The 72089-nt window shown below is 33.3% G+C and overlaps 5 protein-coding genes across 12 annotated transcripts in view; 1 reads left to right on the forward strand and 4 right to left on the reverse strand.

Annotated features, from left to right (window-relative positions):
• Window positions 1-3641: 3641 nt before the first annotated feature.
• LOC25491385 (coatomer subunit beta'-2) lies at window positions 3642-17573 on the reverse strand. Its single transcript, XM_013599286.3, has 24 exons — window positions 17396-17573; window positions 17135-17155; window positions 16343-16404; window positions 15678-15732; window positions 14261-14297; window positions 13808-14133; window positions 13580-13711; window positions 13321-13469; window positions 12812-12880; window positions 12370-12520; window positions 12212-12277; window positions 11092-11280; window positions 10530-10670; window positions 10147-10221; window positions 9841-10017; window positions 9611-9702; window positions 9415-9531; window positions 7767-7881; window positions 7551-7622; window positions 6427-6623; window positions 6228-6321; window positions 6049-6155; window positions 5807-5939; window positions 3642-4216 (listed from the first exon to the last, which is right to left on the reverse strand). The coding sequence occupies exons 1-24, from the start codon at window positions 17396-17398 to the stop codon at window positions 4001-4003; spliced, it is 2796 nt and encodes a 931-aa protein (XP_013454740.1). The 5' UTR covers window positions 17399-17573; the 3' UTR covers window positions 3642-4000.
• A 7145-nt stretch (window positions 17574-24718) lies between these two features.
• LOC25491386 (protein TIC 20, chloroplastic) lies at window positions 24719-27817 on the reverse strand. The gene is made up of 3 exons (XM_013599287.2): window positions 27678-27817; window positions 27420-27556; window positions 24719-25536 (listed from the first exon to the last, which is right to left on the reverse strand). The coding sequence occupies exons 2-3, from the start codon at window positions 27544-27546 to the stop codon at window positions 24893-24895; spliced, it is 771 nt and encodes a 256-aa protein (XP_013454741.1). The 5' UTR covers window positions 27547-27556; window positions 27678-27817; the 3' UTR covers window positions 24719-24892.
• A 15921-nt stretch (window positions 27818-43738) lies between these two features.
• Window positions 43739-49655, forward strand: LOC25491387 (probable sulfate transporter 3.4). Its single transcript, XM_013599288.3, has 13 exons — window positions 43739-44192; window positions 44648-44696; window positions 44787-44994; window positions 45410-45581; window positions 46481-46546; window positions 46655-46768; window positions 47005-47121; window positions 47580-47706; window positions 47795-48081; window positions 48271-48461; window positions 48610-48695; window positions 48788-48864; window positions 49172-49655. Exons 1-13 carry the CDS (start codon window positions 43866-43868, stop codon window positions 49313-49315), a joined length of 1965 nt encoding a protein of 654 aa, XP_013454742.1. The 5' UTR covers window positions 43739-43865; the 3' UTR covers window positions 49316-49655.
• A 1319-nt stretch (window positions 49656-50974) lies between these two features.
• Window positions 50975-55163, reverse strand: LOC25491388 (protein SYS1 homolog). Its single transcript, XM_013599289.3, has 4 exons — window positions 54995-55163; window positions 54175-54912; window positions 53296-53522; window positions 50975-51465 (listed from the first exon to the last, which is right to left on the reverse strand). The coding sequence occupies exons 2-4, from the start codon at window positions 54396-54398 to the stop codon at window positions 51458-51460; spliced, it is 459 nt and encodes a 152-aa protein (XP_013454743.1). The 5' UTR covers window positions 54399-54912; window positions 54995-55163; the 3' UTR covers window positions 50975-51457.
• A 6883-nt stretch (window positions 55164-62046) lies between these two features.
• LOC120575839 (tRNA(adenine(34)) deaminase, chloroplastic) overlaps window positions 62047-72089 on the reverse strand; it is a 22849-nt gene continuing 12806 nt past the window's right edge. For 2 of the 8 annotated variants that reach the window (XM_039832940.1, XM_039832939.1), the window contains exons 2-8: window positions 71195-71460; window positions 71015-71107; window positions 67056-70615; window positions 66889-66976; window positions 63916-64043; window positions 62844-63075; window positions 62047-62528 (exon numbers count right to left, since the gene is read on the reverse strand). In XM_039832940.1, coding sequence (XP_039688874.1) covers window positions 62490-62528; window positions 62844-63075; window positions 63916-64043; window positions 66889-66976; window positions 67056-70462 — 3894 coding nt within the window. In that variant the 5' untranslated portion in view covers window positions 70463-70615; window positions 71015-71107; window positions 71195-71460 and the 3' untranslated portion in view covers window positions 62047-62489. Of the gene's footprint in view, window positions 62529-62817; window positions 63076-63915; window positions 64044-66888; window positions 66977-67055; window positions 70616-71014; window positions 71108-71194; window positions 71461-71582 lie in introns of those variants that run through there. The other 6 variants (XM_039832942.1, XM_039832943.1, XM_039832945.1 and 3 more) reach the window with 5 other exon arrangements.

Genomic DNA, 72089 nt, shown 5'->3' on the forward strand with positions numbered 1-72089 from the left:
TATGGAACGGATGTCGTTTCCTTCGTTATGGAGGAAGTGGATTAGAGAATGCGTTAGTACGGCCACTGCTTCTGTGCTAGTGAATGGAAGCCATACTGAGGAGTTTAAGTTGTTTCGAGGTCTTCGTCAAGGGGATCCTCTTTCCCCTTTCTTGTTCCTGTTAACGGCTGAGGGACTTAATATTTTGATGAAAGCAATGGTTGATTCTCATTTGTTTCAAGGGTATAGGATGGGGGCGGCTAGCTCGGTGGTTCTGTCTCATTTACAATTTGCGGATGATACCCTACTACTTGGTGTCAAAAGTTGGGCGAATGTTCGCACTCTTCGGGCCACTCTTCTTATTTTTGAAGCTATGTCTGGGTTGAAAGTGAATTTTAATAAGAGTATGTTGGTGGGGATTAACATCTCGGACTCTTGGCTTTGTGAGGCAGCTTCGGTGTTGAGTTGCAAAGTGGGTAAGGTTCCTTTCTTGTACTTGGGCTTGCCTATTGGGGGTAATTTGCATCGGCTTAGTTTTTGGGACCCTATTGGCTTACGGGTTGGAATTGCCGATTTCTTTCCTTTGGAGGTCGTTTGGTACTTTTAAAATCTGTCTTGACTTCTCTGCCTGTCTATGCCCTTTCTTTCTTCAAAACTCCATCAGGTATGCTTTCTTCCCTTGACTCTTTATTTATTAATTTTTTTTTTTTTTGGGGGGGGGGTGAAGTGAGGATCATAGGAAAATTAGTTGGATAGGATGGAAAACTGTTTGTTCCAAAAAGGAGCATGGAGGTTTGGGGGTGAGACAGCTGCAGGAGTTTAATAATGCTTTGTTAGGGAAATGGTGTTGGCGGATGTTGGTGGATAGAGGTGGTTTGTGGTATAGGGTTTTAGTTGTCAGGTATGGCGAATTAGGTGGCAGGTTGGGGGCCGGAGTGTTTCGTGTTGGTGGAGGGAGGTGAGTCGTTTTAGGGGTAGTGATGGTGATGGAGAGGGCGGCTGGTTTGTTGATCATGTGGCTAGGAGGGTTGGAGATGGAGCTGATACATTGTTTTGGTTTGGTAGGTGGTTAGGGGATGTTCCTTTTTGTGTCCGTTTTAGTAGACTGTTTGAGTTAACAGAGAATAAGTTCATGTCTGTGGCAGACTTGTTCTCTATTGATTCGGAGCAGCTAGGGGTTACGTGGAGGTGGAGACGTTGTTTGTGGCAGTGGGAGGAGATGTTAGCGGAGTGTAGGGCTTTACTTCTTGATGTTCTCTTGCTTCCGAATGTTTCAGATAGATGGGTTTGGCTTCCTGCTCCGTCAGATGGATACATTGTTAGTGGTGCTTATCATGTGCTAACCTCTTAGGACCACTCTGGCGCGACTACTGTTGCGGAGTTGGTGTGACACAAACAGGTTCCCTTGAAGATTTCAGTTTTTGCTTGGAGACTCCTCCGAGATCGTTTACCGACAAAGACTAATTTGATTGCTCGACGGGTGTTATCGAATGACATGTCTTTATGTGTAGCTGGTTGCGGTCATCCAGAAACGGCCCAACATCTCTTTTTGTTGTGTAACACTTTTGGTTCGCTTTGGCATATGGTGCGTGATTGGATTGGTTGCTCGGGGGTGGATGCTGATAATTTATCTGACCATTTTCTTCAGTTTACTTAGTTGACAGGTGGTGCTAAGTCTAGACGTTCTTTTATGCAACTTATTTGGCTTCTTTGTGCCTGGGTTGTGTGGAATGAACAAAATAATCGTCTGTTTAATAATGTAATAACTCTCATTCCCCGCTTGTTAGACAAGGTCAAATTGTTGTCCTTAGCTTGGTTGAAAGCTAAAAAAACTACTTTTGTGTTTGATACTCAACAGTGGTGGTCTTGCCCTCTTGTGTGTTTGGGTATAGGCTGATGTAGCTCTGTTGGGTTGGTTGTTTTGTTGTAACTCTTGGTTCCTGTTGTAGTCTCTACGGCACACCTTGTACTTTAGGAACTGCATTGTTATATAATTTCATTTTGGCTTTTTTTTTTTAAAAAAAAAAAACGAGTCTCATCAATAATATTTTAATGGTGTAACTTAATAAAATTTACTAAAATTTTGACAGAGAAAACATGATTTGACTGGGAGCGGATTCGGGTTTGAAAACACAAATTAATACAAGTTTGTTTTTCTTCTGCAAAACAAACCTTTTAAATATGAAAAACAATTACAAATGAGCAAATATAGCTTGCATGCTCATATAACAAAAAAGAAAAAGAATAAGAAATGACCAAATATAACAATGACATCATCATCAAAAAATAACTATAGCGACATAAATCACGAAGGTTAAAATAAGAAAAAGAATAAGAAATTTAGACAATATCAGGGTATGTTGCGTGATATAGAGAAATCACATAAAAAAATGCTCACGTGTCATTTTAAGTGAATAAAAATGGATCGTTAGATTTACATAAATAAATGGTTAAAATTTGACATCAAATTAAACTTTGACATTGATATATAAATGGAAAAAGATATATATAGCGAATTGATTTATCCTGAAACCGTTCCGACGTATGCTTTACATAGCACATGTTTTTGTTGACTTCATTTTTTTCCACTACCTCTCTTGAATTCCGCTAATCCATGTTTACTCATTGGTTGTTGTTTATTCGCTAAGCTCCCGTGAAAGCATTTGTCGCTGGAAATAGCAATGCTCTATATCAATTGATCCCAATCTATAATCGTTAGATTTTATTGTCTAATAATTTTTATTTTATTATGCTAATAATAATAAATTATATTTTATATACTAAGGGACGGAGGAAAATACGTATCCAATTTTCAACCCCGACAAGGTTGGATGCGGGACAAGTTTTTTAGTAAGGAGTCGAAAGCGGTGAGAATATACCCATCCTCGATCCACCCGATTGTCATAGCTTCATATATGGCTTCAGCCTCAAGTTATAACTGAAGCGATCATGCAACACTGCTGTTATGTTGTCACGCCTATTACATGCAGCTACGCCTACTACAAGGTCCACAGTTGTACCGGTGGTTCACAAAATGACACCCTTCTTTGATACTTTACAAAAAAAAAAAAAAACCCTTCTTTTATGTAGTTCAAAATTTTAAATATTTTCATTTAAAAAAACTGTTGATAAAAGCTTGTGTATATTGCGCACGATTAAAATAGCCTAAGCAATATGTGCAAGTTACATAAAATGTAGTTGATCAAAATTATCTGCTTTCTAAAACAAGAATCTCCCATCGAAGACTAACTAACAAAAGAACAACCCACCAACTGATTTCACATCCAAAATTTTGAAAACGGTACTACGCAGACATTGTTTCTATCCTGATGTCAGGTAGCTTGAATCGACTGCCATGAGACTGATGGCAATGCAAGAACTGTCAATAGAGCACTCCAGTGAGGACGAAGAATGATGTAAGCAAAACCAAATTTGAAACGAAAATCCAAATTTAGAAGACATTCATTACTATGGCAAATAATGTAGTAAGGAAAAATAACATAGAAAGTTTGTTTGCAGGTATCATATCAGAAAACTAGGTATTTAGGACAAGAGAAGAGATTCCTGGCATAGATCGGAACCTCTAAAAACTCAAGAGATAAAAGAAAATTAAGATTTAACATAAAACTCATTTTGATATATTCTCAAAGCCACGAAGAGAGTTTGCAGGAAATATTTGGCATAATTATATCCGCATGATTGTTCAAAACACTAATGTTACAAAAACCCAAAACCAATAGCCGCACAAAATTATGAAAAAAGAATAGCTCAAAAAAGTTGGGAGATTTAGTACCACTGACAATGGACCTAATTTTACAATATCATATCTAATTCCCGAATATACAGCCTAGTTGTGGTAAAATATTATGATACACGATAAAACTATAATTGGTAGGACTCCGGGGGTAATAGTTGCATTAAAATAACTAGCAGTCAAAATGGGAGTTAGCAAAGGCACATCAGAAACAATCAATCACCAGAGACAAAATTTGGATTTTCACGCTGTGCCAACCAAATGCTTTTACACTGATCCTTCTTTATTAGTACTCAACTCTTCATCAGCCTCGTTACCATTAATGAGAACTGTACCGTCAGAAGAATCAGCATCAACTACAACTGCATCATCTTGGCTTCCTTCCTCTCCATTTTGTTCTTCCTGCTCCTCAGTGTAATCCTCTTCTCCATTTTGTTCTTCGTGCCCCTCTGTATAATCCTCTTCTCCATTATGTTCGGTCAACTGCAACAAGAAGACATGAAAACAACATAAAGTAACAGTCTAGTACAAACATTCATGATCAATAGGAGTTGTAGATTGTTCCTTCCATCGCAGAAAACATTAGTTTATGGGAAATGCTGGAAACAGCATTGTGAGTATTGGAAACAGTAGAACATATAAAGAGCTTTAGGTTCAGATTCATATAAAGAGATTTTGCTCTTGCATATTTAGATATGTACGAAGATAGTTAGTTGTACTAGTATTTGTTTTCCTTGTAATAATAATAATAATAATAATAATATAATAATAATAATAATAATAATAATAATAATAATAATAATAATAATAAATTTAATAATAATAAAATGTAACAAATTATAATGAATAAAAGATCACAGCTGTGGACTGAAGTGCTAATTAGGGGTCTACACAGGTCAAATTGTGTTGGATTTGACCAAAACTTGTTAACTTGCCCAATCACATTTCCTCGTTCTGGTTTGGGGTCAAAAACCTGCACCTTCCTGTCAAACCCAACCTGGCTATGATGACTCGTCAAACTGTCATCATAGCTCACCCCTAATGACACCCGGTTTAGGGTCAAAAACTTGTTGCAACCCGAATGGTCATGCTCATCAAACTGTTCGTTTTTTTTGGTTCAGTTCGGTTTTTTGGTTTTTTTGCCCACCCCTAATGATGAGCATAACCATTCGGGTTGCGACATCAGGTCATGAACTATAAAATATTTTTCAAATTCCAACAAAAATGAAAAGAAAATAACATTCTATCCCACAAAAATAATTCAATAACTTTCCATCACTTAAAATTCAAACACTTGAACTAATTGGAACACTTTTAGATTAACACTTAAAAGTCTTAAGCTAAAAAATAAAAACGAAATTTATAATTTACTGTCAGGTTTGGAAGTTCATGAATTTGAAATCATGAACCCATTACCCGAACCAAACTACTTTGGCTTTGCCTGAGTTGGTTTGAGTTCAACCCAAACTACAAGAAAAACCAAGCTCTTTGGATTGGGTTGTTGAGATGATGATATTGATTTGTCCTCATGAAAACTCCTAGTGCTAATTACCAAAGCATTTAGAATTTCCTATTTTATTTTCCTTCTCAAGTTTGGATAGACGGGGTTCAATTCGACTCCTGTTTTTAGCTTCTAATCGACACAACTAACAACATTGAAAATGGCTGTTATTTTGTTTTAACGAAAATTGTCTAAAGAAGTCATCACAAGTCTGTCAATTCAAATGATCCATTAGCAGACATCTTGATAAAGTCTTTAAGGGGAGCATTTGGCTTACATTCTCCACCTTGAGGGGAGTGTTGGAAAGAGCATAGTGACTATGGGAAATATAGTAGCATTTAAAGCTTTAGGTTCGAATTCATGTACAGTGATTTAATTCATTCATGTACTTGTGAAGTTGCACTGGCATTTATTTTAATTCATAATGAAAATAATCATTTTGTATAGAAATATCAAATCTGTGAAGTGCTGGTCTCTCAAGCATTCGTCCTATCTCCATGTTTTTCTTCAAAGATTTTTAAGTCAAACATTTAGATAACTTTTATATTGTGTAAACCATATATTTAGTATACCTCGTGATTAGAGTCCCCATTCTCAAGAGGCTGATCCCCTTCTTCAATCTGCATATTTCTGAAAGCATCAACAAGGGTGACATGTGATTTACCAGCATGGTTAATATACTCCTCTGCAGGATGGTAAACACCCCTATAATAAAAGAATGGAATTAGTAAGTCAAGAACATATTGGAAATGCATAGTACACAGACTATATAAGTTGCAAGATAAAGTAAGAAAGTAAGCATTTCCCAACACACCTTGTTTCTGCAGCTTTGGATTCAACAGCAAGTGCAACTTGCCAATCATCAAACAAATTAGGATACTCCTCAGGATCAGCCAAAGATTCAGCAGCTTTTGGATTAACCTGTGGATTTTACCACATAAATATAAGAATTTATTTACTAAACCCACACGCCATCTGTTAATAAGAAGTTACCTTGCTGAGATCTTTTCTCCATATTGCCACTATCTCTGAGACCTTGCTTGGAAGATATGATCGAGCCATCAAGGCAGCCTCTGGAATCCGATTGCTGCCAAAAGCATAAGTCAGCTACATGTAATGACAGTCTAATCAACCCCCCACCCACCGTTTAAGTAATGTCATCAATGAAAAGAGCGCGACAGTAGAATTTTACCTTTCTACTAACAATTGAAGGCAGTCTTCAAGTTTACCCAACATAAATAAGCAAAGGTAAGCAACATTGTTCTTCCCTTGCTCTTTAGCAAGAGTTGCCAGTTTTGATATTCCTTCCGCATCTCCTATAGAAGAATATAGAAGTAACAATCCACTCAAATCCATTGCATGTTTTAAACACTCCTCCGCCATTTCAAACTGCAAGAACAGAATACAGTGAGCTGCAAATAACAAACATCAAGTGCCTCAAAAATCATTACTTATTATGACAAGAATAAATAAACATTCAATGCCTTAAGCATGCACTAGAGTAGAGTCAGCATCTACAACTCACGATCTTCGGGAGTTTTGAAGGGGAGTGAAGTGTTTCCTAATGGATTGATTTGAAATGGGACTGAGTAAAATACTACTGTACATTTTAGAAGTTCTATAGAAGCAATGAAAGGAAGCCACTCAACATTATTTGAAAGTCACAACGATGACTAAAAATATGGTGTCTCCAGAACTATCTTTTTAATGACATGGTTGCAGCAAAAGAAGGGAACTGAGGGTACCGCGAACGAACATTTTTATAAATAAAATAAAAAGTGAAGAGTAATTTTTTTTCCGAACCACTCAAATTGGTATGAAAATGTGGTTGTACCTACTTCACCATTCCACGCTATCACTTAAAAGAGCTCCCAAACAATATGTTTTTGGTATTCTATCCAATCCTAGAAGGTGTGAGTATTTTGAAGGCAACAAAATACTTTAAGATATGAGAGTCCGGTGGGACTGGAACATTTCCACATGAGGGCAAAGGCTTTTGAATGGTAGTCTTCTAGGAAGCAAGACAATCCAAATGAATCTTGTGGACTAATGAGAAGGATGTGTATGAGCAATTCCAACCAGGAGTTTGGGATTGTCTACCAGATTAAGAAAATGTATAGCAAGAAGAAAAAAGCAGAGATAAAAGGAAAAGAGCAAAGAAGACCGCCCAGTCGTAGATATGGACATGAATATTTTGATATGAAACTCAAAATAGATTTAAATAGATTTGGACATGGGTATTTAGGAGCGTAGTTCAGTCAATTACTAACAGAAAACACCAAAAACATAGATTCGTTTGACAGGGGAGAAAAATACATTTCCAGTAGACATGGCTAATTCTCCCAACTGCTTCCATTTGGACTCGCTCTTCACTTCTACAGCAATATCCTGCAAAAAGAGAGGATAAACATTACTCCCAACATAAACTGACAAATCAAACTCATTAAAACAAGAAATGAAGAAAATAAAATACTGAAGTTATGATATTTCACAAGTCAAGTAATATTGCCTTCTTGGGACAGAAGAACTTACCTTTGCAACCTCTAACCTTCCAAGCTGTATGGCTAGATCAAATCTGTACTCAGGATCAGTAGCTACTTCAAGAGCATCCTCTATCATGCCTCGTGATTCGAGGAAATGAGCCACACTGCCATAAAAACAAATATTGCAGTTAGGATGGATACGACATTTGTGTTCCAAATTTTAAAACTGATGTACTAGTAATTAGTAACACTGTGTAAAAGAAAAAAATTATAAACATACAACATACAAAGAACATGCACTGCACTACATATCCCATAAAAGATTATACATTAAATCATAAAAGCATGCCAAGCAATGATAAATAATATAGAAGCAGACCAGATAGAGCAGACTAACATATCAAAGTGAGCAAGAAGCAAAGTGCCACTAGTATGCAAACAAATAGCCTTTGCCAAAAAAATACAAACCAATAGCTTAGGATCATATAAAGGAAAAAAGATTATCCGTTAACCACATAAGATCCACTTTCATGTCTCAGCAGGTAGACAATTTCTTAGAATATGGGTTGGACCTGACTCAACCCTACAACACCGGCTTGTAAGGTGAGGGTTCTCCAAGCTATATAAACACTGCATAGGCCATTCTCTAGGCAATGTGGGACTAAATCCACCCATTCGAACCCAGCACAATGAGGATGTTGGAGGCTACAATGAAGGCAACCTAAATGCCAGAATTAGGAGCGGAGAGCAATGAAGGCGGAATTTCCAACACACACCCATCTCGCTTGGGCCCCAATGAGCCTGAAGCATGGAGTACGAGGAAAGTTCAAGAACAGATTTAAGATAGGCTCTAATACTACCTTGGAATTTGGGCTGGGCTTAACTCAATCTTAAAAAAACGGCTTGTAATGAAGGTGTTGGAGGCTGCAATGAAGGCAACCTAAATGTCGCAATCAGGAGGCTAGGGGCGGACAGCAATATGATAGCGGAATTCCCAACACACACCATAACGCTTCGGTCCCAATGAGCCTGAAGCGGGGAGGACGAGGGAAGCTCAACAACAGATTTAGGATAGGCTCTAATACTATCTTGGAATTTGGGTTGGGCCTAAATCAACCTTAAAAAACCGGCTTGTGATGAAGGCGGAATTTCCAACACCCCCCCTCACACTTTGGCCCCAATGAGCCTGAAGCGTGGAGGACGAGGGAAGCTCAACAACAGATTGGGATAGGCTCAAATACTATCTTAGAATTTGGGTTGGACCTAACTCGACCATAAAAAACCGGCTTGCAAGGTGAGGGCTGCACAAGCTTTATACACTACATAGGCCATATCTCTAGGGAATGTCGGACTAAATCCACCAATTCACACCAACACAATGAAGGTGTTGCAGGCTGCAATGAAGGCAACTTAAATCCTGCAATTAGGTGGGTAGGGCGGATCGAAACGAAGGCGGAATTCCCAACACATTTTAATCGAAATAAGATTAGAACAACTCTAGCAGAAAGATAGAAAGGGAATGTAGTGCATGACAATTATCTTATATACACATTTTATTTCTCAGCAAGTATTTACATAATTTTATCAAGTATAACACATTCAAGGAAATGCATTTCTTAAAAATATTAAAACATAGTTACAAAATAATGAAAGGAAAAGTTATTATGCAACAAAGTAACCAAAAAAGTAACTACTACCTGTTATGATGCTCTTTTGGAATTGATGGCAGAATTTCATTAGCCCTTTCCAAATCACCACGCATCACAAGAGTCTTGTACTCAATCAAGCTTAAAAGCAGTGTGTAGCCCACAACACTGAAGAACAATCGAGAAAAAAAAAATCAAGATTACTGCAAGAGATATTATGAATAATGCAAGCAGTTGTCCCACTTACTTGAATTCTTTGTCAATCAAATAAACCCTACTTTGGCTGGCAAGATATCCCAACAAGTACATTGGACGGTCCAAGTGAAACATTGTTGTTACCTTGTAATTCAATAAATATAAACATTTTAATTATTTGATAAAAGAAGAAATTCATTATGACAGAGACGATATTTACAAAGGGTTCAATAAATAAACAAATATGGAGTTCCTTTGAAGATAAAAGGAATGAGTTAATACCTCACCACCAACACAGTAATTGAGCCTCCAAGAAGAATTGGTGTAGATAAAACAGTCCCCAACCCAGATTCCTGTCCTGACACGTTCGCTCATTTCATGCAGGAGCTCGAAGGCATCTTCAACACCTTGCTCATCCACAGATCTCCCACTATCTAAGTATGATGAAACAACATCACGCTGCAACAGTAAAAATAATGTTTACTGTGGTTCACTAAATATCCATTCAACCGAAAAGATAGGGAAAGCATAACGCCCTTAAGAAAAAGTGAAAAACTAAAAGAAAATCAAGTCAATCAGAATACTCACGTTGTACTTTAGAATGTAGAATGATGCATCACTAGCAATCGCCACTAGATCACCGCTATCAGCCCAGTAGAGGTTCTGACCCAACAAAAAATTACAAAATTTACAAGGAATGAGATCAGGGGAAAAGGAAAAAAAAAATTAGGAATCAGTTTGGTAGTAGAAAATGTTCTTTTTTATATTATTTTCAATTCTAATTACAAAAATGTCCCATTGTTTTCAAGTTTGAAGTTTTCTATTTAAAACAACGGAAACTACTTTAAGCATTTTCACTTTTTAATGTACAAAAGTTTAAAGATGGGATACAAAGTGACATTTTTGTAGTTAAACCAGAAAATAAAATAAAAAATAACAGGCCCTAGATGTCACTTCATGAAAGCACTTACTTTCACATTGACATCAATGCGCCTAATCAATCTGCATTCAGCCCAATCATAAAAGCAGATGAAATCATTTGAGCACATCGCCAATACAGTGCCACCAAATATTCGTTCTGCTGAAAAGGTCGGTCGGATACTCTTCTTTTCCTGAAATACGAAAAAAAAATCTCAACTTCAATTAAAACTTCCTAGAGAAGACTTGTTTCAGTAGGCATACAGCTATGCATTAGGAGAAATTTATTGAGAGCCAAGTCCGGCTTTGATTTTTTTTATGTACTTTCTATAATAAACAAAAAAAAAAAAGTTGTTGACAGCATTGACATTCCCCAGTTGCTTGTTAGACAATTCTATTTAGGAAAATCAATTGCCAACCTAATTAATTTTGTTTGGTCTTTTACCTAAATAGTAAATCAATAGAAAGACCCATTTTGCTCGCACTTCGAAGAAATATTAAGGATTAGTTAGAAAGACCCATTTTGCTCGCACTTCGAAGAAATATTAAGGATTAGTTGGCTGTTACCGTCATTTTCAATCATAAAATGGGAGTATTTCAAAATGAAGATCAAACCTGGAAAGTTTTGCTGAAAATTTTAATTTTTGAAGTAGTTTCCCTCACAGCATACTCTCCATCCGAAGACCAAACAATTTCCAGTGCTGAACCAAATGACCTATTTCTCCATGCCAAGGCAGTATATATAATATACTCACCATCCCCACAAACAACAACAAACCTTCCATTTGGATTGTGCCTTAAACTCTGAAAATAAAAAAGAAAATCACAAGTCAATATACATGAAGAAACAAATTAACAACGGTAAATGAAGCCAAAGAACTGATTAAACTCATTTCTTCTAGTATGAATTGAAGACTTCAAGATGATAGTTCCATAATATAATGCACACTTTCCTGTCATTAACTTTTGAATTCAAAACTCAAAAATTACATAATATACTTGTGTCGAGATTGTGTCACATTGAACCCTAACTAATCCGAGTTGGAGCTCGATGGACCCATATTGGGGAAGGGGGGGCTACTCTCTCAACACCTATTTTTTCCATCATCCGAGACCTTGATTAGGGAAAATCAAGCTCGTCACAACTTGGAGCAATAGATGTTTGTATTAGGAACCCAAGAATTGGATTCCAAAGAAACAACACTTTATTTAAGAAATATGATAGAATAGGAGAGAATCTCTCCTCAAGGGTTTCCCCTTACAATATAGAATACTCTATTCACAATTACAATGTCAATATTCAAAGATACCCCCAAACTTGTGTTCTATTTATACACGTATTTTTCTACCTAACTAACTTCCTAACTGATTCTTCCGATTCTAACTCCTTAACAGTTTGAACATTACATAATAAAACCTATCTTTATTTAAAAAATACTCATTTACACCCAGATTATGTACTACATAAGAATGATGAAGATCAATTGAATCCTATAAAACAATAACAGAACTTTTGCATACAGTATCAAAACATTAAAATACATGGCCAGGTTTATTAAAAATGAAAAATAAATAAATAAAAAACTGACATAAATATATCAAAATGCCAGAATTGCTAAATAATGTAAATATGCTTGTTCCCAAAAATTTGTTAAGAGAATTGTACAATGTGAGCATAAATGACAGCAAAGTAAATAAGTAATGCAAAATGATAAGAAAAAGGATCTTCTCTCACTTGTGGATAGAGATCACAGGTGCCCAACTCCTTAATAGCCAATGGTAACCTTTCTCCATCAGCAATCTGAAAAGCACAGTACTCGTCTGTGTCATTAATAAAAAATTAAGTTTTTGTTTCTTCCTCGCATATTATACAGCCAAATAATGAGTCCATACCTCCGCATCTGCTCCTACACTCCTTATATTGACAGTTTGAATCTCATTATGCTTAGCCCAGATGATCTTCCCGCTGTTGTCCATGCTAGCTACAGGTTCTTCTCGACCAAGTTTGACCATTATAGTTCCTTCATCATAGCCAATCACAACTCTACAAAAATAGATTTTTTGTAACGTAGGTCATACTCATCAAGGAGGATGAGAGAGACGATAATTTTTTAAGATAAGAAAAAGTAAAGGAGATTTTGCATCTGTGGAGCGATCAAAGCAAACAAGACAACATGAAATATAAGAGAAGTTTTCTATTCAGATAAAAACACTTCATTATAATTATAGAGGCAATACTTGACACTATAGTCCCAGTCAAAATGATTCAAGGGCCTACGTATGAGACTCAAATTACTTGCAGATATTTTCTTCAAGGGGAAAAAAAGAAACTCACCGACGTGAACCCTTCATGTACCCAATAGCCCAAACTCTTTCAAGACCATAGTTCAATGTGTTCTCAAGCCTGCAAGCAGATTAAACCACCATGAAGTTTTTTTTTTTTAAATTGACAAGAATATATACATAATCTCAATATAATTTTAGTAAAATCTTAAATAGTATAACATGGTAAAAGTAAACAAAACAAAATATAATAATATACTAGAAAAATTAGAAAACAAAATCTAGTCTCTGCTAGTCAGAATTTCAACGCTATGTCAATTCTCACGTGAATGTCAAATTTTGACATAATAGGTCATCATAAGATAGCTAAAGCAAGCAACAAGTAAAAACAAAAGACATGCAGGGATAAGGTCTCGTTCTAAGAACAAAAGTCAACCTAAAACATACTATTCAGGTTCCTATGAGAGAGTGAAGACAATGACATACAAAAGCATGAGGAATGCACCAAATAGAATAAGATAAAACTCACAACTCCACATTCTGTGAACGGCATCAACTTACCTATAAGTTGTTGAATGCCAAATGCGGACTGTACCATCCTCAGAGCCAGTAATGATAATAGGAAGTTCAGGATGAAAGCATACAGCAGATACATTGTGAGTGTGACCATCTAGAGTCTGGACACAACTTTTGGTCTGATAATCCCATACCTGTTTCCCAGGTTATATAAGACTATTAATTGTGGTCATGTATATATACATATACGAAACATATCAATTGGTAGATGATGAGTGAAGAAAACAAAGAACAGAAATCAAACCTTGGCCGTGTGATCATCAGAACCAGTAATTAGATAAGGTTTGTCACCACCTGTAAAATAATCAACGCAGTTCACTCCTTTTTGATGTGCATCCAATGTAAAATTTGGGTCAGGAGAACCAAGATTCCAAATCTGCCAGGGAATATAACAGTTTTATGCATAATATTATTGCATTGGTGTATGTAAACAAATAAACTGCTGAAAACATCTGACAAAAGGAATCTAAACCTTTATGGTCCGATCAAGAGATGCACTGGCAAAGGTATTTGTATCTTTAGGGTTGAATGTCACTTGCATGACATAATGAGAATGTCCCTCAAATATCTGGGTACAGATCCAGCCTTTTTCCCAATCCCAAAGCTTTATGAGCATATCATCCGACGACGATAGCACATAGGGAAGGGTGGGATGAACAGCCACACACCTAATGTAATCTGAGTGTGCCTCAAATACTTTAACTTTATCCATTGTGTTGTAATTATATACACGAATAAACATATCATCTGCTCCTGCAACAACCCACTGTTTGCGTGCAATAAACTTGGCTGACCTAACTGCAAAACAACACTATACTTGAGACCAATGAAATGAAATGTATAAAGAAAAAACGGCTTTGTGCAAATGAATCAAGAGGCAGATTTACAAACAATGAAATAAACAGACTGAAAGAAGCTCACGCACCAGGTAACTCAGTAACCTCAAAAGACTTAGCCATGGTCTGAAATTTGAAAAAAGAATAATTAAAGTTAATTGCACAACCAAAATTATAGAAAGTTATAAGTATGTGTGTGCGAAGAAAGGCCTGTGAAAAATTTAAATGTAGAACAGGCGAGTAGAGAATGTTCTTTAATACCAATCTATCTATAAATATGTATAAAATGCATCAGTATATGGAACCATATATTATCATGGAGAAACCATGAATCTATGATAGGAAAAGCAAGAAGTATAGCCTCACTGTACAGTAGTGGAACCAGCAAAATACAACATGCGGTACAGGAGCAAAACTCTGAAAGCCAGTGTTATAACTTCTTTGGATATATAAGAGGGCCAAAATTGAAATAGCCAATGCTGATAATAAATCTAAAAAAGCACAAACCTCACCACACTAAGAATATGTACTTCAAACAGGTCAACTAACCAAACGTCCCTCACAAATACGTACATCTAACAAAATGCCTAAATAAATCACCTGGTATGGGGAGGAAAATGTAGGCTAAATAAAGTGGAGGTAAATCAGCCTATTAGGAATTTGACCCAGGTTCAAACAGGCCAACCCAAACGAACATGGCGTGATGGCGCCAGTAGTGCTAGTACTCTTGGGAACTTATTCCTATCAAATTACAAGGGTGATTTTACAAAACACTACATACTCTTGATCTGCGGTATAAAATGCTACAGTAACTTCTGACCAGTCTTCAACAGAAAAGATCACTGAAAGTGTTTTATTCACTAAAAAATCACAATATAAATTGCTACAGTTCAAAACTTGATGCATGTATTGAGCCAGAGTCTTTCTTCAAACTCCGTACATATGGAAAGTAATTCTACATATTGCAATTCAGGAGATTATGAGGACCAGTTTTTATATGAAGGGATTATTTAGTTGTGGCTTTAATGTGCAAAAGGTAGATAAACCAAATACTGCACCGGTCTTGAATATAAATAAAAACTTATTTGGTTGTCTAAAATATAAACAAATCTTAACTAATTTTACCATATTTAATGACGTAGATCCTAAAATAACTTTCAATGAATATAATTTTATATTCAATATCCCATAAAGGGTAGTTTGCAGAATAAAATTACTTTGTTGATTACATTAAGATAGTTGCAATTGACAAATATTCGTAATTAATGTGTATAGGTACTTTTGCTAGTAATTGAGACCGGTGGGAGTAATATTTTAGAAGAACACTAACATTTTGGACAGCGCTTTTGCTTAATACTGGTTTTTCTTAAAAAAGAAAACGAAACAGAATATCTGGCTCTTTTAAATTTGTAAGAAGCAATAACAATAGTCTTTTTTATTCATGAATCGGCCATTCATTACATATAATAACAATATAAAACATCTGAATTAAAAAAAATTACGCACCTGAGATTGGTAGTTCCAGATACAGACAGTCCCGGAGTATAAACTTGCTAGAATCCTGCATTAATGATGGTAAAATGACACAATTCAGCAAAACATCCAAGCATCCCCTATTAACCAACAGTGTTGTTAAATAGTAGCTATAACGACAATATACAACTGTAGCATATCGAAATTTGGACAAGCCACTTTTGCACCATCGTACCCTATTTAGTACAAAATGTTGTCAACTGGCAGCGATAGAGGCGCTATCTATGAAGCACGGACACTTCTCGGATTAGGTGTGTCTCGTGTTGGACACGCGTTGGTGTCTGACACCGACACGACACCTATGATTACACTAAATTATATCATTTTCTGAAATTATTATCCGTGTAGGTGTCGTGCCCGGTGTCCGTGTCTGTGTCCGTGCTTCATAGGGCGCTATAGCACTATTGTGTAGAGAAATTTTAACAATCCTACATTTTCCACTATCCAAGATTGACAACAGAATTCACCAATGCAGCAAACTATCTTAATAGATGCAACACTTAATAAGGACCAAACGAATGGAACCATTCCCACATAAGGAGCAACAAAATATAAATACGGTTTAAATTTTAGCTTCATTTCATAAAATAAATTCCGGAGATGAAAATCTCACAACACAGCCAAGAACAAGGTATTACCATGGTTCTGTTGGATGTAGATCCACAGACTTCACTCTTTCTGATCTTTGCGCAAGCTTTCGCTGATCAAATTATCAAATTACACAACAACACATCAGTTTCATCAATCCAAAATCTAAACACTTGCAATCTGCTTAGTTGCTAAGAAATCTAATTCACGAAAAATCTCTCTGGCTAGCTAAACCATTTGTAAACCTCAGAATCAAAAGCCAAAACAACAAATCAGTTTAATTAATAAGAAATCAAAACACTTGCACTCTAATTAGTTTCTGACAAGTTTGTTTCACGGAAAAAGAAAAAAAAACTCACTAACTAGCTAATTAAACATTTTTCAATCTCAAAATAAACCTCATAATCAAAATCCAAAATAAGACATCATTTAAAATAAATAATCAACTAGAAATCTAAACGCTTCCACTATGCTTTCTTTCTGAGAAATCTAATTCACACAAAACATCTCACTAACTAACTAATTAATCGTTTCTAGTAAAGCAAACACAAAATAGACCTTGAATCAAAAGCTAAAAAACCACATCAGTTAAATCAATAATCAATTAGAAATCTAAACACTTGTACTCTGCTTAGATTCTGAGAAATCCAATTCCCACACAAAATCTCACAAACTAGCTAAAACACAAAACTAACTTTGAATCAAAAGCCAAAATGAAAGCTAATTAAACAATTCTAAGAAATCTAATTAACACAATAAATCTCATTAATTAGCTAATTAATCATTTCTCAGCAAGAAAACACAAAATAAACATCAAATCAAAAGCTAAAAGAAAAAAGTACCTTGATTTCGAGTCTGAGAGGCTGCAAAATCAATGAAAACAACAAACAAAAACAAAATTAGATTAGATCACAAATCAACTAAAATGGCATAAACTAAACAGATCAAAATTACGAAACTGTTCCCATTTCTGCGTTATGGAAACGCAGGGAATTGAAATTCAAAAGTGAAATTGAAGCGAGTGAGTTTCAGATCTAAGGTTGTTGAGAATTTCGAAACCGTTAGAGAGAGAGAGAGAGAAGAGATCGATGAAGAAAATTTACCATTTCTGAAGATTGGAAAGTGGTTAGGTTTTGGTTTAGAAAAGTGGATTTGAAGAAACCTAAAGAGAGGTTTCAGAGAATAGTGAAAATGTTGAGATCGATGGGGAAGAAAGAGAGTGTGTGTGATGATTTGCAGTTAAGGTGTTGGTTTACGATAATGCCATTGAGAAGGGACAGTGAGTCATCACACTCTCGATCCGTTTGGTTCGAGAATTAGGAGGGGAGGGGAGGGATTTTTACGGAGGGGAGTGGAGGGGAGATATTTTTAATTAAAAGTGTGTTTGGTTCACAAGGGGAGGGGAGGGATTTTAACAGTATTTTACCGTTTTATCCTTAAACTTAATTAAATAAAAGAAATTGTTTTTTTTTTTTTTGGCTTTTTTTATCGGAGCAATTCTTTGTAATTTTTTTTTTATAAGAGCAATTCTTTGTAATCCTTGCATTTTTTTCCAATTACTTTCGTAAAAAATAGCATAGCTCTTAAATATATGACATAAGAATTTTCAAAATCATGGATAGTGCTTATTAATTAACAATTGTAAGATAAATGAAATTTGTTGCATATGAACAAATAAGACACATGAAAGTGACTATGACTACTGTTAACTATTTCTCCTTAAAAAAAATAATGATAAACATCATAACAAAACAGTCTCCCTAAAAAACTCATAAACATCATGACACCATCATAGTATGATTAATCAGAAGAACCAAAGACAGTTTCCATTATGACTGCTTTGCGTGCTTTGGGTGGACACTGAAGAATCATTCTAAGTATGTCTACATCTTTCATGACAACACGATATATCTTAGACAATGAATTTGGGTCACATCCACACTCCTCTAATAAATTTCAAGTCTCTTCTCCTGAAATTGGAGGCAACTCGTGTTTATGACGTTCTCTCGTTATTTCATTTCCTTCCCGTATTGCAGCATTTCCTTCTCTGAGTGCCTCTGCAACCACTTTCATTGACTCTTTAAGTTCAATAATATCATTGTATGTCTCTTTATTCTTAGCCACTTTCAATCTCTTCCTTTTTCCACCACTTGCCATGGTTGAAGGATCATATGATTGTGTTTCAGGTAAAGTAAAGTCATAATCAGGAGCATCAAAGCTCTCCAAAGTTACCTCATTCTGAGCAACACGGTCATCAATATCTTGAATAGTTTCAACAAAATCTTCCTCAATGATCGATGCCCCTCGTTTTCTGGTCTCTTTAAAAGTTCCAGATTCATCTCCATCAGCTCGGTTAGGCCCATGAAGTATTGATATCTTTTTATAGTTTGGAAATGAATCAACTCTCCAATGTGCTGCTTTTGGTTTCGACTGAAAAGTAAGTTTGACACAAGTTGTAAAATTTTTTATCAATCAAAAAATATTTCAAAATACAAGATTTACAAAATTTACCTCAATTAGAGCAGCCCAAACTGGTTCTTCCGCATCCCATAACTGTGTGGTTGAATTCCAAGAAAACCCACTCATACCACCTTTAAAAATTTCGTGATACTCACTGTAGTTTCTTTTCAAAGTTTTCCAACGATTTTGTATTTGCACCTTATCAATTTGGTCACCAAACAATCTCACGAGTTCATCTGTAACATTGTTATATGCTATTGACGTAAAGGTACCGTTAACTTTGTTACCGTTTTCAAATTCTTGCATGAGAGCATCATCCATGGCTTTATTCCAGGTCAAAGACCCAGAATTACCATTGTTGGTTGACAATTGCTTTTTCGATGTCATAATCTATAAAAATGGTCAATTATAACATAACTACATTAATAAATATAATTAACATGAAGTTCCAATATCATTCACTTGACATCAATTTCAAATATACATTTAGTCCAAACACACACATATATAAAAAACACCATAATTTAATAAATTCAGTACTACTTCATCAAAGAAAAACCAAAATCAAAATAATAATATAAATTGCAATGTAATCCATTTAGGTTTGACCATTATTTTCATAATTTGACCACATTTGATGCGCTGCACCATTTTTTATAACAGGAATGATAACTAAACACATTTTTCTTGACACAATATAGACACCATGGGCATTTTGGACTTTTCAACCTTAAAGCAGGGGCATTACTGTAAATCCATTACATCCTCTTCTTTCTTCTCTGCCTGCCGTTTGCAGAACTCATTTTCTCCCACTATCCTCTCACTACACCATCCTCCCATCCCCACCTTCCTCCTCCACCGTCGTCCTCAACAGTGACGGCCATCAACCCCCTCTTCTTTATCTTTTCGTGTAACATCTTTCTCTTTTCTTCCTCCGTTCTCCTCGCCGCCACCGCTGTCCGCATCTCCGTGCAACACTATTCCGACATCATCTTCTCCCTCACGTCGCCGGCGACATCATCTTCTTCCACACGTCGTCGGAGATCTGAAACCACTGTTCGAGATCCGTTCAGACACCGTCCGAGATCGATTTCGTTTTTCAATCCGTTTCTAACCTATGAGATGACGAGAGAGATGAGACTCAGAGACGATGAGGGAGATTAACAGTGTTTATCTGTCTCACCGCTGACAAATGCGAAGGCAAAGGGAAGAGGAGAATGAGTGGCCACCGTGTGTGGTCGTGGTGGTGCGAATGAGTTGCAGGAAAATGAAAAAGAAAACAAAGAAATAAGAAAGAGAAAGGAAAATAGAGTATAAAATAACAGTGTAAAAAAAGGAAATACCGTATAATTATACGGTGGTGTCTGTATTGTGTTTAAGAAAATGTGTCCATTTATCATTTCTGTTTTTATAATTCCACCTTGAGCAAATTCATCCATATCACTTCTTGATGCCTCATGATTGTCATGGGATACATTTTGATTTGCAAGTTCGGCATCTACTTCAGCTATAAGGTCTTCATTTGGTTCTGCGCTCATTAGATAATTGTGAAGAATGCAACATGCAAAAATGATTAATTTCTGAGCTTTGACTCCATAAGCGGGTTCTGTTGAATTTGATAAAATCTCAAATCTTTTTTTTAATACACCAAAGGCTCTTTCAATTGCATTTCGTAAAGACGCATGCCGAAGATTAAAGAATTGTTATATGCTATTGACGTAAAGGTACCGTTAACTTTGTTACCGTTTTCAAATTCTTGCATGAGAGCATCATCCATGGCTTTATTCCAGGTCAAAGACCCAGAATTACCATTGTTGGTTGACAATTGCTTTTTCGATGTCATAATCTATAAAAATGGTCAATTATAACATAACTACATTAATAAATATAATTAACATGAAGTTCCAATATCATTCACTTGACATCAATTTCAAATATACATTTAGTCCAAACACACACATATATAAAAAACACCATAATTTAATAAATTCAGTACTACTTCATCAAAGAAAAACCAAAATCAAAATAATAATATAAATTGCAATGTAATCCATTTAGGTTTGACCATTATTTTCATAATTTGACCACATTTGATGCGCTGCACCATTTTTTATAATTCCACCTTGAGCAAATTCATCCATATCACTTCTTGATGCCTCATGATTGTCATGGGATACATTTTGATTTGCAAGTTCGGCATCTACTTCAGCTATAAGGTCTTCATTTGGTTCTGCGCTCATTAGATAATTGTGAAGAATGCAACATGCAAAAATGATTAATTTCTGAGCTTTGACTCCATAAGCGGGTTCTGTTGAATTTGATAAAATCTCAAATCTTTTTTTTAATACACCAAAGGCTCTTTCAATTGCATTTCGTAAAGACGCATGCCGAAGATTAAAGAATTGTTATATGCTATTGACGTAAAGGTACCGTTAACTTTGTTACCGTTTTCAAATTCTTGCATGAGAGCATCATCCATGGCTTTATTCCAGGTCAAAGACCCAGAATTACCATTGTTGGTTGACAATTGCTTTTTCGATGTCATAATCTATAAAAATGGTCAATTATAACATAACTACATTAATAAATATAATTAACATGAAGTTCCAATATCATTCACTTGACATCAATTTCAAATATACATTTAGTCCAAACACACACATATATAAAAAACACCATAATTTAATAAATTCAGTACTACTTCATCAAAGAAAAACCAAAATCAAAATAATAATATAAATTGCAATGTAATCCATTTAGGTTTGACCATTATTTTCATAATTTGACCACATTTGATGCGCTGCACCATTTTTTATAATTCCACCTTGAGCAAATTCATCCATATCACTTCTTGATGCCTCATGATTGTCATGGGATACATTTTGATTTGCAAGTTCGGCATCTACTTCAGCTATAAGGTCTTCATTTGGTTCTGCGCTCATTAGATAATTGTGAAGAATGCAACATGCAAAAATGATTAATTTCTGAGCTTTGACTCCATAAGCGGGTTCTGTTGAATTTGATAAAATCTCAAATCTTTTTTTTAATACACCAAAGGCTCTTTCAATTGCATTTCGTAAAGACGCATGCCGAAGATTAAAGAATTCTTTATAATTTAGGGGTGGATTTCTTGCCGAAAATTCTTTCAAGTGATATCGAACTCCTCTATAAGGCGTAATAAGTCCACTTGTCAACATGAAACCAACATCAACTAGATAATATTTTCCTATAGTAAAGGTACAGAAAAATAAAGCCAAGATTTTACACAACAAGACATGTAGGATCGGTGAATTAACAGTGAAAAAAAACACTACTAGGTTGTGATTATCCTATTTTAGCTAGAAGTGAAGATTTGCATTTTATATAAGCTGTATCTGATACTCCAACAACAATAAGTATCAATAAAAATAATGCACAACTTTGAGGATGGATAATGTAGTGTGCCAACAGGAACAAGTTCAATAGCCAGCATCAGCCTTTAAAAAAAATAAAATAAATGGCCTGCATGCTTGAGAGAGGTTTTAAGTGGGAACATAACCTAATAATAATAATAAGATTGTTACAAAAATAATATAATCTAATAATAATAAAAGTTGTTACAAGACTAATATTGAGATTTGAAATTAATTTAAGGATAATTATGGCAATGCAATAAAATTTTAAAGAGATTTACTCCCCTCCTCTCCCCTTCCCTTCCCTTCTAAAAATTGAACCAAACACTTCAAATTAAAAATCTCCCCTCCCCTTCCCTCCCCTCCCCTCCAAAACTCTCGAACCAAACGGACCCAAGGAAATAGAAAATTATATTCATAAAGGCAAAGGCATAAACTGAATCAAATGGTTGACTAAATCGTAAATTAAAATGGTTTACGATTTAGTTATTTAAGTTACTTTGATTGCATTTTCGGTTTAAAATACTTAAACTAAGATTTTTCGATTTGATATTTTTTCAAATCATATTAATTTGATTTCATATTTTTCTCTGTATCTTTAAGGATTAAATTAGACTAACATTTCTTCATTAATAGCGTAGTTAATAATTCGTCTTATTTTTAATTGACTTAAATTTTAGGAAGCGATACAACACGCAAATATCAACTATGACGCAATAGGGAAAACATTGTATTTATTTTGCTTATTTTAAGATCTCGTATTAGATTAATTATATTTCTACCATTATTGTGAAGTTTTCGTTTAACCTAAAATACCTCAATTAGATTTTTTTTTACCCCAAATTATGGTCAAAACAGTGCCATAATGGTATAGTTGTTCCATACTGAAAATTGATTGAGACTACTTCATAATCATTAAGGTGTTATCTAATCGATTAAAGCATATTAGAAATACAATTTTTTTTGCTTATTTTAACTGCATAACTGATCCCAAACTTTTCTAAATGATATAGGTTCGAAATTGGCCTAACTATTTTAATCTAACTCTCTTAAAAACTCATTCAATCAAATTTTATGACTCCCTAGTCAAGTCATTCTTTGTAAACCTTAGACTTGTCTTCTTATTAGAAAACTGAACCACAACTCTTTAACTCATGAAATATAATAAAACTATTATCTTTTCAATCAATCCATAATTGATTAGAACTCATAAAATGTTTCAATGGAATAGAACTTTGAAGTACCATTTCAAAAAGGTTGAGTCAATAGTGTTATTCCTTTGAGATTTCATACTTTGGTTATAACATAAACATGCTTCGAGATATAACAAGAGCGCATAAATTCTCTCCTTCGGAAACAGTGAAATACATAAAATGAATAGAGTACCCACCCTTGCAAAAAGCTCCTTCACCAAAGTCCTTAGAGATGTATAGTGTTTTTTAGTATCCACATCCCTACACCTCTGCAGCTGACGGAACAAACATATGGAGGTACCAAGACAAGAAAACAAATAAAAACACACATAATAAACGAGAGGAGTGTGAGAGTAATTGAATTTATTTCATTGACATGACAACTCTATGGAGTTTGGTTATGTTTCCATGATTACTACTGAATTAATTAGGCTAAGTCATACCTTATTAATGGTATTGCGGATGCACAATTATGTTAGCTCTGGAGTCTGGAAGCTTGATACTAGTGATTTCCTATAATTTGTGAACTTTGTGGAATATGGTTTTGTTTTTCATGCTTCTTACTTGGTGTCTACCTTTGCTACGGAATCTCGACACACATGTTTATGGTTTGTCCTCAACAATGAAGATTGAAGACATGATTTGATTTAGCTTCAAGTGTTGATATATTTGTTGATTTGCTTATGTCAGTTGGTTAAACTTTAAAGTATAGTTTCTGTTTGTTTTGCCTTATGACTTTGTTGATATTCGCTTCTAGTTCTGCTTTATGATGGTGGTTAAGCATTGCAGCTTCTATTAAGTGGTTAAGACTTGAGTTTATTGCTTATGGTTGATGATTAAGCATTTGATTGTTGGTTCCTCCAAGTGGTCAAACCTTGAGTTGTGGTTTATGCTTGGTGGTTAAGCCTTTGTTGCCTCCTTTGGCATTTGGCTAGTCATAAGAGTGGAGTTTTTTGATTCATTTAGAGTGAATGTTACGACGAAGATGGAAGAAGCTCAAAGGGTCCCAAGTTAGTCGAAGACTTCTAAGAGCTATTCACCTCGACTGCTACCAATTTGATTGTCTCGTACACCTACACTTTCATTAGAGAGTGTGATTCATTTTGACTTTATTTACGCTTACTCATCATTTAAAGTTGAAAAATGTTAATATGCAGTTCCAGCATGCAAGTAGCTCTGTTGAGAATAATAGTTTAGTTAGAATTACTTGTTTGCTAGCAGCATATAAACTTAGTTAGTATATAAGTCAAAGAGTTGCTTCTAATAATCTGCCAATAAGTCAATTTTAATATGTTTAAAATTGCCATCTCTACATAAATACTGTGAAAGGTATTGACAAACAACACACATAGAAAGAGCAAGAGAGATTGAATCCCGAGAATACAGATAAATTTGATGCATATATAACTAAAATGTACTCAAGGGAAATATCAAAGAGGTACTATTTTAATATAAACAACAACAAACTGATTAGCCATTCTATGGTTCTGCTTAACAAAAAGAACAATACAAACACGAGTAGCAAAATATAAAGGTGTTTCCTTCCTTACATATTTCACGTTTCGTATGGTATTTGGATATATGCTGCATCACAGACAAAAGGGATATCCGCATACATACCAGTAAGGGCACACCTAACGCACTCTATGGAAGTAAAGAGATAAAGGAAAAATGCAGTGGTCCAGAAATGCATTCCAAGACTACCCCAATAGAATGCCGGTGGCATCCAACGGCTCACAAGCCCGGTAACTTGCAAGGCTATCTCGATTAACATTCCGACGGCAACGTGAAATCTGAAGAAATGAGGCCATTCTTTTCTCCTCACAATGGTAATATACGCAATCAAGAAGTATGCTATGAGAGACCATCTAGGTAGACTGCCAATTGACATAAAAAAAGGGTACGTTATGAACTCGAATGCCTCGATAAACGGGTGAAGATTGTATGCTGTCTTAGCATACATCCACACCTGATGGATAGGCAAGAGATAAGGGATGCATGCTAATGTTCTCCACCACCATCTTGGTTTTCTGGTCATCGGAGGAAACTTAAAGCCAGCAGATGAGCCTTCCTTCATTGCTCGAGGGGCCCTACAAGACTTGCGCAGCGAAGGTAACACAGGGATAGTACGAGATAGAAGATTTTGACCCCCACTTAAAAGTAGGCTTGATGCAGAAGACATGTCTGTGTAAGCCATTCCTATCACAGAAAGATTGATATAAATTAAGAAGCCGAAACAAATTTTTCAAGGATGGTTATTGCCAAATATAAGCACCGCAGTCAACAATTCCTACAGTCAGCTTATCAAAGTCACTGATAGAGATTAGACGTATCATATTGTGACTATGACAGATCAGATACAAGGAATCTCGACGTCTGATCATCAAGACTGAGCTCATTGACTGTAGCGAGCCATGTAGCACCAACACTTCAGAAGACACCGATGCATGTAGTTCGCTATAGTCAATCATTTCAATTTTCTCAAACTATTAGTGGTGTCAATGTGTCAGTGTCATGTTTAGTCTCTATGCCAATGCTTCATAGGTCTAATCCATTCCCATTTAAGGAGAGCTTGACATTAAATCTCTGAACATTATATATCTGTGCCTATGGGGCATTGGTTAAGGAATCAAAGGTAGCAATATTACATAGGAACTTGGAAGTTGTGCAGTCAATGCCTCAAAAGTCTAAAAAGTGACATTTTCAATTTAAAACTTTCCTTTCCAGTGCCCCTTATGTATCATATTTTGCAAAATTACACCAAGGTCATTTTTTACCAAACACCATACACAGGTAAACAATTGTTTCTAAATATCATTGCAGGGCATGGTAACGAACAACCCCTCGATTTAGTTCCTCGAATATCACTTCCTCACTTACTTAGCCCATAAAACATATTAAAAAAAGAATAGTCTTTAAAGTATATGAAAATCCATCATATTAATCCCTAGTCTGCTGTTAAAATCCTAAGAACTAACGAGAAGAAATTTCATATACTTCGGTGAGACTAACAAAATAAATTTCATATACTTTATAGACAGCTTATTACTTTCACATACTTTATGTACTAATTAGGAGACTGAGTAATACTTGAGATTTACTTGAATGGTAAATCAAGTCTGGTGAGCTAGATAATTCATATCATAGATATATTAATTAACTATGAAACATTGATACGAACACCAAACACAACACTCACACTTCGAACACCGATAATAATTTGAGAAGATGGAAGTAATTAATTGAATTAAATTAACTACATGCGTCAGTGTAGTGTTGATGTCCGGCACTCAGACACCAGACACACCTTCTATCTATCTAAAGTTCACTAGTGTCATGTTAAGATACTAGCGATTAACGAGAAATTGTCACATACTTCGGTGACTGAAAGAATAAATCTTCATATGCTTTAGAGATTGCTTATTACTATCATATACTTTAGAGACTAAGGCCCTATTTGGATAAACAACTTATCTGCAGCTTATAGTACAAGCGCTTATCATGATAAGCATGTATGTATAAGCTATTTCTATAGCAAAAGATAAAATAAAGTTAAATTGTTTTTGTACAAGCTACAAGCTGTTTTCATAAACTATCTTGAAGAACTAATGAAAATAAGCTGAAAACAGTTTACGAACAATGCCATAAGTTGTTCTCATAAATTTTCCAAAAGAAGCTCACAAAATTTATGCTTGTAGGAGACTAAATTACTTAGCTCACCAGACTAGATTTAATCGCACGGTAAATTTAGTCTGGTGAACTAAATAATTCATATCATTGAGATATAATTAACTATGAAAACACCCACACTCACATGACCACCAATATTAATTTGAAAAATTGAATGTAATTAACTAATGTGCCAGTGTCGGTGTCCGACACTCAGACATCAACACTTCTTCGATTTAAAGCGTTGGCGCTACATAACAAATTAATGAAAAATTGAATTAACTACATGTGTCAGCGTCATGTCTGTGTCCGACACTCAGACAACACACCTTCGATCTGAAGTGCCGGTGCTAAACTACTACATAATAAATTAATGAAAAAGTGACAAAAAATTGAGCAACCAAGCAACATACCTCTTGGTTTAATCTCTACACTATGTCCCCAAAAACTTCGGAAACTTGAGACAGAAACCTTAGCAGGAATTTGACAAGCGTAACACAAAACAGAACCTTGGGATATAGTGCCACCATTTCCAATCATGCTTGATTAACTACTTCAACAAAAACCCAATTTTTATTATTATCAAAAAATAGCAGCAGCAACAATAATAAATAACAGTGAAGAAATACAAGTAATAGAAAAATGGGATTTGGTAAAAACAATTAAGGTACCTGAATAATGACACAAATTTGATTCTTCTGTGAGTTTTCAGAGGTTACACGGTGTTGTTGTTGTTCATTGTTTTACACAGAAAGAAGGAGATAAACTATGCTTTTGTGAAATGTTTTTTTTGTTTGAAGAAGCAAATAAGATATTGGGCTTTGTATTTTGAACCCAAAGAAAAAGAATTTTATAAATTCATAATAGAGGATTGCTAGATCCACCCCTATATTACTTATCACACGCTATACATAAAGTGAATCCTCTATATTAACTTACATAATTTTTTAAAATCAAAGTTTATTTCTGTTTTTTCAAATAAAATTTGTATCAAATTGAATTTAATTAATAAAACATCAAAAAGTTCATAAATTTTATTAAAATATATATAAAATCTTGATTTACTTGATAAGAGAAAAGTACATGAAATGGATTTATGAAATTTTGTATCTAAAAAAAGAAAATAGAGCTATTGCAAAAATTACTAATCGAGGAATGGATCTTCGCCCATGACTATATTTTTTTTACAAGAACAAACTTAATGCATTTCGTTTAAAAGTAAAGTTTGGATACATGTAGGAATGTTAATATGGATGGATACATGTAGTAATCCTAGAACTTGATTGATATCAACCTCTCTAACATAGGTGAGAGCCATTTCCTTTCTGGCTAAAACAAAGCTTCACCCCGTGAATAAATTTTTAATCTATGAATTTATGATTATTTTTTTAATTTAAACAAGCTCAAGTATTCCATGAATTACAATAGAAGTAATACAGTTAGAAATGTAATCAAAGGTGTTATGAGTAGCATAAGAGATGGATGTTCCAAACTTTGGTTGCGAATATATTATAGGAGTGTCCAGAGTTTGAACCCCGACCCCTGCATATAATATGCAATATTCCTACCAACTGAGCTAAGTTCACGGGGATAGAAAAATTATTTCTATGTCAATTACTTGATTAATTATAATAAACCCTTACTACTTTTAATTGCTCTAACATCAGCACCATTACACATGTTAGACAAAACCTAACTTTATTAGTATATTCATTTATCATTAATATTTCACATAAAATTTTGAAACATTTTTGTAATTATCATATGTTACACCAAGAATTTCATAATTGTTTGAGGAAGTCTTATATGGTCATAAAATTTGAACAGAACATTTCGACACACTAAAAAATATAAAGAGATAGAAGAAAAATAATTAAATTATATATATTTTTTATAATAATTAAATGATATATATTTTTATATAATATTTTTTATTTGGGTTGTGACCACTTACCAACCAAATTGATTTTTTCTCATGTTTAAGATGAAATGGCTACCTAGAGTCCACAATACTCACCAGAGGGAAGCTGTCCAAAACATAATTTGGTTATTGACTTTTAAGCATATATTTGGGTCTATCTCCACACTTTTTTTAAGCATAGCACTAATTCTAATTGACATTTCAGTTGGTTTTGAACCTTTGCACAACTGATGAAGTACGCGTGATAGAGTTTTTTTTTTTTTTTTTGGGTCAACCCCACACAGAGTTCAGTTTGCCAATTAAGCCACATCTTGTGGTTCAGTTCACTTGCTCTTTAGGCTTTAATTACCCTACACATTACACAAGGTAATATATCTATTTTTTTTTTTAAAGAAAATTGTCAAGTATTCCCTCATTCTTGTATTTTTTTCCCTTTTGTTGAATAACTTAAAATTTACTTTTTAAGATAAATAAATAAGGTGTTTAAAATTCGAACATCAAATCTCTACATATATTACACATTATCTCCACATCTCGTATTTATATTAACCAATGTCTAAAGTCTAACATAATGCACACATCTTAAAATAATTATATTAATTTGTTTCGTAGATATTACTTAAATGATAAAAGTTGTCGAAATATTACTATGTTTGAATCCGAATTCAAACAAACAATTTTTCATTTCTCAGTACTTAATGTATATGAGTGTCACTGTTTGATTTTTACTCTCATATAATTCACTTACGTTACGGTTTCAAATACTCTCATTTATTCATTTTTGGCACTATAAATATTTAGATAATAAGGATAATACAGGAAAAAGCATCTTTACATTTCAAAAGTTTTTTTTGAGAGATTTCCAAAAGTTAAATACACAACTTTTAAAATGAATACTTATACACTAGACTTATTTTTGGTCATGTAGTCTACCGACTAGATTCACATACATTATATATGGAGAAGTGAGAAATCTGGATTTCGAATTTACGGGACATACATTAGGCTTTTAAGACAAATGTTAGCATTTGCTATATCATAAAGAAGAAGAAAAAACCAATCAAAACACCTAGGGCTTGTTTGAAAATGTTTCGAAAATCCTTTTAAAAAATGGATTTGAAAAATTGTTTTTAAAATAAGTATTCTCTTTAGTTTTTCAAATAAGAAACTAAGGGGCCATTTGAAAAGGCATAAGAAAAGGTCACATGAAATAAAAATTGTTTCGTAAAATGGTCTTACATTCAAAAAGTAAATAAATACTAAAATTTTATCATAAGGATATTTTTGTGTTTTCAAGTGTTAAACATACTTGGAAAACATATCGTTAACCTCTCTTTTTCTCTCTTCTCTCCTTCTAAAACCCTAGCTGTCATCCCCCCCTTTCTTCTTCTTGTTTATCGAAGAGGGATGATTTAGGGTCAACTTTTACCCAAAATCACTATTCCGAGTTGTTTTTCCTTCTATCATAATTAAATAAGTGATTTTCACATATTTTCAGCTTTCTTTCGTTTGTTTTTTTTTATTTCATCGTCTGATTTCCCGTCTTAGTGCGATGTTTATTTGAATCAGGTTGAAAGGTTAGCTTTGAGCAAGTGCATATCCGATCAATGATTTTAGCGTCATCAACGTTGCAGATCCGGAGACTTGAACATAGTCATATTTGTAGGCATAAGTACTTTGCTGTTTCATGCTATTAACATGGATATTGTGAGATTGTTTGCAGATTCATCCTTTTTGTTTTTAGTGACTTTGAATTTGTATTGTATCGATGTACTTTATCAATTTGAATGAATGAATATAGTTTAATTTTGTCAAAAAAAAAAAGTGTTAAACACACTTTTTTTTTTGCTTTTGCACCGGTTTCCGACCCACCAATGGTGAGCGACTAATCTGGCTCGTGCGTAGAGGCATGCGCACTGGCCAAGCGTTGTTCCCCCTGGAAGTCGAACCCGGTATTCTCCGGATACGTCCTTGGAAGTTAAACACATTTTTCTTCTAGTAAACTTGAAATGTTGGCATTAAATGTAATGATTATATTAATTTTTTCTTATATTGACCATGAAATTTTGTTTTTGTTGCTTACATACGAGATCGGATGGAGTATTTCTTTACTCTTTCTTTTAAACGAGACAATACCTTAAATTTACTGATCTATTTTTCGTATTTTTCTATTCCCAATTTTTTCCCACAACCAAACATATCTTTTTTTTAACAAGGTAACCAAATACATCATAAAAGAAGTAAAAGTAATTTAAGAACATTTAGATAAGATGGTGTGAGTCTCTCCTAACTTAACAAAAAGAAGTAAAAATAACTATTTTCCCCACCCTAATTCAAGAACATTTAGATAAGATGGTGCGAGTCTCTACAAATGCTGCTAAAAGAAGTAAAAATAATCTAAAAACATTTAAATGAGATGACGTAACTCTCTCTTAACTTAACAAAAGAAGTAAAAATAACTATTTTCACCCTCAATCACTTCTGTATTTAATAAGGTTGATAAAATATTTTTCATGAAATGAAAAGAAGCAGTGTATAATAATAACCGTAAGGGATGGAATATTCCAAGAATAAACTCTCAACTTTTAAATTTTCTGAAAGATTCCTCTGTTTCACTTCATGTTCTTTCATTCATTCATACCAATAACAATTTTCCTAGGTAATACTTCTAGTAAGTTCCAGTTGTGCACACAGCATGTGACAGGATTGATGATTTAATTCATGTGTCTTTAGTGGTCCTGAGTATTGAATAGACTTTCAGAGCATTACTTGAACCCTTAAATAACCCTATTGGCCTTCCTTACACCAATCAAGGTGCAGGTCTAACATCTTATAAAAAAAAATGTAGGTCTAAAAGGAAAATTTTGTAGCAATGAAGTTTTGAATTGATGCACCAAGATACTTATTAACCAAATGAAAACATTTTTAATGATTAATCAATTCACTAATCACACTACAGCACTACAGCTCCACTAAAGGACTAATGCAATATTCAATTTCAATTGAATAGAAAGAGAACTTCTCTAACTTTGTGGAAATGTTAAATAAATTGAGTCCACTAGTATATGTCATTGAATATTGTGGCTATGTTGTTCTATGAAGTGACCATTTTTTTTATAAGAAAATGTTGTCATTGTTAGCTAAAAGTATCATAATAATTGAGAAAATTGGCAGTGGCTATACGAGCATTTTATAATTACATGTGAATCAATTTGTAATGCTGTTATTTTTGTCTTTTGATGCATCCTTGTTAAATTATGCTCTCTTCGTTCCTTACAAGTCATTTTTACTTTTTCAATATAATAAGAAAAGATGATTGTGTTTGTACCGAAAAAAAAGAAAAGAAAAGATGATGGTGTAATTAACATGTACAATTTGTGTATAACTAACTATTACAAGTCCCCGTGAGCTTAGCTCAGTTGGTAGGGACAAATGCATTTTATATATACGGGCTGTAGTTCGAATCCCGGACACTTCACTTCTCCACATTTAAAATGTGTGAGCTACAGCCACTAAACTACCTAACTAAAAAAAAAAAAACTATTACAAAATATTCAATGATTGCCGGTTCAGTGATAATAATTTGACATTATAATTTTAAGGGACGGAGTTTAAATCTACATTATACGGTTGTAAAATATCATTAGCTCCTATTATTAATTGGGTCATGTTTTTTTTTTTTTGAATAAATTATTGGGTTATGTTAACCGGTCTTTTATTTAATAATAAGGTCAAATATCTTTCACGATCATTTTAAAAATTTAGTCATTTAAGTCATAAAATACTTGCACAATTATCCTATTTTCATCTAACCTAATTAAAAAAATATTTATGTGGACGTTTAATGTTAAGTTTGTGGGTCTAAATTCACCACTCTCAAAACTATGATTTATATGTGTATTATCTAGTCTTAGTTTAAAAAATCAATCAATTACTTGATTTATAGCGTCGTTTATGAAATATTTATTTGTAAAATTAGACTTGAATTCATAAACAACAAGAAAAAATGCGTGTAAGCAATCATGTTTGGTGTAATAGGTACTTAGAACATCCACAATGGAGATCCTCAATTTGAAGGTCTTAAATGGGTCCCACTTGTACACATTACTTTTTTATTATTTTTTAATAACAGTACCTAATAGGTACTCATTCACTCCAATAAAGACCTTCTGACAAAAAGTCTAAATAGGTCCCATAACTAACTTTTCATCATTTACATTCCACCACTAACATATTATTTTAATAAAAAAAAATGTGTGGGGACCACTAAAAGATGGGGGTCTTAAGTTAGACCATGCGTCTTAGAAGACCCCCAAATTTTTTCCCACAATGGGAGTACATATTAGGTACTAGATCTTAAATGGTGAAGACCTCAACATTGTGGATGCTCTTATTGGCCTTGCCACTTCAATATTAAATGGTCACTAAACACTTTTTTAACAAAGTTCGATAAAATTGTAAATATTCTATGACTTAAATCACAAATTTGTTAAAAAAAATTATAAACATCTAACTTAAAGAATCACATAGAAGTATTTCGCCTAATAATAACTTTCAAAGTATCAACCTTTATAAAAGAAAGAGAAATGATAATATGTGCCATGAGGCACATTATTACTTGAAAAAAAAACATTTTTATAATTAGTCACTAACTCACTTTTTTAATGTTGTAAATATTTCAGACCGGTTACAAGGCATAATCAGCTAAGACCCAATAAAGACTAGCCCACGACGGTGATGGAACATGCTAAGCTCCATGTGAAGAACCACACTGGAGCATGTCTCGGTCCATATGAACCATTGAGGTCATCTCTAACCGCATCCTGAAGAGGCACCATATTTTACAGAGACGTTATTCTCCTACACGCCTATATAAGAGTAACACAGTGTCACCTTCAAGGTGCGATTCACTTTTACCTCATTTCCCATATATTCACCTCATTCTCATACTAACTTGAGCGTCAGAGTGCTATCATGTTTGTGGGCACAATTTTTTCCGTCGTGAAGACCACCGCGAAAGATCAACCTCCACCGTAACGGAGCACCAAGCACAACTGTGTTCTTTTTTCGATCTTCATTGGATAAATTAGTAAAGTCTCTAAGAGATTTTATAATAAAGGGAAATATTAACTTGAGTTTTCTTCTTCTAAGATAAAAGTAATATTAATTAGACTTGTATTTGAAAAAAATAGTAAATATATAGTAATTAAAAATTGACTTATTATTTTTATTTGAATGGTGCTTATAGCTTGAAATGGAGGGAGTACATCTTATACTCACTCCGGTCTTATTTATAAGAAAAAATTGACTTTTTAAATTCATTGTGTAATTAATATATCTTGTCTAGAATATAGACTCAATACATCATTTATGCAATGAATCAAAAAAGTCAAATGTTTTTTATAAATAAGACCGGAAGAAGTATATTAGAGTGAAAACTCATTTTAATATTTCACAAGTTTAGTGCAAACCAATTTAATCTATGATAAAAATAAAATCTACAATTCATGATATTTTAATACCGAAGACAAATTAGTCTTTTTATTATAATGAGTTAGTGACTAATTTGTTTCTGAGTATTAAAATGTAGAAATTACTTTAAAGAGACTAAATTAAACCACACAAAAATTAGAAGGATTAAAATGGGTCTTCACTTATCACTATATAACATTCAAAATACATTGTAGATAAGAGTTTTGTTGCTTCAATCCGAGGTTGGTCAAGGGTGAGTGAGACGACCCAAAACATACCATGGATAAGTGTGGGCATTTTCCTCACCCTTAATGACCATACATCTTTTTGCCACGTCATTTTCCTCTAATAGTAATAAAACTACTTAAAAGCACACTTTATAAAACTTAAGGACTCTCCAAAAACTCTTGTTGGAGATGCTCTTAGTCCACAAGAAAGTATGACTTTGGAGAAATGATACCCGATCATTTGGTAAGGAAGAACCAAATTCCTATCAATTGAATAAAATCTAAGTGAGGGAGTCTATGTGTAAGAATTAAGACCTCAACAATGAACTACAATAACGTATGACTATCTCCAAGTTAAGCTATCATTGGTGGCAAGCCATGTGTTCCCATCAAACCTTACTTTTTTTTTTTTCTCATAATAAGAGGAGAACCTCTCAAAATGGGTCTACCAAGATAAGTAATATTTCATATGGTCCACCATTTTGTTCCTTTTGCCTTGACAACTTATCTAATCCATCAATTGTGGATACCTTATTATAAAATCTTGCATAACCATTTTTCCTTTTTTGTGCAATCCATTTCCGGGCATTAATAAAACACATCTCCCTCTCGCCGCATAATCATTATATCTAGGGTTCCATTGAAGTCAATGCATATCTATCTTGCCTTACAAATGTAAGTGGTTCTTGATATGATATAGAAATGTGAGGTTGGGATTTTGAGCTTGGAGAAACCTTTTGACTACGTGACTTTGCACTATGGAACTACTAGTTAAGACAAGTACTACCCAACTTTCTTCAATATGATTGATATTTGTTTGGTTCTTTGATGGTCAAAATTATTTTAAATCAATTCATTTCATAAAATTAATTTTAGTTAAAAAACAAGTCGAGTTTTAAGTGATTTATCTTTAATTATATTCACGTAAAAATAAATTAAACTATAGTTTTGAAATTAAAATTCAAGTGTGAAGGCAAAAGCTCAAAATTCTAAAGATTCAAGTTAAAATTAGCTTCGTCTCAAAGGAAAAGTTAGAATTAGCTCAAGAGACAAGACAATGTAATTTTTTGTTTTTAGAATCAATTTTCACATTTTGTCATGTAAAGTGAATTTGGTATAGCAAACTTTCAACCCTATTAAATGACATGAGTGTAGTGTGACACAAGTGATAAATGTTTTAATTCATTAATCATTTGATAAGTTCCACACTCACTCGCAATCCCATGAAACTTTCACCTACAATTGTCATAGTTTCTCTTCTCGGATAGAGTGACTAACACAAGAGCGGTGGCGTGGTGGAGCACCGCTCTGCCTCCAACCGCCACAATGATACATGCAAATTTGGGCACAATCGGCCACCGCCAAAGCCATCTACTTTAAAATTTCATGTTGCTATGCTTGTTGGTATTTTTGTTGTTCTTTGGTCTTGTGCATTGTTCTGTATTTTGGTCTCGTGCATGGGACACCATTCAAATACATTGTGACATATTTAAAACGTTATATATATTTAACCATTAACGTTAAGCAACAATATTCCAAATTTCCAATCATCCCCTCAAAAAGAAAAAACAGTATTACAATCATATATTATAGAAATTTTCTCACAAAAATAATATAATCTAAACAGGTAAACACCGCAGTGTAGTGGGATCATATGGAACCAATCTTTATTCCAAAAAAAAGAAGCAATTTTATGAATAATCCAAAGTGACCCTTATTAAAACTTGTAACCAAATTATGGGTGGGATCACTATAATAATTTCCGTTGTTGACTTTAGTTGTTGCAATCCAGGTGTAAGGTTCCAATGGTGAGTTTCGAATTATTGCTTCTCACAATAATGAATATCTAATACGTAACTCTCTGTCTCAAATCATATGCTATTTGACTAATTCATCCGAATTAAGAAAGAAGTATAAATGAGATAGAAGAATATAATTATATTTTTGACAAAAGAAGAATAATTTTATTGAGTTTCTTATTATGTATTGGTGTGTTCAGTTGATCAAAAATGCAAAACGGATATATTGAATTAGAGTAATGAAAGAGATAGAAAAAAGAAGAGAGAATAAACACATAATACGATTATAAAAGAGAAAATTATCATGAAGTGATCGTATAAATATCATTTCTCATCGAATTAAGGGTGATTTAAGATTTCAAGTGATATTAATCAAAATATATGATTGAAAAAATAATAATTAATAATAATTTTTTATATATATTTTTTTTACAAATGAATCACTTATTTTTAAGAGTCCTTTTATATAAGATATTTAAAAAATTAATTTTAAACTGTCAGTTGTGTTTGTGTGAATTTTTTTTCAAAAATCATTTTGTTAATTTTTATGTTGAAAATTATGTTGTTATTTTAAAAAACAATCAAAGAAAATCATTTTTAACATAAGAGGGAGAACCCAATATAACATGGACCTTCGTGTTTTTTGTTGGTCTGATAGTAAACCCCATATATATATATATATATATATATATATATATATATATATATATATATATATATATATATATCTTATTATCTCATTCAAATGTTCTTCGATTTTGTGTTTGTTTACTACAATAAAACTTTTTTTTTAAATAGTTATCGAAAATTATTTTCTATAAATTCTATTTAAAATAACTCTTCATTTAAAGCAATTTTCAAAAAATTTAGCTTCTTATTTTTTTTATATCTGTAAAAGAACATAAAAAACTTTTAAAAGTAATTCTTTTATTTAAAAAGTTGAAAATGTTTCTCCAAAAACTGTAGCAAACAACCTTTAAATAATTATTTATATTAAAATCACTTTTTATTTTAATATTATAGCAAATGAATCATCTAAGTATGTTGTTTCTGTTGATGGTTTGATATATACGTAGAGATCGATCAAGAGTATCATATCTTGGCTAACGATAGGTGTAAATTTGCTTGATGCCAATGTAGTCAAAAGATGGGGCTACAAAGATTTCAATGAGAGTTTACACTGACAAGGGATGCAGTTGGTACCATTTAGACCCCAACTTTTGAGATTTGGGAAATTTTGACAGTGAGTGAGTATTTAGCATAGTGAGATTTTTTCTTTTCTTTGCATAACAATTAAAGTGACAAAATTGAAGATCAATGTTTATATTATCAGTATTTTGTTAAGCATGCACATATCATATTAATCATTAAATTATTTATTATAAGTTAATATTACTCATTTATTTCTCTAAAGTGAATTGCTAACACTAAAGATGTTGTATCTTCACTTCTCTATAAGCAAAAATAGTAGAGTGATATGAAACTCCTCAAATAAGAACAAGAATATGAATAAACATGTGTCAATGAATAATGGGTCAATAACTAACAATTATTAATATTGCAACTCCTTCTTAGATGTTCATTGAGGATATACTTCGTTAAAATCTTACTTCACAAAAATTCAGTGGAAACAATTTTAATAAAGGAAAAAGAGTATAACATCGGTTTGTGTTGAAATCTTTCTCCTTAAAAACCAAACCAAAAAATTCAATGGGATAAAACTATTGTTAAAGAGAAAGGAGTTCATAATACAAAAGTTTTGCTTGTCGGTAACTTTGTAACATCTCTTTTGTTATACTCTTCTTCAAATTACCACGTACTTGAGATATTATCTTTATACAATGAATTTAATATCACTTGAATTTTCTCTGTCCAGCTGCCAATATTTATGTCTATAATATTTAATAGACATTTGTTTATGATCCTCATTGTCATTTGTTATACAGAGCGTTATATAATATATTTAGGGTTTTGTTAACAAGTGTCTTTAGGACACTTGTTAAGGATACAAAAATGAAAATAATTGGTAAATTTTAAGTAGAAAAGGTTATTTTTCAAAGTTTTCATGCATCGAATGCACCATTTTCAAAATAAAATTTCTTTTTTAAACTTCTTAAAAAATGCCCTAAGGGCATTTGTTAACATTTCCCATATATTTATATGTAAAAATATTGTCAATACTAACCAATGTTATACTCTATTATGCAGAACTGAAACGTGGGAGAGAGAATGGTTGGGGAAGAAAGTGAGAAAAAATTCAGTGTTATAGGAGCATGATAATATTGTGTTATTCATTTAATCAAATGGTTAAAAAACAACTTTCCCATGGTGGGAAAAAGTAATCTTTCCCATGCTAAACCCCACCCTTAATAGGTTCTTCTATAACTGAAAAAATCAATTATGTCATATTCTCTTTTGAAATCTCCATATCTTCACATGGGCAATTTTCTCTTTTAACTCATTTTATTGTTCGAGGATTTTTATCCTTGGAACTGATTTACCTACCATGCTTCAAACATGGTTGAGACTCATTTACAAATATTGGATCGTCCAACATGGACATCCATATTGATTGGAACATTAACAAGTGATATTTAGTTTACTTAATTTGCAAATGTGCTATGTCTTGAACTTTCGGTTTCTATTGGTTTATATGAGGGTCATGATAAAATAGTAATATTTTATTTCAATTAATTAATTTGAACTTCATATTGACAGTTTCAGGAGCTTATTATGTCCCTCTAATCTTGAGATTTTTTTAAACTATTTATCCTATCATAATAGACATGTACTGTTTTTGTTGTTGATATATGAGGTATCGTATAATACATCTCTTTGCCATTAAAAAAAATTCGGGATAACTCAATCGATGTTACCAACAAATACTTGCTATAATTTGTAAATTTGATTATGTGTTTCAATTGTTCGATTTGAATCAATAATGAACAATACAAAATTATCTCCAAATAAAACTATATAATAAATACTCTAAATACTCTCTCGCAGCTGTATAATAGTACCTTCGTCTTTAAATATAAGATTTTTTTGGCAAAATCACGAGAATTAAGAAAGTTGATATTTATATTAAAATTGTTCGTAATCACTATTGTTTTTACAATTTTATCATTTAAGAGAGAGTTATTTATGTTTTCAACATACTATTTATCGTTGATTGAAGAAAAAGATGTATAATAAATAAGGGTACGTAGGTAAATAAATATGAGAAATGTTAATGGTTAAGGAATTATTAAAGGAAATATTTCTTTAAAAATTGTGTATTCTATGTTTTAAAAGTTAAAAAGTTGCTCTTTTCAATGCAAATTATATTTTTTTCTTTCTATTTTTATTTTTAACAAGACCCAATAAATAATTAACGTAGTTGAAAATAGTTTAGAGTGACAAATAAATTTCTCAAAATAATATTATAATTAGGGACAGCTAAATACTATGATTAGATATCCAAAAGTTCAATGGTCTAATTACAAATTATTCACAACTAATGAGGGACAGGATTTGGATGCTGCTTCAATGTTTTATTATACATAGCATCCGTAGAATTTGGAGAATTTGTTCTTAGTGCACTGAGTTGGATCCTGCTTCTATGTTGCTCCATTACAAGCGCCACTTCTCATGCATTTACCTAATTAGGGAGCCCAAAGGGGAAACACTTTTCAGAAAGATTTGGTATTCCATACTAGTAGTATCATTTATCTTGTTTTTGTTGGATTTTGATTTGGTCATTCAAATGTGTATTTTCTTTTTCTTTATTTTTAATAATATTTAGGGAGGACTCTCTCTCTTTTACCTTTCTCTTTCTCTCTTTTAAGCCGTGACTAAAACTCTAGTTTTTTCTTCTTCATTCACCAAAGAGAGGTGATTTAGAGTCAATTATTGACCCAAAATCACCCCTCTAACTCGTTTTTTTCTTTCTCTTTTATTGAAATAAATGATTTTCTGTAACACCCAAGGTTGACGAGGACGGGGAGTGGTCACCGGTGCACAAGACACGACAATGAGCGACTCCTGACAGCTTATAGAGGAACCGAATCACATCGGAATGAGAGGAATCATGAGGCCGTGTAGGTATGGGACTACATGGTTGAAGGAAGACTTATAAAAATTGTTTGGTACTACCTATATCAACAAGATGCATCTTCTTTTTGGTAACCCAATCCATAAGAACTCCACACTTAAGCGTGCTTGACTTGGAGTAGTCTTTGGATGAGTGACCTACCAGAAAGTTTCTTGGTAAGCGTGCGAGTGAGGACAAAACACGTTGAAAATACTCGTGTTGGTTTGTAGGGTCAGTTGGCAATACTTAAAGTCGTCTAGGATGCTACATTTTCACATCTATTTTATTTTTTATTTTGTGATTTCGTTGTTGCGATGTTGGGTTGTTCGTTGTCTTTGTGCGGCGTTGTTTGTCTTTCTTGTTTCGTTCAGATATTTGTTCGGTTCAAATTGTCAGATCAGCTTCAATCCAGTGCAGATTCAATCAATGACTTTCGCGTCATCCACTTTGCAGATTCGAATGCATGTGTATTCCGGAGACTTGAATAATATGTGTAGGCTTTTGTATTTTATTAATCTTTTTTGTTTTTAGCGAATTTGCATTGTATCGATGTACTCTATCAATTTGAATATCTTTTATTTTTGTAAAAAAAATATAGATATTTAGGAGTGTGTTGTATATGGGAGAAAATTCTCTCATGTCACAAAAGAGACATGTGCAATTCAAACCATTGACTTGGTAGGAGAGAAAAAAAGAAATTAGAGAATTTTTGAAATTAAAAAAGCGGATAAATGAATTTAAGGGTATAGATCTCTCAAATTGAGAAAATATGAGAGATCAAGACTTGAATGAATCTCCTTTCGTCGTAAATGATTGTTAATAATCTAGAATACCATACATATTTGAAATATCATATATTCATAATCATGTTTTTGGATACTCTTAGTCTATTTAAAGAAAATACTATGATGTCGGTTTCTTTAGGCTTTGTTTGTGAGTTTTGGAGGGGAAGAAAGTGGAGGGATTTAAAAAAAAATGAAGGAGCAAGTGAAAGAAATAGATGACATCAATATCCAACAACAACAACAATAAAATAGTTAATTATGGATTATGATTCCTCATTATCCACAATTAACTATTTTGTTGTTGTTTTAGAGCATGTAGTTTTAGAACTTTAGTCATAGATGTATGATTCCTCATTAATTCCAAAAATCAAGTTACGTTTTTATATGTTCAATTTTTTTCAAGTATTTTAGTCGATAGAAATTTACTTTTAAAATATTGGCTAAAAAATCTTGAGAACTAAAATTAAATAATTGAGATATTTGAGGTTCGACCCCCAGATCTTCTATATATTATACAATGTTTAAACTCACGGGACACATCTTCAATTATATAATTCCCTTGAAATATATTATTTTTACATTCTCCTAATATTTATTTTAATAAAAAGGTTTTTTCTAGATTACCTTTGAAGAATGGTGTGTAATTTACCCACCAACCAATAAAAATGAACAATTTGTTGGTGGGGTCAAGATAGTTCATGAATATCACTTAAAAATGTGCTTATGTGGCTAATGTGTATTGGTTGGGGTAAATTACCCACCATTCTTCCATGGATACTCTAGTTGTCACCTAATAAAAAAAATTATGTGCAAATTGGGAAATCGTCAAGTCAAAATTTGTAATTAACCGTCAATGAGGAGATATAATCATACGAGGCAATGAGGAGATATAATTAACCGTCATTACATTTTAGGAAGCTCCTCAAGAAGACCAAAGAGTGTTTTGGTTAGCATAGCATATTACATCACAATTCACACCAACCATCAAACTAATGGACTAGGTTTTGGTGCTGTAAAAACAGCACGGAGTTTCACGCATTTTTTGATCTCAACCGTTCATTTCAAATCGAACGGTTGAGATTGAAAACTGTGTGGTTTTAGTTAAAACAACTCTGCTATCAAACTGTGATCGGATGATTATTACTGATTACAACACCCTGCTGTAAGAGTAGGGAATCCTATTCCCAAACTAATACCATTAGTTTTCTCTAATGACGCTCGGTGTGTGTGTGCGTGTGTTTTTTTTTTTTTTTTTTTTACAAAAACAAACAATATTTATTCATTCAAATTGATATAGTACGTTGATACAATACAAATTCAAAGTACTTAAAAATAAAAATGATGAAATAAGAACAAACTCACAACATACATGTTAATAGCATAAAACGACAACCTATATGTTTATACGTTGTCAACTAACTTACCAGCTTAAACACTCTCACCGTCTTATAAAAGTGTCTGAGTTATATTTTTTTCTCTATCTTTAAATAATTATCACTTTAGAATACTAATGTAATTATTATAATATTTTTTTCACTAATATACTTTTATTTATTGAATTTCATTTAATTTGATAAGGCACTTGCCATCTATTTTGATTGTTCAACTCTTTGACAACATGAAAAATCCAAAACTTTTGTCCCCGTCCCTTGAATAGCTAGGTATGGAAGGATCGAGGCCTTTCGTGTCCTCTTCGATAAAAAATCAAGACCTTACATTGCCAAGTTAATATGCTTTTATTTCATGTCTTTACTTCGTTCATGGTTCGATATTCTCATACCCTACGCATCAATCCATCCCAAACTTGATGGTTAAAATGTACTATGGTGACAATAATACACAACTAACTATAAGACTATTTTAGTAAATAATAATAATAATATCTTAAAAAAAATTTAGTCAAAAAAGTAAATAATAACAATGATAATTTCAACTTTTTTTGAATGGAATGATGATTTCATCTTTAAAATCAACATGATTAATCATTTTCATAAAAATCATATACTCCCTTCGTCCCTCAATACTTGATCTACTTGACCATTTCACACAGATTAAGAAAAATGTAAAGATGAAAAAAAGATAATGATATTTTTACTGAATTGTCCTTGTTAATTATTTTGAAACCTTCACTTTTAAGTAATGATTACTTTCTTTGTTCCACTACAAACTTTTACATTGAGACCACAAAAAGTATTTATAAAAGGTAAATTTGTCAAATTCTGCTTAGAAATTTGAGAAAGTCAAGTATTGTGGGACAAATATTTTTTTCAAATAGGTCAAGTATTGAGGGAGTAGTATACGATTTTTCATGGGAAGAAGGGATATGATATGACTGAACAGCCCCTTGAAGATTCCAATAACTACGACTTTAGAACAATAAACCTCCACGCGACAATGACAAACACTTGCCACCTTTTTCAAGGTTTGATTCCATTTCAATGGCTCAATTCATTACTCTCTCTATAAATTCATAGCCACACTCTCTCTTCTCTCTTCAGACACAAAATTAATACCAACTTAGTGGCTTGTGCTGTGCACACAACATAGCATATAGCATAGCACATAGCATTAACAAAAATCAAAATGGGTGTGAATTCCAATAGAGTTGATCCTTTTGAAACCATTAAAATCCAATCAGAAATACCAATGTATCAATCACCATTGGAAATTCACAAGGTTCGTTTGCCACCACAAAGAACCACTCTTCAAAAACTTAGACATAGACTCTCTGAAATCTTTTTTCCTGATGACCCTTTTCATGGATTCAAAAACCAAACTTCCTTCACAAAGTTTCTTCTGGCTCTTCAATACATGTTTCCGATTTTTCAATGGGGTCCTCAGTATAGTCTTAATCTTTTACGCTCCGATATTATATCCGGTCTCACCATCGCCAGTCTCGCCATTCCTCAGGTATGTCACAATATCGAGGTTTTAAATTGAAGCCGCAAGAACATTTATTAAAAGAGTACATAAATGTTACCGATGCGACCACAATTGTAGTTGCATACAACCATTTTTTAAACATTGCATGATAAGTTCTTGCAAGTATGATGTGGTTTGTTATATTAAAAAATCGTAAAATGGAAAACTTTTATCAAATAAAATGTTACTAATGACTATTTTACAAACGTTCATCGAAGCCGTTACAAAACCAAACTTGTAATTGTGGTTGAGCACAAAATTTGAACCTTGCATAATACTATTAGTTTCATCTTGCATGCATGAGTTTGGTTTTGTTAATGTATACTATACCATTATAGATTTTTTTTTTTAGAATATAAGTTAACAACCTATATTTAATTTAATGAAACTTGCCAAAAGAAATTTTTTGATTTTTTTTTCTTTCTCTTTTTGTATTTTTGCAGGGAATCAGTTATGCCAAGCTTGCAAACTTGCCACCAATTATTGGATTGTGTTAGTATTCATTCTCTCTTTTGTTTTGTTGTGGATTATATTGGTTGATATTTAATTAAACTTATGCACATATATCATTACTACATGCAGATTCAAGTTTTGTGCCTGCTTTGATATATTCAGTACTTGGAAGTTCTAGACATCTTGGTGTTGGTCCTGTTTCAATTGCATCATTGGTTATGGGATCAATGTTAAGTGAAAGTGTTTCTTATAGTCAAGATCCAATTCTCTATCTTAAATTGGCTTTCACTGCCACTTTCTTTGCTGGTTTATTCCAATCTTCTCTTGGTGTATTAAGGTACTAATAATCAATCATGCACAAATTTATATTTTTTCAACAAAAAAGAAGATAAATTAGCATAATACCATCACTTAACATTGAACATAAATTAAATTTGAAAGCTTTTTTTTTACAAAAAAATAAATAAATAAATTAAGTGCTTATTCAAAAATTATTATGAAAATCTTATTGAAATAAACTAAAAATCATTTCATAATATTTTAGTATATTATGAAAAAATAAAAAATTACAATAATTTTTGCCCCACCAAGTGGGTTTATTTCTGAAAATTAAAAATGAAACTTTGAAAATTTAATTGGAAGCTAACATGAAGGCTATTTTGATGGGTAAAATTTTAATATGGATATATATGGTAAAATTATTTTTTATGATTAAAAATAAAAATAAAAATAACCTTTGAAGGTGTATACAGGTTAGGCTTTGTGATTGATTTTCTATCAAAGGCAACATTGGTAGGTTTCATGGCTGGTGCAGCAATCATTGTGTCACTACAACAACTCAAAGGGTTACTAGGAATAGTTCATTTCACAAGCAAGATGCAAATAGTACCTGTTTTGGTCTCTGTATTCAAGGAAAGAGACGAGGTATATTTTGATTTTGATGTTCTTTTTAATGTTAAAAAATTATACATTAAAGAATCTTAGTTGAGAATATTTTTTAAAAGGGACGGCCACTATATTTTCTTACATAATTTATAATTTAATATCGCATAAGTATAACTCAATTGATAGCTATCACGAACGTTATGTGTCGGGATTAGGGTTCGAATCCCAGATTCTTTACTTCTCCACACAATGTGTGTGAATCTAGCCGCTAGACTACTTAAGAAAAATGTAATGAATTAATTATGTTTTGCAAGTTTTTAAAATATTAAATTTTTGAAAGAGTTTTTTAAAGTATTAATAGTAATACTGGTTGGTAGAGTAAAGCTACAATTGAAAAAATAAAATAAAAAATAAATTAATCACAGCCACAAAACTCTTCAAAACATTCTTATAGCACTGATTCTGTTTTAAGAAATAAGAATTAACATTATGATTGAGATTGCTTACTGGGAATCCCAGCTACTTTTGTAGATATTTTTTTTACTTTGACTTTCTATATCACAAGGGATCATATTCCAATTATTATCAACAAAAAAATATATTCCTTTTTTCTGTGAATGGACATATTGAGTACCTAGCCAATTAAGGGTCACTTTTAATTGAAAATACATAGTTGTCCTATTGATGCAAATGTAAGTGTAATGTATTACCTATATTTCCATTAAAAAAAACTTAGGAATCATATTCCAACTATTTATCAATTTTTTTTATGATTCTGTCATGATTGGACATATTGAATAGTTAGTCAATTAAGGGTCACTTTTATTTAAATGAAAATACATATTTGTCCCATTGATGCAAATGTAAGTGTAATTTAATTAATTATAATTACATACATATATGTCCATTAATTTTTTTAACATTTTTTTTTGTTGCAGTGGTCATGGCAAACCATTTTACTAGGATTCAGTTTCCTAGCCTTTCTGTTGATAACAAGACACATTGTAAGATTTTTCATCTTGCAATTTGCATAATAAAATATACAAATATTTCAATTTCATCTGCTTCTTAATATATGAAAAATTCTTACATATGGTTTTAAATTGTGATAGAGCTTGAAGAGGCCAAAATTATTCTGGATTTCAGCAGCTGCACCATTGACTTCAGTTATTCTATCAACCATTTTAGTCTTTTCAATGAGACATAAGATCAATAAAATAGCAATTGTAAGAAAAGACACTCTACCTTTGTTACTTTTAGTGGATGTTTGGAATAATGTTTGACTTTGACGAGATCACGGTCACGTTGTGATTCTGTTGAAGCTTCAAAGCGTAGTTTTTGACAAAATAACGGTGGCACACAGTGATTTTGCCAAACTTAGAGCTAATCCAAACATACAAGAGATGTTAAATACAAATGATCTTATTAATAACTCTCTTTTTTACTTTGTTTTCTTTGGAAGATTGGTGAATTGCCAAAGGGACTTAATCCACCATCATCAAACATGTTATACTTCAGTGGTCCACATTTGGCTCTTGCTATCAAAACTGGACTTGTCACTGGAATCTTGTCTCTCACTGTAAGCTTTCTCAAACTTAGAAACATAATCAACCATGGTATAAGCTACTTCTATAGCAAAAGATAAAATAAAGTCAAACTGTTTCCAAGTAAGTTATAAGCTGTTTTCATAAGCTATCCTGAAGGGCTTGTAGAAATAAGTCGAAAATACCACATGAACATGTCATTGTTTGGACCGACTTATTCGAGCTTATATGTTGGCACAAACACTTGTGAAACTGTTTAGGAGAGCTTATGAAAACATCTTATGTCATGTCTATAAGTTGTTTTCAGCTTATTTCCATAACTTAGAGTGAGAGACATGTCTAGGATAACTTCTGGAAAAAAAAACTTAATAGTTTATAAGAAAACCATTTGATTTTATTTAATCTTTTGTTATAGAAATAACTTACACATAAACACTAAACAAACAAAATGAAATACATTAAATAACTCAACTTCAACTTACTTATATTTCAGGAAGGAATTGCAGTTGGAAGAACATTTGCTTCACTTCAGAACTACCAAGTGGATGGAAACAAAGAAATGATGGCTATTGGTCTTATGAACATAGCTGGCTCTTGTTCTTCATGTTATGTCACAACAGGCAATGATTCATCACAAGTAGTTGTTAAAGAAATCAAAAGTTTTTCAAGAAAAATATCAATTCTAATCTTTTAAAAATAATCTTGCAGGATCCTTTTCTCGATCAGCCGTTAACTACAATGCTGGAGCACAGACAGCAGTATCAAATATAATCATGGCATCAGCAGTTCTTGTGACACTTCTGTTTCTCATGCCGCTGTTCTATTACACACCAAACGTTGTCTTAGCAGCCATCATCATCACTGCCGTTATCGGTCTAATTGATTACCGCGCCGCATACAAATTGTGGAAGGTTGACAAGCTTGATTTCTTAGCTTGTGTGTGCTCCTTCTTCGGTGTTCTCTTTATTTCCGTTCCATTAGGCCTTGGAGTCGCGGTAAGCTTCAAAATTCACATGTCTTTTCTGTTTTTACAAAGGATTTAATTCATATACACCGAAAATGTAAAAATTATTTCACTGTCGATCAATCATAACCGTAAGACGATTAAAAATATTTGACTTCAATGATAACTACTATAAAAGCATGTTCATTACCCTTCGACTGAATTTTCCAAATCATTTTAGGTGGCAATATCAGTCTTCAAAATCCTGCTTCACGTCTCTAGGCCAAACACATCGGTTTTGGGAAACATTCCAGGGACACCAATATTCCATAACCTAATCCAATATAAAGAAGCTATAAGGATTCCTGCATTTATCATTTTGGCTGTTGAGTCTCCCATCTACTTTGCCAATGCAACTTACCTGCAAGAAAGGTTAGATAATACTCCCTCTCGACTTAAGTATAAACAAAAAAGTATATGTATCTGGTCCACATTTATAAGGCAATATGTATTCTTGTCAAGTTTTGTACATTTCAAAGATTAGTTCAAGGCATTTTTTTGAGTGTTTCTCTTTCTTTAGGATACTGAGATGGGTTCGAGAAGAGGAAGAACGCGTGGTAGCACTCAACGGAAGTGCATTGAAGTGCATAATTTTAGACATGACAGGTATGTATTTTGCTTCACTTGCAAAGTTTGTTATTGAAGTTTTGAGATCGTTTTTGAATTAAAATTTTAGTGTTTTTCCTTTTCTTTTTCAGCCGTGACTGGCATAGACACAAGTGGTATCGATACATTATGCGAACTTAGAAGGAGACTGGAACAAAAATCACTTCAGGTAAATATATACCTGCTCGTGCATCGAGCAAGTTGCAACACTAGTATATACTCATTGTAACACGTATAAGCAGATATAATCTGGATAAATAGCTTAATTAAGTACTTGTAACATAAGCATAACTTATGGAAATAAGCTAAAAACAACTAACAAACAAGCCATAAACCGTTTCTGTAAACTCTTCCAAACAATTCACAGGTGTTTATGTCGATAAATAAACTCAAATAAATAAATTCGAACATGCCTTAAATTGAATACTTCACTAAGCTTTCTTTCTAATCTTTACATTTATGATTGAATGATGCAGCTTGTATTGGCAAATCCTGTTGGAAATGTGATGGAAAAGTTGCATGAGTCAAATATTTTGGATTCCTTTGGAATGAAAGGATTATATCTCTCAGTAGGAGAAGCTGTGGCTGACATTTCATCATCGTGGAAAGCTCAGCCTTGATGAATTTCTAAAATAAAGGGAAAAGGAAAAAGATGATGGCTTCTAACTTTCAGCAGTTAAAAAGAAAAAAAACTAACTATGGAAGTTTTTTGTCAACTTTGTTTAAATTAAAGTCTTGAAAATCAAGACATTGGTTTTTAATTTAGAAGTGTTTCTTATTCTAGGGTCCTACTTTTATTTTATGTATGTGTTATGTTACTCTAAGTCCATTTTTTGCTTTAGTTGGAGGGGAAAGAGCATCCAAGCAAAAACTGTTGTGATGACTTAATTCCGTGGACATTGAGTGATAAATTATCAATAGAAATTTTAATGAACAACAAATGGAGGTGTTCAACTTTCTATAAAAAAAAGAAGAAGAGGTATTCCACTAAAATTTAGATCCCTTGTATGTAAGTTGTCGTTGATTTAGATTTCCGATCAATATTGATCAGACAATTCATATCTCAACTTTGTAGTTATTGCAAACCTAATTTGGCTCTGATTTATTGAGGAAGAACTTTTCCCACCCCAATGTCACTTTGGATGAACCAAATAAAAGAAGGAAAAAAAAAAAAAAAAAGATTTTATGTCATCCAAATGTGTGTTTGTTCAGATGTGTTTTTCTGAACAAAAACACAGCTTTTTCCCGTCCAAAATTATGTTTAGACTTTTTTTTAAAGGCTAAAATTGTTTTGGTTTTTATCCCTGTAAAAAAAAAAAAATTGTTTTGGTCCCTGCAAATTTTTTTGTTTTTGAAAATAGTCCCTGACCCCACTTTTTTAATGATTTGCATACATGACACATTATAACTGAACCAATTTTGTAGTTTTTGATCCCAGCAAAATATTTTGTTTTTAAAAAAGGTCCCTACAAAAATTTTTGTTTTTGAAAATAGTCCCTCCAGGGAACTATTAAAGACAGAATGTAAACCATTTAAATCAGGGAACTGTTAATTAGTTCTCCCAAGGCACCGGTTAAAGACTATAAATAGTAACTTTTTATGAAAGTTTGTGTAATAAAGTGTATTGGAAATTGAAAACTTTAACTTTTTTAAAAATTAATTACTTGATTTAGAATACTTAAAAGCCCCCGGAGCACTCGTTAACAAGACCCCTTAAATTAATCTATGGTGCAAGTTGCATGACCACATGGAATGCATAGTTCCATCACCAAAGAGAACCTTACATAGGAATATTGCTCACTATTAGGATGTGACTATAATCTCTCTTCTTTTTTCAATTCAAACTCTTAATGCCAATTTCAAAAATAAACCTAGTACCATAATATAAGAGACAGATTGTTGACAGAAGCAAAGTCTGCAATGACAAAAAGTAAAATAACTTGTATAATTTGTACTTATACAAGCTTTACTACCATGACTCAGGATGAATACATTCTAGATTAAATTTCATTCCTTTAACATAAAAATGAAGAAATATTGTCATCAACGTACACAATTGTGGTGATTTGTACTTCATAACAGGATTAACATGTGAATGATGGATTGTAATTCATATCATAACTTGTGAATGATCACATTCTTTTCACAGTAAACGGGACTTGAACAAATTTTATTATTTGTTAAGAATTGCAGAGAAGAACTAACACTAGAAATTAAACTGTACATAGAAAGTTCAACCAAAAAATTGAGGAGCAAATTCATCGATCACAAGAAACAAGTTAAAAAAAGAATCTTAATATATTGAGTAATTCATCATTCTCCAATCTGTAATACAACCCCTTTTTAAAAGTAAACCAGTAATGGCACAGAACTAATACATATTTCCAAGAAACCAAATAGATCCAATAACTCGTAAAAAGGGTAAAAAAGAATAGAAGCTCAACCAACTAAACACATCACCTTAACCGATATCGCTAAAAAGAAGGGGAAAAAGACGAAATAGAATGAGAATAACCTACATAACACTTTCAGAACTTCCTGGAAATTTATGTACTTAGTCTCTGTCTATTTATCTATGTTTAAACTCTATTGCAACTAAAGAATAGAAAAGCGAATGCAGGTATTTCAATGACATAGTAGAACTATGCTCTACATGGGCTTTATCTTCGAGATAATCCAATATATAGAATCAAAAGTCGATTATCATCCCGCAATACAACTCCTTTCTTGAATTCAAGACTCAAGTTACTTCTTTCTGCCAATCAAACATCTGAAAGAAATTTGATTGTATTAAATCAAAGGAATAACCAGCCAATGTTTAGCACATAATAAACAGGATATCATTATGTCCACAAAATGAAAATTCTTCGTTGCTGAATGGTATTTTTAAGCAGGAACACATGACGGTATAGTTTGCAATAAGATAAGCAAGTTAATTTAATAATATAAAACATAATGCATAATTAATGTCCTATCCCTTCGAGCATTAATATTCGTAATCCTAATCGGAGCATAAATATGATAGTGACTGGAATCGACTTTAGAAATAGGGTCATGCTAACAAGGGCACATGTAAAGGAAACCAAAAGTAGTTGTTTTGCATTGGAAATAACAATTTTTAAATTTTTCAGAAGTTGAATTCACCACTTTTCACCCCTTTTCAACACAATATTTCTAATTTTATTCCATTAACCAATGCCCTAAGGGCACTCTTTAGCATTTCCCTTAGAAATATTACAAAAATAATATAGAACAAGCCTGATTACCGTAGATTGCAGAAAAAAATAGAAACATTATTAAGAATCTGACTACCCCGAAAAAAAGGAAATAACAGTGGGAGTAGCGACTGCACAATCACCCAAATGATTGATTGCCTTCCTCTCCAATTCCCACTACCCTTATAATCATGTCGCTAAAGTTCCCACATCTTAAATTTTGGTTGGGCCTAACTCAACTCTACAAAACCAAATTGTAAGGTAAAGACAGCCCAAGATATATAAACATTTATTAGGCCGTATCTTTAGGCAGTGTGGAACTAAACCGCTTGGAATTTAGGCCGAGCCTAATTTAACCCTACAAAACCGACTTGTAAAGTGAGGGACGCCTACCAATTATAAATTTATAGTCGAGTCATATCTCATCCAATGTGAGACTATTAATACACACACCCTCATGCTCAAGACTGGACATCTGGAGCATGACCCCAGTGGCTCGATAACGGGTGGTCTAATGGTCTTGGCTCGATAATGGGTGAGCCTAACGCAACCCTATAAAATCGGCTAGAAAGGTGAGTACAAGCCAAGCTATATAAGCATGACTAAGGTCATATCTCTATTCTCTAGGCAATGTGGGATTAAACGGTTTCTTAGAATCTGACTTGTGCCTAATTTAACCCAGCAAAACTGATTTGTAAGGTGAGGGATGACTACCACTTATAAACTCAATTTCAGGATACATCTCAACCAATGTATGACTCTTGACAGATTACACCACCTCTATCTCCACTCTCCTACTGCCACCTGTTCTGGTTATCCCCCTCCGTCAGAACCAACTTCTCCTAGCACAGTTCTGTTCTTGCCCCCTTCATTCATCTCTTCCTTCTCCATTAAACAAGCAAGCTTAAAGTCCCACGAGTTAGAGGCCCATCAATAACCGCCACTATCAGTTTAGCCTTGTCCTCAAGGTGAAGGTTTGGAAAACGGTCAGAGAAACATGAGGACCAACTTATACATAAGGTATGAAAATGTCTACTTGGATCTCACTTCTTGATGATGGATCGGGGAACCAGTCCTAAGAACCTACTTTGATATTAGAATTGACACTGAATACAAGGTCTTCCCAACTCAATCAATCTTCTTGTCTATTAAAAAATTCCATGGGGATAAGGAAAAAAAAGAACAGCAAGCACGGCATATAGAATATGAATGACTTCCTACGATTCCTAATGTAAATTGAGTTTGACAGCTTAAACATATATGCAGGTTTCTGAAATAAGAAAAGACATGATAAAAAAGAAAAATATATATAAATGATAAACAATTCTTCAAATAGCACATGTCAAATTTGTCAGCCAAACATCCAAAAAGGAGTAAGCTCTTACTTGAACGATATCGTGGTATTGGTATCTCCCGGAGTTCGCGTCTGATACACAGATATTCACCTAGCAAAGCCATCAAGGCAATTCCAGTACCATTCACAATCCACCATGCTATAGAAGACGGCCAACCCCCATACACTATGCATATGCAAAGATGAATGATATAGATAGTGGCTGCAAAATCCAAGCACTTCTTTGATCTTTCAATCAAATAAAGCATATACACAGCCCTGCATAACAACATCGGTGGTGTTAGTGCAACATAGAGCTACTAAATCTCACTTAACAAACCATATATGAGAATAACAGCTAAGAATGCCCCCAGAGAATCCTTCCTCTACACAAAGTAATTTACATAATAACAAACACCATATTTAACAGGATTAATAAATCTCAACCGTTAAAATTATATGGATTTCAAAAATAGGTAATTTCCTTTTCTAACATACCAAACACAAGAATTGATTTCCAAATCAAATCAAATCCCATATTTTTACATTCCAAGCACAGACACATTAACTTCCCTAAACAAAGGTATCTCTATCAAAAAGGTTCAAATCCTAACTTGTTCGTTTCATTCCCCATACTGTAAAAAAGTGCAACCAGTACAACAGAATGAGAGCAAATGGATGTAAAACTGTACACCCACTTACAAGCTTGGGGTTATCTTCATAAATTCTCTCAAAGTCAAACACTTAAATATTTTATGTCATATGATAAGCTCGAACGAACTGTAAATAAATAAACTCTTCAAAACACACAGAAATTCATAACACAACTATCGTGATTTGATGAATAATAATTACCAATTACGAATTCAAGCAATAGACCAACATTGACAAAGCTACTAGTACAGTGAGAAAGGTGGAAGAGAACAATTACCCTGCAGCTGAGCTGAGCAGAAATGAAGCACAAACGCACCATCCAGTAACGGTAGAGGTAGTAACAGTAACATAGTCAAAGAAATACACAAGGCTCAACCGAGAAACGCGAGTGCCAACAAGAACTGTTAAGAGCAATCCAAGTGTGATATAGTACATACATTGTAGACAAACAATTTGAGCAACAATAAGCCAAGGGTCCCATACCACTGCACCATAGAACATGACTCCTACCCAAAACAAACAAAATGTCTCACAAACTAAACCTAATCTTCAAATTCCCAAATCGAAATCAAAAACCCAATTCTAAAAACTTAAATTTTTTCCTCTATAATACCCACTCACATCAATCCAGTTACATAAATCTCAACAATTGAATCTAAAAAACTCTTCATTACATAAAATTCATCAAATTAAGAGACCCCAATTGCCTTAATACAGTTAAATGAATAACCCAATTCTAAAAAATTAAACTTTTTCCTCTATAGAAGCCACTCACATCGACCCAGTTGCATAAATCTCAATAATCAAATCTAAAAAACTCTTCATTACATAAAATTCATCAAATTAAGAGACCCCAATTGCTTAAAACAGTTAAAAAAAATCCCAAATCAAGGTTGTTGCGTTTAACCCCAAAACGCAAACAATGGTTCACGCTCTTTCAGATCTGGATTCTTCAAGCGGTAACTGATGAAGGATAACAGCCACAGTAAAAAAAAATCACCGTGAATGATGAATCCTGAGAAAAATTGAAGATTTTTTCAATTTTATGGCAATTGTTTATGGAAAGGGAAAAATATATAGAGATTGATGGAACTTACCGAAAATTGAGAAGGAAAAGGAACGAATTGTTGGAGAGAAAATTGGGTTTTCTCTTCCAGCGATGGGAATTGGAGAGAAATGGAAAATTTGGGAAGAGAATAGGAAATTGCACTATGCGTGAAGTTTCAGACTTGAAGTGTCGTTTTGGTCCCTTCTTTGTCGTTTTGCTTATGCTTCGTGGTTTACATAAATTGTTGCTTACACATTTGATAAGGCTGTGCCACACGAGTATTTTATCTAAATGTCCTTCGACAGTTAACTGCCGAAGTTTTAGTAAACCGGCGGCAGTTAACTGCCGATGCGAACTGACCATACACAGAAGCAGAAACTCAGTTTTCTAAGTTTATTCAATTTCTCAAAAGTTTTCCAAAATCAACCAAGTTCTCCAATTTCCTTTTTTAGCAAATTCAAGTGCATCATCTCCATTTAATCACAAGTAAGTATTTTTACTCATTTTTAATCATAATGTTAGTTTGGGTAGTTTTTTTTTTTAAAAAAAAAATGGTAGTTTTCATGTGTTTAGGGTTGATGTAGGAATTGAATTTTTGATGATTGCATGTAGTTTATAATTGAATGTAGTGGCTTTAATTGATGATTGAATGATGTTAGAGTATAATGTGGTTTTGAATGGTGGCAAAAGATCACATTTTGAGTATGTTTGATACTTTGCACCCAAAGTGTTTGAGAAAATGCCTCAATGACAATTTTATTTTTTATTTAGTTAGTTTGGGTTATGGATATGATGTTGATTGTAATTCGAAAAAGTGTATATTGAATTAGGTTGAATGCATATTGAAAAAGTGTATATTTAATTAGGTTGAATGTATATATTGAATTATGTTTAGTTTAGGTTATGTTTAGGTTGAATGTGTATGATAATGCATTTGATTATTTACGTTTGAATGTGAATGATAGTGTGTATGATAATGTTTATGTTCAATCAATGTGTTTATTTTGGTCAAGTGGTTGAATGTGAAAGTGTTTATGTTTAGGTTATGTTTAGGTTGAATGTGAAAGTTTAGGTTATGTTTAGGTTTAGTGTTTTTGATAAAGTGGTTGAATGTATAAGTTGAATGATGTTAATTTTATTATTTTTTGTGTAGATATGGCCAATCAGGACCCCATTGATCCATCTAAGATGATTGGTGGTATGCGTGCGATGACTCAGAGCCACCGGAGGGAGAGACAGAGCGGCCACATCCCAAAGAGGGGTAGAGGTCAGAGGGGAGATGGTTCAGGGAGCTCTCATGCTACACAGCCTGTCTCAGGCTGTGTAGCATGAGAGCTCCCGGTGGCTCTGAGTCATCGCACGCATACCACCAATCATCTTAGATGGATCAATGGGGTCCTGATCGGCCATATCTACACAAAAAATAATAAAATTAACATCATTCAACTTATACATTCAACCACTTTATCAAAAACACTAAACCTAAACATAACCTAAACTTTCACATTCAACCTAAACATAAACACTTTCACATTCAACCACTTGACCAAAATAAACACATTGATTGAACCTAAACATTATCATACACACTATCATTCACATTCAAACGTAAATAATCAAATGCATTATCATACACATTCAACCTAAACATAACCTAAACTAAACATAATTCAATATATACATTCAACCTAATTCAATATACACTTTTTCAATATGCATTCAACCTAATTCAATATACACTTTTTCGAATTACAATCAACATCATATCCATAACCCAAACTAACTAAATAAAAAATAAAATTGTCATTGAGGCATTTTCTCAAACACTTTGGGTGCAAAGTATCAAACATACTCAAAATGTGATCTTTTGCCACCATTCAAAACCACATTATACTCTAACATCATTCAATCATCAATTAAAGTCACTACATTCAATTATAAACTACATGCAATCATCAAAAATTCAATTCCTACATCAACCATAAACACATGAAAACTACCATTTTTTTTTTAAAAAAACTACCCAAACTAACATTATGATTAAAAATGAGTAAAGATACTTACTTGTGATTAAATGGAGATGATGCACTTGATTTTGCTCAAAAAAGGAAATTGGAGAACTTGGTTGATTTTGGAAAACTTTTGAGAAATTGAATAAACTCAGAAAACTGAGTTTCTGCTTCTGTGTATGGTCAGTTCGCATCGGCAGTTAACTGCCGCCGGTTTACTAAAACTTCTGCAGTTAACTGTCGAAGGACATTTAGGTAAAATACTCGTGTGGCACAGCCTTATCAAATGTGTAAACAGCAATTCTCTGGTTTACATGATTTAATTCATATAATATATTTGTTGATTAAGAATATTCCATTTACCCATAATAAATATTTCACTTCTATTTTAAATATTTTAAAGCTAGAAGTAAATGAAATATTTACATACCAAAAAAATATTTTTAAAGATAGAAATGAAATATTCTTAATTGTATCAAAAAAAAATATGAAATATTCTTAAAGACATACCAAAAAAATATTTTTCAAGTTACGTGTATGATAACCTTTCAAAAAAAGTTACATGTATGATTTAGCAAAAAAATTAATTAACATGTATTTGGTCCTCACCCTCTCAAAAAAAAGTTGCATTTGGTCCTCATAAAAATGTTTTTTTATTTGAATTATGTACAAATTTTATTTGAATCATTGATATTTGATATATACAACAATTTTATTTGTTTTTATTCAAAAAAAAATTATGTGTTTATTATTCTTTTAGTCTATGTAATATGATTTAGTCATTGATTTTACATAGAAACAGTGGCGGAGCCAGACAAAAATGTTTGGGGTGGCCGTCACTAATTTCCCTTTCAATTCTTGGATTCTCATGAACTTGTTCAGGTTCGGATGAAGAAATTATAACTTCATCTCTTTGAATATCAACGGCCTCTTAAAAATAGAATCGATTCTTTGAATCTTCATCTACCTTAACTTTTCCAATTGTGCGCTCCAATAGTATGCTCACCTCTTAATTGCAAGAATCAAACCAACAACAAGATCAGAAAGAGTAGGTATGCAAAATATATTTACCAACATGAGAGACAACAATTATTCAAAAAACATAACAAAATTGAACCATTTATTTAGAAAAGCATAAGCCATAAATAGTTAGAAAAGCATAAGCCACCTGAGACAACAATGATAGTTAGAATAGCATAAGCCATAATTTAACCATTTATTTGTACATCTCCCATTTCCATGAGAAGTTAAAGAACATTAAACATTATAAAACAAACAGCACTACTATGTTCCATTATCTATTTATCTCCACAAACAAGACATGTAGCTACTTGGTGCCTTGAGATTGATTCTTTATTTGGAAAATAGAACTTAACAACTAGTAGCTACATGGTAATCTTCGCACAAGTGATTTACAACTACCTTCTATTATACATTGCATTGCAATATGTACTATCATTTCTAGATTTTCCCCCTTTTTATCAGGGATTCTTTTCTGGACATCTTATTATCAATACCTTTGTTCTAGTTCAAGATAAACAGATTAGCATCTTCAGATTATAAAGTATTCTGAAACTCACATGAAGTGTGTTAAAAAAAAGCATATACATATTTATACTGACATTCTTCTTTTAATGCAATCAACTAGGTTTAACAACAATAGATGAAAAAACTGATGGCAATCAATCAATTAAAGAACATGTAATCATCAAAGAAGAATCAGATTTAAAGGAAAATACATTCAATTTCAATTTTCACATTACCTAAATTAGGGTTTTTGGAGAGAGATGGAGATAACACAGAAGATGTTCAATTCACACAAAAAAAAAATACAAGTTAATTTAATTTTGTCAAAAAAATTAATTTAATGTTTTTAAATAGTAAAATCAATATGTTAAAATTGTGATTGTGACATGTGATCTTAAGAAATTATCAATGATTGATACTTAATCATGCACCTAGTTGGGGACTTAACAACACTAGTATAACTAGGACACAATTCCCTCAAAACGTTAGTCTTTGAGATTTCCTTCATCTTTTACATGTATAAATAGGAAATAATTGTAAATATTCTGTTGGAACAAAATGTGTTTCACAATGAACCTTATTAAGTTTTGATGATAACAAGGTATTAAAAATTGTCAATTGGTTATTACTAATAATTGTTCAAGTGTACAGGACCAAAGGCTACTCAAGTTATTTCAATAGGTCTTGGAAGAACAATGGAAAGAAAAAAGAAATTCTGAGCATCTGAAGAAAACTGCTCCTGAAGCTAAACTGCTCCTGAAGAGATGACGTCATCAGAAGCAGAAAGTCATCAGAAGCAGAAAGTCATCAGAAGCAAAAGTTTTCATCAGAAGCAATATCTTCACCAGAAGCTACTTTTGATCCTTTAATCAAACTGAAGATTCAAAGTTGCTGATTCTCAATTCAGTCTTATCAAAGAAGAACAAAGAATTGAAAGGGAGGTATCAACGGATATATGGATAGCACTGAGCTCTTGTCTCTCGTTAATAGAGTTGACAAAGTACAAGTGTACAACCACTACCTCCACTACTCTGTTTTCTGTCTACGCTACAAGACAAAACAACAGCCATGCCTGCAGAATTTGTACACTCAAGATGGGAATGAATTTGAAGTTTATTCTTCAAAGGACTACACCCAAATCAGGCAAAGGATCACTGGTGGATAATCAAAGGATTTCAAACGACTCTTTAGACGTGCTGATTATCTCAACGTCTCTTTCACACCTCTATATAAAGGAATGAAGACTTGAAGATTGTATATAGAAATACATAAGTTCAAAAGCGCCAAAACTCTGTCAATTTGATTCTACAAAGCACACTGAATTTCTGCACTGATTTGATACATCTTAGAAATTCAAAGTCTAGAGTCTTTTCTGTATTGTATTGTGAACACCACTGATTGTATATCAAGTGTTCAATTCAAACTCAATTCTCTGTATTTTTGTTTGATTAGAAGTCTCTTGCCTGCGTGCTTGAGCATTAGAAGTCTCTTGCTTAGTGCTTGAGCATTGGAAGACTCTTGAGTGTGTGCTTGAGCATTTTTGTGAAGTCTCATACTTAGAAAGTATTGAGCAGTTGTAATCTTGTGATTATAGTGAAATCTCCTTGGAAGTGCAAGGGGACTGGACTACTTCCGTGTTGTGGAAGGAACCAGGATAACTGCTTGTGTCTTTGTCTTTCTTTTCTCTGCTCTGTTCTTTCCGCTGCATATCTGATTCTGATCATTTCATCAGAAGCACTCTCAAACTGCTTCTGAAGTTTTATCAGAAGAAGAATTTTCTAGACAGAAAAAGAAAACACAATTCAACCCCCCCCTTCTTGTGTTTTTCTCACCTTCATATTCATTCATCATCATTTTACCAAAACCTTACCGTTTGTTCTTTGATCCAACAAATGCATCCAAACACAATGTTGTAGGAGCCATTCACCATGATTTCAGATTCAAGATCACAAGTATCAAAGGAAATGGAGAGTGTAATGGAAATATGGAAAGTTATATACTTGAAAGAAAAAATATGTTCACATCGTGTATAGTGAAATAAAATCGGATCTTTAATAATAAAAAAATCTTTCTTTAAAGACTTTACGTGTATTTGTATCAAGACTAATTTTACTATCAACCTTCGAATAGTGGAACAAAAAACTTCGAGCAAACTTACTATGAGTTGCTTGTGGGAGAAGAAAGTGTAGAAAAGATATTAAAAAAAAAAGTACAAGTAGTAGTAATGTATTTTTATTCTCTTGAGAGTTTGCCTATTTATAATTATAACCATATTTGGTCTACTTTATTGTATGTGCACCGTCCATTATATTGTTGAAAAACACATTGAGTATAGCAAGTTTCTAGACTTGCTAATGACCATGCAATGACCACGTTTTTTTAGTTTTTAGAAGAATTGTTTTACGTTTTGCTTTTGCATATTGTTGCTCTTAAAATGTTTGCATAAGAATAACACATTTTCAAGACATTCAAACAGTTAAGACTTCCTTCAATATTTAATGAAAAACAAATATGCTCAATTTAGTATATATTATTTGTATGTCAAGTGCCAGTAAAAATACAATAATAATATCCCATTTAGAAATATTTTATTTGATTGATTAAAGTTTCTAGTAAACAATAAAATAATTTAACAATAATTAAAACAGCCGTGTGTGTGACCTATAGTTTCAATATTAAGCTAACAACAACAATAGATTGATCACGTTATTGTATTAATCAAAGTAGACATCTAGCAACACTTCTTGATATCCATATAACATGAAGTAATAGTTTACTTTCATGAACCACAGGAAGAATAATATAATATTTTCTGATGTCCTTTACAGCTTTGGTTAATTTCTTCATTCGTTCAAATTCATTAGCTAGATTGTTGATTTTTTTCATAAAACTCAAACACGTTACCATGAGTTAACGGATCTCATCTTAATCAATTATTAGTTATATAAATATTTAATCTTACCCAATATTTTTTCAACTAACACTCTAACGTATTAGGTGTTTAGAATTAAAATACAATATATAACTCGGTAATTATTATAACAATCTCACGTCAAAGAAAATTACAGTAGTACATTTATTCTTGAGATTTTTGTTTCTTCTTATGTTTTCCTTTATAGAGTTAACTTTTCAACACTTTTTTATGAAATCTTTTTTAACACGAATTGATCATATGCTCTCGTCTTCAATTATCTACTTCTAAAATATCCAATCGTCTAAATTCAAGAATCAATATTGTAACAACACATACAAGTTTAGGAATCAAAATGAGAGTTTACTCCATTATGATATTGATCAACTTCATTCCTATCACTCGCTAAACAAAATAATTATTCAATTTCACCCTTCCTTGTTATCTGCCATTACTCAAACTAAAAATATTATTTCGTACAATTAGAAATCTTAACTTTGTAAGTACAATTATTTTCATAAATTATTATGGAAGGGGTTTATCTAGTTTAGGGGATAAATTAATATTTTAGTTCATAAAAAATTGTAAACATCGGATTATTTGATTCCTAGAACAAACAATTTTAAATTTAAATAGTAATTTATTGCAAATTAATGTGATCAAGAGCTATTAATTACAATAATCAATTTAAATTTTGTTTATTTCATATATGAATGAATGAATACATTCACTCGTTATTTGGCTAAATAGTTGGCTTGAATCTTGGAATTGGTCGTTTTGGTGGCTTGGTGAGATCTGATAATGGTGATTGATAACTGGTTTTCATGGTCACATTGGCTACAATAATAAACTTCATTGAGAATCATTGGCATGTTTTTCGGACTCCCTCGTTGCTATAAAGTTATTAAATGAAATGGTCCAACCTTTTCATGAGTTCGCATGTGAAGTTCCAACATACTCTTCAAGAAGGAAATCAATGTGCTGATTTTTCCCCAAAAGGGTTCTTCTCAACTTAACTCTGAATATTGTGTCATCTCCGCCAATGGAGGTGGAGTTTGCTACTGCCATGCTTGCATATGCTTTGAGAATCTCCATTCCTAGGGAGTAGTTGTTTTCCTTTTCTTTACTTTTTTCTTCTGTAACCAAACAAAAAAAAAAGTATTGGCTTGAATGAGAGAAGGAATAAAAGGTTTCATGCAAAATGATTTTACCAAGTATTTTCTTGACGATGGCCTATATGTAATTGAATATCATGTTCTTGTTATGATAGCATTCAGAGTTATTACTTGAAATGAAAGTTGCAATTGGTGGTTGAAACTACAGTCCACAACAGCTCATAGGTGATTGAAAAAGACTCAAGAGAATACAAATATTTTATTATTCATAGTTTGAAAATGACTCAACATGAGGAAATATGATGTGAACCTGCTCTCTTACAAACAGAACATTACATGAAAGATGTCTTGTATCTTATTGAGTAATTTGGAAGGATGGTGGGTAGTAATAGGAAGTGGATCTTCTTTCTTCTTCCGCCTTCTCAATTGAAAGAATTGCTGCATTACATCTGCGCACTCTGTCGCCAATACTCCTCTTCTTATTTTTATTTTCGGATGGAACGGGTGAACTGGTGCAGGAGGTATATCTCTTGCTTCTGAGACACTTTCTCCTCCATCAGGAAAAAGCCTGCAAAGCAATTTTGGTCATTATCATAAATATCATCATCATCATTGTTTATTTCTAAGATAAGACTGAGGTCCAGTTGAACTCATCAAGGTTCTCAAAAATTGAATTAGCAGGAAGTTTAAATGTAATTATATAATGTTGACAATGTGGTTGTAGCATACAACATCTTATACATAGTCAATACCATGTTTAATGTGCGTATTAATGAAATCTCTTTGATCAATAAAAATGGGATTGGAAACATTTTTGAAATGACCATACTGTAGTTGAATATTACTTTTAAGCAAAGAATTGAGTTGCAGAGGCATCGCACAATAGAGTACCACATCCCAAAATACAGTAGTTGAATCTGAACATCTATTTTTTATTGAATTGTGTGTTTAAGCTTACCCGGATTCGATCTCTACGATTTCAATTTTATAATAATTTCCCCTCCCACAAATTTTTTTAAAAATGTGTCCTCAAGTCCTTATCTTATTATAATAATAAACTAAATCATATCTGTGTTCAATTCCTCTTATTCAATTGTTTTCAAAGCTTGACCAAGTTAACCAGAGATGGCGATAGAAAAATGATTAGTATTTGGTAAAATGAATGTAGGCCCCACCATTTAATGTGAGGTCCATTTTCAAAATGGTGGTCCCTTTTCCCGAAATGGTGGAACCCACGTACATTTCACCCAACAAGAGGGTGAGTGTTGAAAAGTGTGTTCGAGTGAGTGTTGCTTGCACTACTCATAGGAAAATAAAGGTACATAGAATGAACAAACATTATATACTCCATGCCATTGCATATATAATTATGAACAATACAAAGAAGTATAATGACATGACTGCATACCTAACCCAGCTGCCGTCAGCTCCAAGAAGCTTATTGGGAGCTCCCCACACAACAGTATCTATTCTTGCCTGAAGAATGGCACCAGCGCACATTGCACAGGGTTCAAGCGTTACATAAAGTGTAGTTTCCTGACAAAGGTAAATTTGTGTCCAAATTAGCCATGATACTAATTTATCAAAGTATATCAAATACCAAAACTAATATACATTAACCATTAATCAAGATGCATCATATTACTATGTGGTCCAGATACACACATCATTTACTTTCCTCTTACTCCAATTCTCTACTACCAAATATTGCTTTTCTGTCACAAAAATATAAAAAACAAATACCACCAAATATTGCTTTAGGTGATTTTTGTTTTGTTTAAACATAACTGTTACAGTTACCGTGAAATTCAACCTTTGCTTTTAGAATAAAAACCTACAATTTAGTCCATGAAGTATCACTCTCAACCTAATTCCGCCTTAGGGAAAGGTAACTGGAATTGAGGCCTAATGCATCATAAAGCAATTCAAACAGAATCATCCCCCTTGTCCTAACATACTCTGAATACTCAATTTTTATATCTCTGCAAATAAATAATATTAGGGTGCAAATTATTGTGAAATTCAATCATTGAGATTGTTGCTACAGCTTAGTTTTCAAACATTACTTAATAAAATTGACAAAATAAAGAGCACTACTTTATAACATAATCTAATTTTTGAATAAAGACTCAATTAAGTTCCTGAAGTATCAGTATCTCAACTTAGTCTCTAATAAACGGTTTTTCATAAACATTAGAGATTAAATTGATAAATTTCATATACTTTTAAGGATTACCTTTTATTTTAATATATTTTAGAGCTAAGTTGAAGAGAGAGTGATACTTCAAGGAGTAAATTGAGGGTTTATTCTCTAATTTTTTTCTTCTCTTTGGTGTTTGGTTCAGTCCTCTTATCAGACTGCTGTATCAGATTCGCATAGCAACTGGGATGTTTTCTAGGGGTCAGATTTACTTTTGCTGTGTAGTTCCCTTATGGAGGATATCGTATCCTATCTCCGTATTTTGTTTTCTTTCTAAATGGATTCTTTGATTAAAAAAATAAAATACCACATCCGGCAAATGGGTTTTTTAACATTACCAATCAATAGATAAAAATTAGGGAGCAACCTTCCATAAAATAATCACACCCTAATGACAACATTGCAAGCAAATATGCAAATGGAGTTTGTTTTTGAATCTAGAACACCACATCAGGAAAGTTGTACAGTACCAGCTATTGTTAAGTAAACTGTGAACAATGATTAGTTAAATTGGTGACAATGAAGGATCAAGGACACTACATGTCTTTATTAAGGGACTAATGACTGCGGTCCCAAACTTTCCGACTGACAAATGAAGTTTTAATTTTTCAATAGATCTTTCATGTAAAATACAGGATTGAAATCTGGTGAACAACATATAGGGAATTTTTTACAATATACACTTTCTCCGGTATGTGTAAAATAAAAACCAAAGATAATCTTTAAGGCTTTCAAATCATGAAAAGGTCAGGTTATTGGAAAATTATTGAAACTAGATTGCAGTGTTATTGATGGTGGACCATGGTGGACGGCAAAAAGACGATCGTTTTAATCCTCCATTTACACTATACGACGCCATGGCGCTGCCATCTGTTAGAACTATTGGGCCTAATGTTAATGAAAGGCCCAATTCTGAGGTGTGGATAGTGTACACCCGCAAGGGGAAGAAAGAGAAGAATAAGTTTGTGACATGGCTGGAAACGTTGCTGAAATCTAGGGAATTCTGTTAGCAGAGGGGAATATACTGAGGAGGGTAGTGTCGTATATGGGTTATGCACGTTCATTGTTAGTGACATAGGAGAATATTTGCTCTGGTAGGGGCATTGCTCTGGAATTTTCTTCATAGCAACTATCCCCGTTCATCAATTGCAATCAATAAACATTATTTTATCCATTCAATTTCTGTGATATTCCATCACAATGTGGCCATGGGTGTCAAAAATTTAGCCACATCTATCCGACATTGCACCGCCCTGGCTGCTATTTGAGAACTCTGCTAGAGAACTTTAGCGACAATCTTTTTAACACACTTCATTATTGTATAAAATTAATGCAAGTCTCACTAAAATAGAAGCAATCCCACAGTACAAGTGGAAGAGCATGAATTAAAATATCCCACAATAATTTCACCCAATAATAATGTATTAGGAAAAATGGGTTTGACTTTAGTCGAATAGGTAAATGGTCCAGTTTATTGTATTTAAGCCACAAGAGAAGCGAGAATATGGGTTTGGCCATAGTTTATTGTAGTTAACCCAACTATGAGTATGATGTCAAACTGCAAAATATATATATGCACCTTGTACATTTTAACAACTATTAAACTGTTCCAATATGAACTACTAAAGGCTCAGTTGAAACTATCACCGTATAAAACTCCAAAAAAATTAAGAAACCATTCACGCTTATCACATGTATCGATGATCGGGTAGCAGCTACGCAACAGCATTTTTCATAAAACTGCATGGCTGTTATGCAACGTGACACTGCTATTGCAGCATCTATAAACTATAGTGTATGCCATTGCCAACATTACAAATGCTCCAACTCAATTCTACTTGGCATTTGGGTTCGTTTTTGGTTTTGCAGTTGAAAAACTGCAAATCTAAGTTTGGACTCAAAGTAACTCTAGAGCTCCTTTGGAGTAAAGGTACATCATTAGTAACTATAAACCAAACATGACCTTAGAGGCATTTTTATTTAGTTATCCTTCAAATTATTCAGTATCTATAAAATAATAAGTTTGCTGCTATGTTGACAATAACACAAAAGTTGTGGAATACTATAATTAGTTAGTAAGTAAATGGGTTCAAAAACAATATAACAGAAACATATCAAATGAATATTAAACTTTGGTTATAACATCAAAATACACTTTGAATTTAAACCAGGAAAACTTACTGATAGTCTCCATGAGTTGAGATGTTTTGAAGCTTCTCGTATACAGACCATCTCTGCGTGAGCTGTGGAGTCCCGTAACTCTTCTACTCTGGAACAGATACTTTGAAATAAATTAAAAATTCACATAACTGGAAAGAATGAACTAATGCAAAAATATTGACGCTTACAAGTTGCATCCTCTTGCAATAATTTTTCCATGCTGCACAAGAACAGCACCAACAGGGACCTCCCAAGTATCACCGGCCTTTCTGGCTTCTAAAAGTGCTTCCTTCATGAACAATTCATCAGTTCGTCGCTGCTCAAGTTCAACATTATAGGTTTCTTCCCAGTCATCGAACCTATCTCTTGAAACCTGACCTTTCCGCTGAAACTTCCGTTGTTTCAACTCTCCATCCTTTCTGTCTGAGCCAGACATTTCAGTCTTCACTGGAGCAACAGGTTCTTTTATCGGCATCACTGATTCAGATCTGGAAATGTCAGATCCACCGATATTTACAATTTCTACTGCAATAGGTTGCCCTCTAACAGATAATGGATTTGGTGACTGCATTTTTTTTAAGCCAGAAGTAGTGACTTTCAAATCTTTTTCATTTTCAGTTCGACTAGAAAATTCCTTTCCAGCATATGGGGTGCCTTTTGATGTTGATCCACTTTCCAATTTATTTGGAAAAGATGATCCAACTTCAATATGTTTTCCTTTGTCCTTCAATATTTTAGTGTCCGACACATCTCCCTCACTTTGGGTATAATGAGTACCTGGTTTTGATTTATCAGAAGTCATGGCTTGTGGTAGCACACTTTTACCAGTTTCCTCACGCTCCTGCCCAGAATGCCATGTCTCACTGTCAGATTTGTTTGGTGAGTTTCTGTCACCTGATCTCCCAGAAGAAGTGGAGGAACCAGCATGTGAACTCCAACGTAATTGAACAATATCAGAAAGCATACCCCACATGGACCTTCCTGTTCTTTTGACAATTGGTTTTGCAGTTTCATTGTTGATCTCTGGTTCTTCAGATGATAGACCATGCCCAACAGATGGTTCTTTTACATCCCACATTTCATCAGAAATCCCTTTGGCGCCCAGAAACCCAGTGGAATGGCTGGACTCATGACTCTTTGACTGAGAGTCATTTTGAGTGCCTTGTTGCCTTGAACTGTTAATCTGATTATCCTCAACATCAGAGGCCAACATTGTTCCAGCAACTTCTATCTCCTGTTGTCTTTCTGAAGTTGTGACTTCATGCCTGACCCTCTCCACAAACTCATCAACAAACTGTTTTGATGATTCCTCTAAACGATTAGCTGAACCAAGCACATCCTCTGGAGTCATGAAAATAGAAGGTTCACTATATGACTTATCACTTTCATATTGGGAATGCGATCTTGAAAACATAGCAGGACTTCTTCCCGAATTGCCATACAAAGCAGAAGAGCCACTCTCTGAAACTTCAAGGTAGATATCAGGGCTTTCAAACCCAGCAGGTTGTTCAACATGAGCTGAAACTCTACCCGTTTGGGAAGAAGGGTTCCTAGATCTTTGGTGGTCATTAGCAAATTCAAAAATCCTTTCTTCAGTTTGGGAAGAACTTTCTCTAGTTTTAACAGCTGATGCCGATTTACTTTTTGGCATAAGTCTCATCTTCTCATAAGTTATTTGAGAACTTGAAACTTGCTTTTCATCACTGTCAAAGCCTTCCGATGAAGTGCTGAAATGTTCATATCCTTTGCTATGTTGGACACTCTGAGTTCTCCTCCTATCAGTTTGGAGTCGTGTATCCCTTTCATGTGAACTTAAGTATGATATTTCTTCTTGGTTCTTCACACTAGTTTTAGACATCGGGATAGATGTATCTTCTACATGACTCCCATGAACTTGTGATTCTTCAGAAAACAGTTGGGATTTTCTTCTGTCTTTATCATGTGCAATGGTCTTCTCTCCTTTACGGTGTTGCAACTCCACTCCCTGAGCAGAACTCAAAATCGAATTCTTTTTCTCTCCCATGTTCTTCATCCTAGTATCAGAGGTCCTTTCAGAGTCTTCAATTTTAAAATTTCCTATATAATTTTGGGAGCTTCTCTCTATTACATCCTCTGTTGTGGTAGAATTAGAACCAATAAAATTTTTATGTTTATCGCCTCTTTCCTGCAAACGTGTTTCTGATATCCCAAGACTCCCTTCCTTGCCACCAAATGTTTTCTTTGATTTCAAACTTTCCGTTCCGGTGGTAGAAGTAGAACCAACAAACTTTTCATGTTTATCACTTGTTTTCTTAGATGAGTTGGATATTTCAAGGTTCTCTTCACTGCCACTGAATCTTTTTCCTGATAATAAAGTTGTCTCAATTTCATCACGACCAGACTCTTGTGCATATGAAGATTGATTCTTTCTTCTGTTTCCTGTTTGAATGTATGCCTTGTTTGTTTTCTTATCCAAATGTTCTACAAAAGATGAATTATCTTCCTCACTGTGGACTTGCTTCTGTGAAATAGAAGCTTTTCCATAACCAGATTCATGCATTGTAGATCCTTTTCGATGCATATATTGGTGGTCTCTTGTGGTATCAGTTTCCTGGAAGGTTCCCTCAGTCAGCAATTTTTCGGACTTTTTTCTTATATTCCAATCAATATCTGCACCAAGTACAATCTTTTCTTTATTTGAAATGTCGTGCACCTTCTTTTGGTCAACTCTTTGCCTGTTGAATTCTTCTTTTACGTTTCCCTCCACGCGGTTTGCTTCATCCTCCTCATATCCCAGTGAAAATTCTTCCAAACCCATATTATGCTGCACTTCCATGTCACTCTCGAAATCTCCGGACGAGAGCGTGTAATAAGATGAACAGCTAGACATATCTCTCTGTTTCTTACAGTTTTCATCTTTTGCAAAGGCTTCCTTTTCAGTGTCATTTATTTCGCATTCTCTTCTCAAGTCTATGGAGGATACTTCGTGTTGCTTCAAATTTCCCTTTTTCTTTGTTTTTGTTTTCTCACACAAATTGAAATGTCTCTCTCTACTCAAATTATTTGTCTTCTTTTTGGCTTCCGCTCTGTTGGATGAAGACACATTCTTCGATTTGGTACATGTAGCATCTTTATCTGCTTCCTCACTCAAAAAGCTGAGAACTAATTCAGATTCATCAGAAGCAAATGAAGGGAAATCTTCTCTTTCTCTCCCTTTCTGTGAGGCTGAGCAAACACATCTTTCCTTTATTCTACTTCTTCTACTTGTATTGCAAATATTTCTTTCATTGGTAGAGCACTTAAGCTCACAAGAGCCTCTAACAAGACCATAAGGAACCCGAGAACAGTAAAGGTTTTCACCTCTGAAAATAAACCTCCTGGTTGCTGACAACTGAAGGAAAGTGGACTGCCTCAACCCATTTAGAAGACAAGGCTTTACGGGTACTCTATAGGTGGAGAGAGCACAAAAGTCACAACAACCAAGGCACGACGAACAGTTTGACGAGGTTCTGTCAAATCTTTCATACCGTAGGTTTGAGTAGCCATCGAAAGATAAACGGAATGATTCTTTGCAGCTGACACCATATACGGTTGAAGAAAAATATGCGTTGTACATAGTCGAATATGCTTTCCCACCCCACTGAGGGATGTGGTTCCTTCAATTACAACTGAGCTAGGATCCCAAACAGTGTTATTTGATGCACCAGAATAACAACATTAACGAAAACACAATTTGAGAAGCACACAATGCTTTCCACCTTTCACACACCTGTCCCAATAGCAAAATCAGAACTAAATTAACTCAGCAATGCATCATAAAATAATTAAACTTGAAAACAATTAATAACTGAACAATTCCTGATTGTCGCACTCTCGTGTCATACAGTGTCGAGGACCCCAAGTCAGGGGATGCAAACAATTTAACTTTAATAAACATATTAATCATGTGTATAAAAATAAAAACATAAATATAAATCATAAAATTTTAATAGATTGTATTTGAATATTATGAGCCTATTTTGTATATCTAAACAATACTTCACAGTATAAGGCCCTGTTTGTTGGTGGCACATTCCACATTAGCCGATCTAATTGGCGATATTCTCTTTCAGATGTATGAGCTCCAACAAACCACACATATTGAGTAGGGTTAATGCATACAACATACCTCAAAATTTTCTCCTCTAGTAAATCCTCCTCCAGACCCAGAAGCTCTATATGCTACACTTCCAAAGCATGTTGTCCTTCATTAAATTATATTCTATATATACAGCGTGTGGACAATAATATCAGAATAAACACAAACCAAAAAGTAATAAATTAAAGGTAAAAATTAGCCATTGCCTACCAGATTTGCAAGGCTTCTTGATTTTGTCTTGAAGTTTATTATAGTAGTCAAATATTGAATACTTGAATCCTGGTAACGTGCTTTCTAATTTCTTCAATTCTACTGATAGAGCTATGTTGTGTTATCTACACGTTGCTAGCCGATAGTAGTTCATCGCAGCCACCGCCCATTTGAGTATTCATTGTTGTAGCTTTTGGGACACAACCCAAAGGCTCTGCAAGTGCATTTTGAAAAGCAATTTTCCTACCTCCTAGAGTGTAAACATCCTGCAATCAAATTGTAAAGGAAGAATTCAAAATAAGAAAATGGGAAAAATATGATTGCAGGGGAAAAAGAACATATTGGGCTCTTAATCAAGTATGATAAGTTTGAATATTAAAATACTAACTTTCAGTGTATTGGTCCAATTGTCTATCACCGTTTTGACAGATTGTATCTGGTATGACTGAGAGACATTAGATTTTTGATTGTGAAGGCCAGAAGTAATTTTGCCTCCAACATTAAACAAGTATACAACATTGTTCAAAACCTTTCTGGTTTTTTTATCACCTAGTGTTTGCATTAATAACTTTACTACATCCTTGAAGTAGCTACAATGTTGTTAAATATCAGCTACAGAGACGCTATAGCGATATAGCGTAGCGGACTAACCGCTGTTGTTCTGCGATATGCTATTTAGTATACAATGTTATCGAATAGCGCCTATAGTGGCACTATGGCACTGTAGCATAGTGGAATTTTAACACTCCACTATCTGCCATTGGAAGGTTGATCCGAAAAGTGAAATAAGAATCCTTGAATGTCCAATTTATTGACTATGAGGGCGTCCATCTAGAAGACTTATTTGGGCCGTCACACAAGCCCTTCTAAAGTGTTTAGACTAATTTATCAAAAT

Source organism: Medicago truncatula, chromosome 4 (assembly GCF_003473485.1).
Source record: "Medicago truncatula cultivar Jemalong A17 chromosome 4, MtrunA17r5.0-ANR, whole genome shotgun sequence".
Lineage (NCBI taxonomy): Eukaryota > Viridiplantae > Streptophyta > Magnoliopsida > Fabales > Fabaceae > Medicago > Medicago truncatula.

Bases quoted from the DNA above. Each gene is read 5' to 3' on its own strand.
- LOC25491387 (XM_013599288.3), top strand. From the start codon at position 43,866: ATGGGTGTGAATTCCAATAGAGTTGATCCTTTTGAAACCATTAAAATC. The intron at 44,995-45,409 runs GTACTAATAATC...AGGTGTATACAG, and splicing joins TCTTCTCTTGGTGTATTAAG to GTTAGGCTTTGTGATTGATT. The intron at 48,082-48,270 runs GTAAGCTTCAAA...AAATCATTTTAG, and splicing joins CATTAGGCCTTGGAGTCGCG to GTGGCAATATCAGTCTTCAA.
- LOC25491385 (XM_013599286.3), bottom strand. The intron at 12,278-12,369 runs GTATGGACTCAT...TGTGCTTTTCAG, and splicing joins GTGTAGGAGCAGATGCGGAG to ATTGCTGATGGAGAAAGGTT. The intron at 10,018-10,146 runs GTGAGTATTCTG...TTACTGTTGCAG, and splicing joins TCTACATTCTAAAGTACAAC to CGTGATGTTGTTTCATCATA.
- LOC25491388 (XM_013599289.3), bottom strand. From the start codon at position 54,398: ATGTTCTATGGTGCAGTGGTATGGGACCCTTGGCTTATTGTTGCTCAA. The intron at 53,523-54,174 runs GTAATTGTTCTC...GTTGTTATGCAG, and splicing joins CTGCTCAGCTCAGCTGCAGG to GGCTGTGTATATGCTTTATT.
- LOC25491386 (XM_013599287.2), bottom strand. From the start codon at position 27,546: ATGATTGGAAATGGTGGCACTATATCCCAAGGTTCTGTTTTGTGTTAC. The intron at 25,537-27,419 runs GTATGTTGCTTG...TTTCTGTGATAG, and splicing joins TGTAGAGATTAAACCAAGAG to GAATGGCTTACACAGACATG.